This window comes from Glycine max, chromosome 19, assembly GCF_000004515.6.
Source record: "Glycine max cultivar Williams 82 chromosome 19, Glycine_max_v4.0, whole genome shotgun sequence".
In the NCBI taxonomy this organism is placed as follows: Eukaryota; Viridiplantae; Streptophyta; class Magnoliopsida; order Fabales; family Fabaceae; genus Glycine; species Glycine max.
In genome coordinates, this window is record NC_038255.2 from 41,704,504 (window position 1) to 41,774,874 (window position 70,371).

Here is a 70,371-nt window from a genome sequence, read left to right on the forward strand (position 1 = left end):
ATGTGATTGTCATAGTCTAAATTTGGTACTTTATGATATGACTAACTCTTGTCCTAAAACTAGATCTTTTTTGGAGGATTACAACGCATGTATACTTTATTTTCTTTTTCAACAAAAAGATGGAAAATTCTAAAAGTCATATTCCTAGTCTAACTTTCAAACCATGGTCACAAACACGATGAGAAATTCGTATTGAAAGTATAAAAGCTTTAAGATTTCAAACTCCACAAATAAGAGATGCTTTATTAAAATTAGATGAAATTAATGATGATCTTAAAATAAAAAGCGAAGCTAATTATTTAGCAACGTATGAGCTTGGAAATTTTGAATTTTTGTTAAGTATGACTATTTGGTATGATATATTATTTGTTATAAACTCCATTAGTAAAAAGTTACAATCAAAAGATATGGATATGGATGTTGCTATAAAACAATTGAAAGGTCTTATTTCTTTTTTTAAAGAAATATAAAGAAGATGGATTTAAAAATACTATAATTTTTGCCAAAGAAATTATTACTGAAATGGATATAGAACCTAAGTTTCGTGAAAAAATGTGTTATTTATAGGAAAAAATCATTTTATGAGAATATTGATAATGAAGTTGTAAATTTGCTTAAAGAATCATTTAAAATTGATTATTTCTTGTATATAATAGATCAAACAATTATCGCATTAAGAAATAGATTTGAACAATTAAAATATATGAAGATATTTTTGGTTTTCCATTTAGCATTAAGAAATTAAAGTTTTTGGATAGTAATAACTTAAAAGAATATTGTCTTAATCTTAAACGTCATTAAAACATAATAATTACTCTAATATTGATGGATTAGATTTATTTACAAAACTAAAAATTATAAGAAAAATTATACAAATAGAAAATGATATATCGATTGACATACTTAATTTTATAAAAAGAATTAATTCTTTTCCAAATGCATTTATTGTTTATAGAATAATATTAACAATTTTCATAAGTGTTGGTTTGGTAGTTTTTTTTTTCAAAATTAAAATGAATTAAATGTTATTTAAGATCAATAATATCTCAAGAAAGATTAAATAAATTAGCTTTAATATTACTTGAAAAATAAATATTATAGGAATCAATTATAATAAATTAATAAATAACTTTGCATCCTTAAAAACTCAAAAAAATAAAATTTCAATAAAAATATTAATTTTTGTTAAAAAAAATTATTAGACTAAAAAATATTTAATTTTTATTTTTTTTTAAGTCTCTAAATAGGTTGAGTCGACCTTCTAAAAATGATGTTTTAAATAAATAAAAAACGAGTCAACTTATATTAGAAGAATGGGGTCATTTTTTGCTTATATGCACGAGAATGGGCAAAGTAAGAAAAAAGTTGCTTCTTATGATAAATAGAGTTATTAACCCTAAAAAAAATCATTTTATTGCATTTAAAGGTGATTCTATGCAAAAGAATTCGATACTTTCACTGAGTCCAATCTTTATAAAGAAGAATAGTTACTTGACGAATGAGAAAGTTTCTACATAAACAACACCTTTCCAAATTTTGAAATCACCCTGTAAATTTTTAAGATTTGATTTCGTGTTAATTGAATTAGGAACGTGTGATCACAATTATTATTATTTTTAGCAAACTTCTATTTTAATCTTGGAATTGTACTTTTAAAGTGGGAATTATACGCAGTAAAATATAATACAAGACAAAAACTTAATTTTTTTTATCTTATATTTTATTTGTTCTACAATATACAAGTAAAATAATATCAATTTTATTATAATATATTTTTTAATCTTAATTATTAATTTTAAATACAATTCATATTATTATTATATGTACCAACAAAACTAAATCCAGTGATAAGGATTGGGACGAGAAGAGGAAAATCAACATCTGTGTAGTGAAAACAATATTTTGGATTCATCACTTTGATTGAGCGTAAGGAGACTTGGAGAGTCTGGGGAGAGAGAAAAGAGAGAGTGGGGGAGGGAGACGTGGGAGTGCAAGATAGCGGGGAGGAAGAAGTGATTATTTTTGTCTTTTCAATCTTTACTATTTGAGATAAAAAAAATTATTTCATGATTTTGTAAATAACAAGAAATTGAATGTGTTTTGTCCATCTTTATCTCATTTATGCTATCTCATGATAATTTTTGAAATCAAACATAAAACAATTGTATTTGATCCTGATATGTAGTATGTTTTTTTAACAAATCAAACGAATATATAATATACAATTTTATAAAATTTTAATTTTAAACCCACCTTTGCAAAGTTGTTATTTTTTATTCTTTAATATACAAAAAATATGATAAAAGGAGTAGAGTAAATGACTAAATATAGTTTCACAAAATTAGGAATTAAAATAGTAGTTTTATAAAATCAGAAATCATAACTGACTCTTATATTTTTAAAGACTAAGTTGAGACTGAGAGTTCACGGATTAACCAAAAAAGGATGAGAGTTCACTTTTCTTTTTTCTTTTTCTTTTAATATGATTTTTGTTCATCTTAAATATGTATTTTGGTAATCAAACTGATATCTCTTAAAATAAAATTGTACTTTTCACATAATATTTTTTTAAAAAAATCTCACATGTTTTGAAGAAGATTAATAGGTTGCCCTAATAAACAAAATGTGGATGAGAATTGGGAGAAAATAATGTATTTCTTTCTTTCTTTCAAGTAATTAATAATCTTAAGTATTTGACTTCTTTGCAAGAATCTATCATGAGCATGTTTGAGAGACATTACCATACTTTTGTGTTTCATAAACTACAATATATTCGGTTTGTTAGGGGCAATTTCTATGTGCAGAAACTCCAATTCCTTCAATGACGTATGGGGGGAAAATGTAAAATTGGAAAGGATTAGATACATCACCATCATCATTCTATCACAATTTAGTGTTGCTGTTACTCGTATGATTTATGTTCCTTTCAATTAATCAGAATCGTCAAGAAGCTCTTCTTGAAAGACTTTTCGGAAGAATGGATGTTGAGATTTCTTCGTGAACTTAAAGCAGCTAAGGTTACCATTCAAAAGTTGTACAACCTGCACCAATAGGTCAATTGCCAAATCATGAGCTTTTTATTTTTTTATTTTTTTATAATGCCAAATGATTAACTTTGTTATAATTAAACAGAGACCCCTAAGAAGTATCTAAAAGGGTTCCATTTTCCTGGGGTTTAATTTATTTACATACATAAGTGATTAAACTTTTGGGTAAAAAAAAACTCAAAATTTCTAAATCAAGTCAGTTAGAGTTGCATATTGTCTGCCACTAGTAAATTTGACCACGGTAAAAATAGAAACTTGTATGGAAGATATAAGCATTATACAACATTCAATATACGCCACAAAGATTCATGAAGAAAACACGAAGTGAAACAAATAATCACGTCATAAATAGAATAAGAAAAGGCAAATTCCAAAGTGAAAACTACGTTTAGTTGAAATTTTAGAAGAGCAAGAGAACGTGCCTGTTTCATAAAGGGACGATGAATAGAAGATTGTTGAATGCATAAAGAAGCCGCCCAGAGCATAATTTTAATCTGACGACAGTCAAAATCATCGGCTAATGAAGGATCAATCAGCTCCCTAATAGAATTCTTTTTCAGCAAAGGTTTTGCCTGAAAAAGAAAAGTATTAGAAAAATAAGAAATTACCCTATTACTATCATTCATAATTAGATGTTCAAACACGCAATTTTATTTGTTTATTTATTTTGTTGAATTGCACAACATACCCACAAAACAAGGCTTTGTTGTGAATGATCAAGTGCTCGTCTCCCTGTGACTAATTCTAATAGCACTACACCAAAGGCAAATACATCTGTTTTCTCATCCACTATCCCATGAAGCAAGTATTCAGGAGCAAGATAACTGCGCAGTCATAATTGAAAATTGAGTTAATTCGAAGTTACAAAAATGTACAACACGTAATCATTTAGGAAGGTCACAACAAACCCAAAAGTCCCTTCAATTTTTGAAACAGTGTGATGGGTCCAATTCTCTGGTAGCCATTTTGCTAGCCCGAAATCACAAATCTGCCAAAAATAAAAATTCTCAACTTTTCAAATTATAATTTATTCTTAAAGCTTTATGCAGAAATAATGTCCACTTACGCATTAAAAAACAGTGCAATTCATTTTAGGTTGTTAGAGTATAAACGGGAAAAGAGACAGGTTTAATGATTTCATGTCCTAACAAATCCTGGGATCTTCCAAAAATTGTTTGTCTTTACGAACCATAAAAAAAAATGCCAAAAAGCCTGAGTATGTGGTGATGAATCATAGAATCATATTTGCACAAAAGAATCCTAATGCATATCCATACCTGCGGCTCAAAGTCCTCGGTAAGCAAGATATTTGCTGCTGTTATATCTCTATGGATAATTCTTCTTTGACAACCTTCATGAAGATACATTATACCCTTAGCTGTTCCTAATGCTATTTTCTGCCTTATAGACCATGGTAGTTTCTCCTTGAAACCTAACATCAGTGAAGAAATTAACAACAGTAAAATGAACTGTAATGGTAAAAATTGGATAAATAGTAATGAACAATAGACCTACCATTAAGCACTGAAGCTAAGCACCCTTTTTCAGACAACTCAAGCACTAAATGCATTCCTCCCTCCACCCCATAGCCAACTAACTTAGCAGTATTGGGGTGGTTTACATGAGCCATTATGCCAAGTTCTGATAAGAAGTCCCCTATAGTTTCATTTTCTGTTCCATGTGTCAGCCGTTTAATCGCTACCAGCTGACCATTTGGCAAACAGCCTTTGTAAACCTCAGCATAACCACCCTTTCCAATAAAATTTTCTGCAACCAGCCAATGTAAAATGAATTTAATTTCTATATTATCCCAGTATAAAAAAAGTTATACTTCAATCAATCAAAAATTAGTGTTGGTATTACTTATGGATATGACTTTTAAAATAATTTTTATAAAAATCAATAAATTTATCGTATATTATTTGTTATATTCTTAATTTGTGATTGAATAATACGGTGAAAAACTTAACTTTTTATGATTTGAATAACAATATAACTTTTTACACCATCCATTAATAAAACTATTTAAACTATTTAGTGATGTAAAATTATCTAACTTATGGTAAGAAATGTAAACCTGAAGCACATTGCATACCTTGGGTGAAGCAATTGGTTGCAATTTGTATCTCATGGTGAGTAAAGATCTTCCAGGGTGGTCTATGCAAGGACGAATCTGCATCTATTATAGTCTCCCTCATGCTACTGCTCATTCTTCTCGAAAGCTTGAGGACACTAAGAGGATGCAATGTGGCTATTGGCTTCTTCGATGTGTCCCTCAACAATTGAAGAAACGCAAGCCACCTAGAACCGGGTTTTGACTTATCAGAATCCACAATAGTACTGGGTTCTTTGGAAGAACTAGTTTCTGATTCCGAGCTCTTGAAATAGTCCTCAAGAACACCAACAGGGGAATCCACCTCGTCCTTCATTTTCCGAAGCCCGCAAACCCAGAGGGTCCGAACTAAAGAGAATAAATTACAAATCCAAATCCAACACGAAAGTGTGAAACTTGATGAAGCAGGGAACACATAGTGGATAAGATGAGGAAGAATTTGAAGCGAGTAGACAAATAAAAAATCTGACACGACAGGAAAATCTAGGAAACCAAATTAACGAGGATAAATTTGAAAGGGCATTGTGGGGAACGGTTGTAGAAGTTTAAGTTAATGGAGCTATCAACATAATTTTGCTAGAAAACAATGAGGACTTGGTTGAGTGTAAGAATGAACGAAGCCCGAGGAATAAGTGAAAGCAACGCAACAACGAATGTATCGGAACAGGTGCACTGAAAAATCACATGGCAACACCAACACAACATCTCAGTTACCCACAACGTGAAATCAATTCACAGCAAGGACAACAAAAATTTAATCAAACATTACATGCTGCAAGTAAAAGTGAGGTAGCTGGAATGCCATAAAGACAATATCATAGGTTATTTTCATTAATGTTTTGTTTTTTGTTTCTCACTTTCTTTTCTTGAGACTTGTAACACTTGTAACACAGAAGGGGTGGGAGACCAGGAGACAGAAGCGTGAACAGAGATGAAGACATCAACCGTTAGTTATTACTTAGCCTTCTCCATTCAAGCAAACAACAAGCTTCTCGCAATGTCGCTTTCTAGTTTAATTGTTTAAACGAATTTTTATGACTCATTCACGCAAAAGAGAACGATTGGATGATAAGAATAAATGGTAATGACATCACTTGTGAGACTGTTATCTTGGCTTTATGAAGTTATAATTGCGGATGATTGCCTATAGAATAAGAAATCAAATCAGGCTAAAATATGTTTTTTTTTTTCTTCAATGTTCGAAATTTTTTGTTGTATGTTTTTTGTCTTCAATAAAATTTGATATCAATTATATATCTAAACATTACTCTGATGACATATCTTAATTTTGTGAGAATTAAGAAAATATTAAAAATTTTACAAGGAATTTTGAACATTTTCTTATTTGCCCGGAAAAAATTATTTTAGCCAATAAAACTATTATTATTATATGATGATAATGCTATGGAATTATTTTTTAATTTTATTTTACATTTTCTTTCTATTGCAAAAAAGATGCTGCAATGTCTTTTGTTACTATTTGAATTCTCGAAGACGACGAAGAAATAGATAACAGTGAACTAAAGATGGCCTTAACTGCTTGTCATGGATGGTAATAGCTTCTTTGGTCAGAGAAAGGCTCTGTTTTGTGTCTGTGGTCTCCTCTTGATTTATTGGGGCTATTCGGCTTGTAGCTAACTCAGTTAGGTGACCCTTGGCTTCATTCATCAAAATGTGTCCTGTTTAATGTCCCATGTGTAACATGAAAAGTGAAAGAGATTTTAGATTATGGGCAAATTCTTGGGTGAACCACCACTTTTTTTCCTTTTTTTTATTAATTAAAAGTCAATTTTATCCTTATTTTTCACCATTGATATAAAATAAAATAATTAGATGGTGCAGATTAAAAAGCACCAACTAAATATTTATTTGCTTAAAAAATGTTAAAATGAAATTATATCATGAATAGACTACTTTGACCCTAGAAATACGGATTATATCATGAATAGACTACTTTGACCCTAAAAATTACTAGAAATACCAAATAGGTATGGTACCATAGAATGTTTGTATTACGGATTTAAAGGGGTATAGCTAATTAAGTTGTTTGCATAAATTGTTGTAACTTTTCTGGTATTTAAATTCAATTTTTGTTAATAAAAAATAAGATGTTTGCATTTAGTTTTGGCACAAAAGGCTAGTTAAACCAAATATAAAATAATATCTAATTCAGTTCGGTTTGCCTTTAAATTTAATGTTAAACTTGAATAAAAAAAATCATTTTTTTCGATTCAATTTGGATAGTTTATTTCTTTTTTTAGTTTTAATTTATTTTTATACAAATACTATAATTATTTTTAATTTAACAACTAATAAAATATTTTAATACAATGATTTGTTTGTTTGAACTTAATTTAATGTTTGTTAGAATTAGATATATAAATTAACATTTATATATCTAATTCTTTTCTTAAACTACATTTCATTTATTTTTAAAATTACTTAAATAAATTTATTACAAAACTTAACAGACAGGTTAATAGTTAATAAGAGTATGAGTGATCCGGGAAAAAATTATTATTTCTTTCATTTAAAAAATTTCTCAAACTTAAAAACAATAAGGATGTCTTTTTAATAAAATAATAAGGATATTTTAAAAAATTAATATTCATAAAATATTATATTATTTATATAATAAATAAATAAAAAATAAATCATAAATATATATTCATAATATCATTCATAAAATAATATATTATTTTAAAATAAACAAAAAAGATAAATTATACAAATAATATATTATCTTGAGAATGAAGTGTGTTTATTTTAGAATTTTTATATTAATAATTTAATAATATAAATATTAGATTGAGTTTTGATCGGGATTAAAAATTTCAAATCCGTCACAAAATTTAATTTTAATTGAATTTATTAAACTAAAAATAATCTAATTAAATGTCAGAATCTAATAAATAAATAAAAATTGGATTGGATTGAATTATAGGGTTTCAAGGATTGAGAGTTAGAGAACAAGAAGTTCTAAATTTACTCAGCATCAAATAAAGCGATTAGTACATTACAATTTTTTGTTGTTGAAAAAGATGGGTTAAAAACCCCAAATTAGATTAATAACCAGGAGGAAAGGCAATAGCAGCAGCATGAGCCAATACAAGCAATAATGAAATAAAAAACATTAGTAAAATACTGGAAGGAATCTATTGATTGCTGAGTAAAATATGAAGGGGTTCCATTTTGGAGATTCTAGATGTAAGAGGAGAGAACAAGAGACAAGAGTTGAGTTCAATAGCATGTGCTTTGCTCAACCTTGATTCATTATCACTAACTAACTAACTCATCATTCTTCAATGTCCTTTCCCTTCTATTTCTACATCTTTTCTGTTCTTTTCCTTACCTTGTATCTCCCACCTCCTTCCCTGGCCGCAAACCACACCGTCCCATGCCCCCTCCACGTCGACGTCCTCCGCGAGGTTGGCGGCGGGCGGCGGCCCAAGTTCGACTCCGGCACGCAGTGCCATTACATCCTCCAAGCCCTCCACCTCCTCCAGGCCGACTACCTCCGGCGCAGCAGCCTCTTCGTTCCGCCGTTGAACTCCTCGGAGTCGTGCTGGAAGACCTTCCAATCCTTCATCAACGAGTTCGACCCCAGCATCACCGACATCCGCGCCTCCTGCGGCTTCAGAACCGAGTGGATCTCCCAGGGCTGCATGAACTTCACCACCAAACAAGAATTCGAAGAAATTGTTCCCCCCAACGCAATCCAACCCGTGGTAGCGGACTGCAACCAGCCCCTCGATAACAACGCCCCCTGCGCCCTCTGCATCACCAAACTCTCCAGCATGTTATCCTACTTAACCGGAACAACCGTAGGTAACGTCACCGATTGCAGAGCCTATACTCAAATCTACGCCGCTTCTCTTTCTGATCAATACGGAGCCTCTGATCCTGGAACAGCTAAGTGCCTCTTCGGTCTCGATTTTTCCTCCTCCGGCTCCGGTGGTAAGCGACGAAAAATCCTTATTGCGGTCGTTTCCGTTTTCTGTGTGTTGGCTTTGGCTGTGTTTGCTGGGCTTTGGGCTTACTTGAGATTCAAGAAGAGGAAGGAGGTTGCTGGAACAACTGAGCTGGGTTTGGGTTCTGGGTTGGATTCAATGAACCAGAGCACCACTTTGATTAGGTTCACTTTTGATGACATTAAAAAGGCTACCAGGAACTTCTCCAGGGATAACATAATCGGAAGTGGTGGTTACGGGAATGTTTACAAAGGGATGTTATTGGATGGTAGCCAAGTTGCTTTTAAAAGGTTTAAGAATTGTTCTGTTGCTGGGGATGCTAGCTTCACTCATGAAGTTGAGGTTATTGCGAGTGTGAGGCATGTGAATCTTGTTACCTTGAGAGGTTATTGTACTGCTACCACCAATTTGGAAGGCCACCAGAGGATTATTGTCACTGATTTGATGGAAAACGGGAGTCTTTATGATCATTTATTCGGTTCTGCTAAGAAGAATCTCAGTTGGCCAATTCGTCAAAAGATTGCTCTGGGGACCGCTAGGGGGTTGGCTTATTTGCACTACGGAGCTCAACCTTCCATAATCCATAGGGATATTAAGGCTAGTAACATTCTTCTGGACCACCATTTTGAAGCCAAGGTTGCGGATTTCGGGTTGGCCAAGTTTAACCCCGAGGGAATGACTCATATGAGTACTAGAGTGGCTGGGACTATGGGGTATGTTGCTCCTGAGTATGCCTTGTATGGACAATTGACAGATAGAAGTGATGTGTTCAGCTTTGGGGTTGTGCTTCTTGAGCTCTTGAGTGGGAGAAAGGCCCTTCAGACGGACAATGATGGCCAACCCGCTGCACTCACTGACTTTGCTTGGTCGTTAGTTAGGAATGGTAGTGCTTTGGATGTTGTTGAAGATGGTGTTCCAGAACCTGGTCCACCAGAAGTTCTTGAGAAGTATGTGTTGGTTGCTGTGCTGTGTTCTCATCCACAGCTATATGCTAGGCCTACAATGGATCAGGTTGTTAAAATGCTTGAGACAGATGAATCTGTGCCCTCATTGATGGAAAGGCCAATTCCTTTTATTGCTGGGAGGCTTGATATTGAGAAATCTGCGCTGAGTAACTCGGGTCACCTATGCAGTCCAACTGGTTATCAAGCTTATACATTACAAGCTCGACGAAAATCTAATTCTAAGGAGGAAGAAGAAGAAGAAGAAGGAAGTTCGGTGGCTGAGACTGTTACAACAGATTGAAATTGGGGAAATTGGATTGTTTTCCACTGGCTGGTGTAGGCATGATTTTTTTATACATTCAAATTTTAGATTGTATCTTTTTTCTTTTTGAAGGTTTTCTGTTGTAAAGGGAAAAAAGGTATCCAAAATTTGATTCTTTTTAGAGTTTATAAAGGGACATGGACAATGGCTTCCTCTTGCTCTTGAACAGCCCTCACAGATTGAACCTCTTGTTCTTCTAACTAAGCCAAGCCACATCTGGTACCGAAAACCGTTTGATTTTCATCTTGTGGGGTTTATACTTTTTCTTTAGAGTGATTCCATGTCATTCCCTCAGGATGCATCATTTTTCTGATTCTAAGTTAGCATTTTTTTTTTTTCTGATTCCCGCAGACAGAGAAAGGAAGGTCAATCTATATCGTTAAATTTATTTTTCGATTTCTTACAAAATTAATGAAATATAAAATAGCCCTTGGATCATGAATGTAGTGTGAACTTTTTGAAAAGGTGAAGCGTGTGAAAATTAACTGAAGCGATCAAAGTTCTGGTTTGTTTTTGGTTTTAGTGGTTCTAATATGGGGGTGCCATTATTGTTGTTAACAACGTTGTTCCAGTGTAAAAATAAATAGAAGGGATATTCTTTCTCCACAGGTGGGAAAGGTAATCTCAGAACCATGGTAAGCGCCGTCTTTCCCTACTTCACAGCTATAGACGAATTTTTTTATATGTTTTATAAATAATGATGAATAAAGGATAAAAGATTAGGATTTGGGAAGTAGAAGTAGCTTAATAAAAAAAAAGTGTGAAATGATATATATTCATAATTCAATGGCAGTAGAGTATGTCGATGTCTTGTTTATCTTTTTATGCATCAGTTTTCATATAAAATAATAGCAATAAGTTGAAATTGGATCTATTTTTTCTTTTGCAATAAACATTACATGCGTGTTTGTTTCAAAGTGGCATTTGACTTGAAAAAAATAAAGTATTGATTGAAGTTAGTAACTGTTACTTCCACGTTTTTTTTGCAATTGGACGTAGAAAACTAGTTCTTGAATACCAATTTCTAAACACACTGGTACGTTGTGCTTTTTAAGAAACAAGGTAAGCAATTAGTTAAGATGATAAACTTACTCTTAACACTTACGCTAGTACGCTAGATTCGCTCTTCGTGACATAACCTACCATTTGGTGAAGCGATAGCTGTTGGTATAATAGTTTACTTCCAATGTCAACTGTGGATGTCGATTTGCTTAAGTTAGAGAGACAAGCAAAACATAATCTTTGCTATTTTATTTTCGAAACTTTATAAAATTAATGAAATACTACTACTAGTATAAGCTAATGGAATTGGATATTTACTCGAAAAGCAATAAATTTATAGTGTAAATAAGGAAATTTATTGGTTAATTAATCCATGCGGCCTCTGTTTATATTGATTCTATTTCTTGATAACTGGCCCAACTGGCTTTTTGTTTTATTTATTGGACAACATCATAAGGCAATCAGAGACAACATTATACTATACCTGGCAATCAGAGACAAATATACAGATTCCGCTGTTTAAATTAGGTGGTGTTTATATAAATTAATGCATTCTTTGTTGGACAGTATAAGGCAATAGGTTGAATGTAATAAATTACTCAAAAGCTTCTTAATAAGTGGAGCTTTAATTGGTGTGATATGGCGTAATTGATGATAACAACAAAGTAGTCGGGTGAGGCTATACAGATTAATAAAAAGAAAATATGCAATTATTAATCTGATACAGCTACTATTAATGGTATCATTGTGATGTAGCAGAAAAAATAAAAATAATGGTATGTTGTGTCTCTGTGATCTGTTTAGCCATACAATTATACTAGTAATATAAATAAAATTGTGACGTAATACAAATAAAATTAAGAAAAAAATTACTTTTTAATTGTTTTCTTTAAAAATATACTCAATTAACAGCTAAATTAAAAGTGTGGGGGAAGAAGTACCATATTATATTGCTAACAAATTGACAAGAGTAATGTGTGCAATCCTATCCTTCTGCTAATTGACACAGAATATCCTTTCATTAAAAGCACAGAGAATTTCATGAAGCTACTTTCACTACAAGATCAAGTTCCTACCTCACAAAACAAATCAATGTAGGGTCTCCAACCTCACTTTGGAGGCTATGCAGTCCTTTTACAGGGGATTTGGAACCTTCGCCATTTTTTTTAAAAAAGAAACTTTAATTGGTTCAATGATTTTATATATTCAAGGAGTTATTATAATTATTTTTTTAAAAAAAATCTCTTTCAAGGAACTGGAAAAAAATAAGGTTTTTTTTTTTAAAATATTTTCTCAAGCAAACTTAATCAAACGTGTACTTCATTCTCTTATTAAAATAGTTTAATATGAATGGAGGTTCTCAAGTTCTTAGGTAGAGTACAAAGCAAATCCTGATCTATTTCTAGAAAATGTAACTTCCCCAAGTTTTCTTTCTTTCTTTCGTTTTTTTTTTGTGAATACTTCCCTAAGTTTATCACCCTAGATCTATTTAAATGAGTTTCTATCCCCATTAATCTATGGAAAGAGTTAATGAATTTTTATTATTACATTTGTTTTTTTCCTTCTTCTTTTAAGGTTTCGGTGTAGAAATAAAAAAATACACTAAATTTTATTTATCCTAATAAAATAGTTGTAGAGTTTATTTTATTTATTATTTTTTATTTCTACTTAAAAATAAATACATATGTGAATATTAACTAAAATTTTGGTAAAAAATAAGGGTATAATTAGCAAAAGAATAATTAATGTTATCTTTGAAAACAAAAAAAAAACATTTAAAAAAACCCGACAATTAAAAAGGGATGAAGGGAGTAAAATCTTAAGTTAGTGAATAAATCATGGGCATTAGCTTCATAATTGGATGGGTAGATTAACGCTAACATCTAATGTGGACAACCAAAATTGTTAAAAGCAGTCACTCTAATTTTTTACTTTATAAAAAATTATTCATTTTTGTTTTTTACTATTATTTTAATTATAGACAACATTTATAAGGATTAAAATGAAAACTTTATAAAATCATATACTAGAATGACCAATGCCTACCGTCTCAAGTACTATAATGAGCGTTTATAAAAAAATAATAGTAATGTAATTAAACCAAGCAATAATATGAAGAAAAAAAGGAATTTAACCATGAAAATTAACACGTGTGTATTTGTTTAGGATTTTCTTTACCCTGACACACATTCTTTCAAATTCTAACCCAGTAAATGGAATACAAATCTCAAACCCAGTAAATGAAAGTCAAAATTCTACCTTCAGATACAAATCTTTACCGTTTGGAGTGGCCACCCATTAATTATCTTCAGGTTCACCGGCTACATATGTAGATAGACCGTTTATTTTTCGCAAACAATTTATAATTAAAAAAAAACAAATAAAAATCCAAACCAAATGGGCTAACCTAACCTATTTGGGCTCGGGCATATGTAGTCCGTTTTGGGTCAATCTTAATTTGCAAAATGAAGTTGGGACAATTACTTAATGCACCCAACCTTCTTGGTACAACTCCTATGAAATAATTGACACCTAAATATATGTTTTTGCCTTCCTTTATCAGTCAAACCCTAACACCCTTCCCTTGTTTTCTCTTGTGTCATGAAACCCAACCCTTGCACTTTGTCCCATCCCTTTGTTGCAGGTCCAACCACGTCACTGTAGCATCCTTCGTTCATTGGTGAAGGTGAAGGCACTGTTGCATCCCGTCATCGTAGTACGTTTTGGGTTACAAAAAAAAATTTACCCTAAGAAGGTAATGGGGTTAGGTAAACCATCAGATTAGGTGAGTGTTGAAATTTTTTGTTGATACTAATAAGGTTAAAATTGTAAGCATATTGACTTAATTTTTTTTATTATTAAATTTTCTCATAATTAATTTCAATAATGAAAACTATCTAAATACATGATCAGCATTCTTGAATAAGATTTTGGAGGCTCATTTTGTCGTGAATTTCTACTTCTCACTGACAACTTATTCCTAAACTATATGATTCATGTGGTCGAATTCAAATCAAAGATGTAAGTTTCTTGACCTTATGATGCGTAGAAAACGGGAATAGGTTCAGATTCATTGGTGTGCAGAAAAATCTAGGAAGAGGGTAGTAGTTCTTTACTTGTTTTTTTCTTATGGCCCCACCGGGAAAAGCATACAATGCTTGACTAATCGCCAATAGTAGTAAGTAGCCCTGCTTAGGTTGAGTTCCCGGAAGGTGTCCTAAATCTCACGTGGGGTCAAATTTTCTTTTAGTGGTGGGACAATAGGAGTTACAAACAAATCATATTTTAACAAAAATAATATAGAAAATTATTATTTATTTTCAACATTCAACTAATAATTTTTATTTTTCTCTTTTCTTTTCATATCATAAATCTAATTATACTTACATTTTTTTAGTTAAATTAGTTTTTTTTTACTTTAATTTATTTTTTAGATTCCATTTATTCATCTAATTATTTTTGGATTCAATTTAATTTTTTAATTTTTAAAATCAATTTAATTTGATGAAATTGAGTCAACAATTACACTCTATGGTAATTTAAACTGTATTTTATAATTTTAAATGTCACAAAATATATAATCAAATTAACAAAATTTAAAAATCAAATTAAACTAAAAAAAGTTAAAAAAATCGAAACTAAATAATGAATCAAAAACTAAAAATTAATTTAACATTTTTTTAGTTTGTCTGAATGTTGAATATCAGATAGATAAGGTATTATTATCTTTTATCTTAATTAATATTTGACCCTTTCTTATAATGTGTTATAGTTTTTATTTTTTATTTTATTTTTAGGAACTTATCCATTCTTTTTTTTTAATGTGTCAGACAATCCGAAAGAATTATGGGGGAGGGGTCATTTGGTTTTTGAAACTTTTTCCTTTCAACAATTTTAATTTGAAGACAACCTCATCATACTAAAAAAGCAACAAACAAAAAAAACATCATTAAAGATAACATGTTCTCATATTACAAATCCAGTGTTGGATCACAGTCACAAACTCAAATTCCAAATGCCACTCTTTGTGTTCCTAGCCACCATCTTCCTCACTCTCCCAACCCTCTCCCTCTCTGTCACATCATGTCTCCTCAACACCACCCTCCTCCGTTCAAGACCCTCCTCCTCCGTCGACTCCGCCACGCGCTGTCGTTACATTCTCCAAACCATTCGTGTTCTCCAATCCGATTACCTCCACCGCACCGGTTTCTTCTTCCCTCCTTCTAGTTCTTCCTTCTCGTGCTGGAACACTCTCCAATCTTCCATCAACCAATACGACATTCGCTCCTCCTGCAACCTCCCTTCCTCTTCCATTTCCCTCTCCTGCAACAACATCACCACCAAATCCCAGTTCGAAAATTCTCTTCCAAACTCGGCTCTTAAACCCGTGTGGAGCACTTGTAACCAATCTCTTAAGAGTTCCTTAGCTTGTTCTCAATGCAATAAAACTTTGTCCAAGTTGGATTCTTTTCTCACGGAACCGTCCACTGGGGAACTCGTTGATTGCAAGGCCATTGCTTCTATCTATGCTGCTTCCTTCTCCGATCCGCAGGACTCCGGCACCGCCAACTGTTTGTTCAACTTCGGTTTTTCCTCTTCGGTTTCCAGTGGTAAGCGTCGAAACATTCCTGTTGTGGTTTTTTCTGTGTTGGCCTTTTTTTTGTTGGTCTTTGGTGCTTTATGGGCTTACTTTAGATTCAAGCAAAAGCAGAAGAAAAAAGATATTGGTAAAATTGAGATGGGTTTGGGTTCTGGGTTGGATTCTGGGTTTGATTCTTTGAACCAAAGTACCACTTTGATTAGGTTCACTTTTGATGAGATTAAAAAGGCTAGTAGGAATTTCGCCGGTGACAACATAATTGGGAAGGGGGGTTATGGGAATGTTTATAAAGGGGTGCTTTTTGATGGGACTCGAGTTGCATTGAAGAGATTCAAGAATTGTTCTGTTGCTGGGGATGCTAGCTTCACTCATGAGGTTGAGGTAATTGCAAGTGTTAGGCATGTGAACCTTGTTGCCCTCAGAGGTTATTGCACTGCCACAACTAATTTAGAGGGTCACCAGAGGATTATTGTCACTGATTTGATGGAAAATGGGAGTCTTTGTGATCATTTATTTGGTTCTGCCAAGAAGAAACTCAGTTGGTCAATTCGTCAAAAGATTGCTTTCGGGACCGCTAGGGGGTTGGCTTATTTGCACTATGGAGCTCAACCTTCCATCATCCATAGGGATATTAAATCTAGTAACATACTTCTGGACCACAATTTTGAAGCCAAGGTTGCGGATTTTGGATTAGCAAAGTTTAATCCTGAGGGAATGACTCATATGAGCACTAGAGTGGCTGGAACTAAGGGCTATGTTGCTCCTGAGTATGCCTTGTATGGACAGTTGACAGAGAGAAGTGATGTTTTCAGTTTTGGTGTTGTGCTTCTTGAGCTCTTAAGTGGGAAAAAGGCTCTTCATGTGGACAATGATGGCCAACCCTCTGCACTCACTGACTTTGCTTGGTCATTGGTTAGGAATGGTAAAGCTTTGGATGTTATTGAAGATGGTATGCCAGAACTTGGTCCAATTGAAGTTCTTGAGAAGTATGTGTTGGTTGCTGTACTATGTTGTCATCCACAATTATATGCTAGGCCAACAATGGATCAGGTTGTTAAAATGCTGGAGACAGAAGAATTGGAACAGCCAATCTCTTCTATTGCTGGGAGGATTGATGTTGATGAGAAATCAGTCAGTAGTAACTAGGGACTGCAGAGCTGATCCAAAAAGTTAGCAGCACAAACATTTGAAAGTCACACCACACTTCCTATTTTAACAAAGGAAGCTTGGGGTCACTGTTAGCACAGATAGAAATTGGAGAAATTAGATTGTCTTCAATTGGCTAGTAGTGTAAGAACAACTAATTTGTACATTTAGATTGTAGATTGAATGTTTCCTGAAGCGTTTTCTATTGCAAAGCCCAAAAGGGGTGTACAAAATATGGTTGTTTTCAGGGTATTTAATGGCAGAAGACTATGGTATGATCAAATTTTGCTGATTGTATTCACAAACAAGAAAAAAAAGGTTTTGCTGATTGCGGGCACATATTTCACTATTAGAACTAATCATTCATAATTAAAAGACTTAAAAATGTAAGACGTTTGTGTTTCGGACTACAAGTAACAATTTTCATGTTTTAAAGAAAAAAAAATATTTAATCCATTAATAAATTGCAATTTACAAATTTATGAATATAGTTTTTGTGAGAATTTGAGATATTTTAAAAGAGATACCGACATGGACCCACAAAAACTATAGAATTTAATTTATAACATGCCGAACCGTAATTCACTGTCACGTCGCATCGACACTTGTCATCATGAATTGAGATTGAGACATTTTTTTACCTCTCATGAATGAAATAATGGAGTTCATCGCGTAAGTCATATCCTCTTTCATGGTCACCAAACCTTGGAGATAAATAGGAAGTTGAAGACTCTGAAACCAAACAATGATTGTCCCAAGACATAGAATGTCAGGACACAATTTTCCAAATTAGTACACTATTGTGTCCATAATTTTGACGGGTAAGTGCTACTCCCACGTCCATCCAATAACATGAGATCTAGATTCTAGTTTAGCACAACTATTGAAGATAATAACGCCATATAAGTGCTAGTTTTGTATGGGACACTTAAAGCTGTAGTAGTAACATTGATCCCTCATGTTTATAAGAGGAAAAAAGTTCACTTGTTTCCATAAGAGCATGCTTACTTGCGTTTTGGTCGTTTTTTTTTACTATGCATACACCATCAACATTACATAAACCAAGGAACTGAACTAGTAATTGATAACGCATAGAAGTGAACATGGCGATCAAAGAAGATGTGGAGGGTGGCACACAGAACGGAATCAGAGAGCCAGCCACTTGTGGAGGAACAGAACCACCATGCAAGCAAAGGGCATCCATGGATGGTTTACTTTAGTACATTTGTTGCAGTTTGTGGTTCTTATGAATTTGGGGCTAGTGTAAGTGTTTAGTTTGTAGTTGAACTTTGTGTAACATAAGTACCTAACATTCCCCATTCCCAGTAAAGAGGATGTTGTACAGTTGAAATCCAAAATAGAAGCACTTATTGGGACCTTTTGTACTAGACTAAGATAAGCACGAGAAGAGACGCAAATTAATTAATTAAACATATACAAAATGAAAATTTACACTTATAAAACCTGATCTGATCTCTGTTATCAGAATCAGCAAGGCTTATTTTTACCAAAGAGGCATAAAACTTACTCAAATATTACCATTGGTTACAGATATTTCCTGTCAATATTAAAGGGCTGGCAGGAAGTGTGGCCACATTAACGAACTGGTTTGTTGCATGGTTATGCTCCCATACTTTCAACTTCCTCATGAGCTGGTAAATAAATACAAGTCATGTTTTTCAGTTTTATCTCAATTAATGGTGTAATGATCATCATCATTATACGATAATTGGTTTACCACTTGGGAATAATCGTAAAGATTGAAGTTGAGGAAACATGTATAACTAGTAAATTTACTTGTGTACGATTTGCAGGTACCTTCATCTTTTATGCAGCAATTAATGCACTGGCTATATTATTTATAATTGTTGCTGTGCCAGAAACCAAGGGTAAAAGCTAGGAACAATTACAAGCAGCCATTAACTCATAGGAAGCAGGAGTTTTGTGATTTGCAGAACAATGTACGGTGGAAAAAGAAAGAAAAAACCAAGGCAGTTTGATGATTAAATCATCACTAGCCACATTATTTGTCGTAGGTTTGCTTGTGTACTGTTGATTGAATTTTTTTTCTCAAGGTTTATAATTTACATTGGTTGTCTTAATGTCAATAATTCATGAAATGTACTCCAGTCATTAATTTAAAATTTGCAGTTGCATTTTAGCTCCGTAAAGAGAAAAAAAATACTAGCATTAAAAAAATAAGAGATTAAGAGGTCAAATTTATTGCAATGATATGGCTTACAAGTAGTTAATTTACAAGGCTAACCACCACAACAATTAATGTAGAATGCTTTTTTTTTTCTTCCTTATAGCAGTTTGATAAAGAATATCAAGCTTCCCTAAATGAAATGCTTATTAACCTCTTGAAAACATGCATAAACTTGTCATCCAAACAACTAATTTTTCAATTACTCGTATCATTATGTAATCGGATTGAAATCGATAATTCTCAGTAGACAGAGGATGGGGATAGAGTTATTGGTAGAAATTCATACCATTCACGTATTACATATTATTAACCATCGAATGTTAGTGTCACAATGGGCATTTTGAGCAAAAAGTGTGGGTGCTTTTAGGCTTGAAGTGTTGAAGTGTGAATGCCCATGAACATTTCGATTCCTATCCTAGCATTAAATTCATGCAAGTTTCTATCCTATTATTTTTTCTTACTTCTTAAGCCTTGTGAAGTGTGTCACTGGGAACAAAGTAAAAAAAAACATGTTTAGGCGTATAGAAAGTAACTTGTTGGGACTATTGATTTTGGGTGTTTTGGCAGAATACCAAATTCTACGGTCTTTACTTCATATTTGCTAATCTGGTTTGGGAAAAAGTCTTACATGGAAAATGGTATGTAACTCTCTTAGTTCTTAGACATCATGTCTAGTTACTATGTGAGCTTTTCTTCTCCACTTTGTTCTCTCTTCCATGCATTCTATCATACACACTCATTTAGTATTATCTTAGATATCATTTGTACTTATTCTATAAGAACTTGAAATGACTAATCTTTTCTTTATTCTCTAAACCCCATCCATAGTACTGGTGAGCTCACAAAACTCATGTCTTCTCCTTTGGTTTAAATAAGGGCATAGTAGATGAGAAGGAACAATGTGAAGAGTAAGGTACCCATTGTTGGTGGTAAGGGGAAATTAGGCCAATGTTTACATGTCCATGAAATTCACTTTTTCTTTAAAGAGAGTTATTTTTCTTCTTTTTTTCAGTTAATTTTAAGTACTAATTAAAGAGACACCATGTTATAGTTTCAGTCTTCAGATACTAAAATTGTGGTTTATTATAATTAATGCCAAGATGTTTTTTTATTGACAAATGTTAATTTGTTAGTTTATTAGTTTTGTTTGAAATATCAATTGGGAAATTCGAACTCGCGACCTCTCTTCCCTTCCTTCTCCCTTCACCCATCCCTAACTACTGCCGAGATGTAATTCACTTTAATTTAATTCATGTTGACTAGACTGTTCACTTGTCATATGGAGTGTACTGCATGGGCATTTCTGATAAGAACTTAGCCGCTGGATTAACGTGAATGACATACTACAGTCTCATGGACTCTTTAATTTCGTTAATTCTGAAAACTAAAGTTATAATGCATCACAATTTCAGAGAGGTAAGTTTACTTAATTTTGAGATATTTCAACGGGGATACTGACGTGGAAACGCAAAACTTTATTAGAGTTTAAACTATCACTTGCCAAACCTTAATTCACAATCATGTCGCATCAACACTTGTCATGAATTGATATTGAGACATTTCATTTTTACCTCTCATGAACGGATTGAGTTCATTAGGTAAGTCATAGCGTCTTTTCACAGTCACCAAGCCTTGGAGATAAATAGGAAGTTGAAGACGCTCACGCAATTATTGTGGCAAGAGAGAAACATCTTCAAGATATAACTTTCCAATTTTTTTATAATGAACTTTGTACATTGTTGTGTCCATAAGTTCGATCTGTAAGTGCAACTTCCACGTCCATCCAAAAACATGAGATCTAGATTGAGTAGTTTAAGATAATACTGCCATATTAGTGCCAGCTTTGTGTGGTGTACTACTTGCTGTAAATATATATATATATATATATATATATATATATATATATATATATATATATATATATCCCGCATTTCCATAACAGCATGCTTACTTGCATTTTCCCCCCTATACATACACCATCAATATTATATATTCCAAGGAACTAGTGATTGATTACGCATTGAAGCGAACATGGCGATCAAAGAAGATGTGGAGGAAGGCATGCAGAAAGGAGTCAGAGAGCCACTGGTGGTCCGTGCAAGCAAAGGGCATCCATGGATGGTTTACTTTACTACATTCGTTGCAGTGTGTGGTTCTTATGAATTTGGAGCTTGTGTAAGTGTTTAGTGTATAGTTGAACTTTGTGTAACACAAACAACATTCCTTATTCCCAGTAAAGAGGGTGTTGTAAAGTTGAAATCCACAAAAACAAGCACTTTTTGTGGCCTGCTGTACAAGACAAATGAAAAAAAAATCTGAGAACACTCAGAAATCAGAACAGAAATATGCTAGTTTAATTGACTTGTATGTTTCTCTGTGGAATGATTATTTGTGCGTTTTCAGGCGGGATATTCATCTCCCACTCAAGATGCTATCAGGAAGGATTTTAGTCTGTCTTTGGCAGAGGTAAGTCAGTTGTTATTCACCCTTTAGGATCAGTGAAATCATGGGAAATAAATTGAAAATGCTCAATAGACAGTTGAACCTTGGCAGCTAGTCTTTCATTAAACTTAAAGATGACCAAGGATCGATAAGAATAAGGAAAGCTTAGCAAGAAATTAATAAAATTTTCTGAAAGTATAAGTCTCAGCTGATTATAACTTAAAAACATGCTAGTGATCTAAAATCTGAAATCTTTCACAGAAAGATTGATTGGCTTCAAAGAAATTGTTTGGGAAATTCTTTAGTTGCAAACTAGAAACTTGTTATTGTTATGTACACATATAACATATACCCTTTACTTAATGGATTTTGATGCCTGTGCTTGCAAACTATCCCGGATTTTATCTAATTTTCTTTTCCTTTTTGTGTATTGATTGTATGCAGTACTCCTTGTTTGGATCCATCTTGACTTTTGGTGCAATGGTTGGCGCAATAACAAGTGGGCCTATAGCCGATTTTATTGGACGGAAAGGGGTAAATTCAGAGAAATTATGATGCTTGTTTGGGATTAACTAGTTAATTATTTTTATTTGGGGTATCCAATGTGTGAAAAGGTTGATTTTGGATTATATACAGGCAATGAGAGTGTCAAGTGCTTTCTGTGTCGCAGGGTGGCTAGTTATTTACTTTGCTGAGGTTCTTACCACAACTTGTACCATGTTTTTGCCATAACTGTTCTCCATGGATTATAAGCCAACAAGACTTTTTTCTTCTTCTTTTATACAGGGCCCAGTGTATTTGGACATTGGGAGGCTATCAACAGGATATGGAATGGGAGTTTTTTCATATGTGGTTGGTTATAGTTCTACTCTCCAAAAAACCACCTGATGCTCAAAATTTTGTTTAAGACACTTACATGTTCAAATTATTAAACCTTTACCATATATGTGATGGATTGTACAAGGTTCCTGTCTTTGTAGCAGAAATTGCACCAAAAGAACTTCGAGGGACCCTGACTACCTTAAATCAGGTAGATTTATTAAACAATGATTGTAACTTTGGAATCATTGGAGTCCGTATATATGTGCGTGTGCATGTCTTCGTAGCAAACTGATTGAATCTGTACTATACAGTAGCAACAAAGTTAACAAAGACCTCTAAGTTTTGTTTTCATTTCCCTTTGCAGTTCATGATCACGGCTGCGGTGTCAGTGTCATTCACAATTGGAAACGTGTTTTCATGGAGGGTTTTAGCTATAATTGGTGAGTCTTATAGGCACTCAGAACAGAAAATTTATGAAATTAGAAATTTAATAATACTTTGCTAGAGTACTTACCAGGTAAGTGTGTATTGCAGGCCTCATTCCCACTGCTGTATTGCTTTTGGGTCTGTTTTTCATTCCGGAGTCTCCTAGATGGCTGGTAAGAAATTAATTTACATGTTCATGTGCTTGTAAGAGGACACTATGCAGCAGTTTTCATAACATCAAGAGTACAAACCAAACAATGGTTGTAGGCAAAGAGAGGACGTGAAAAAGATTTTGTGGCAGCACTGCAAATACTTCGTGGCAACGATGCTGATATATCTGAGGAGGCAGAGGAAATTCAGGTTCCTATACTGTTAAATTTAGATATAATTCTGTGACTTTGTTTTGAAGCGCAATGTTATTAAAGACAAAGCATCTGTGATTAAGTGGGTGTATCTGTCACTGCTACACAGGATTATATAACTACTTTGGAGCGGCTCCCAAAATCCAGGCTGCTGGAATTGTTTCATAGAAGATATTTGCGCTCAGTCACTGTAACTATACTTCCCTCTGTTCCAAAATTTGATTGAAAGCTGCTTTCTTTTTCCTTTCAGATAATGCCACTAAAATATCACCGACTTTCTTTAAGAGCATCTTTAGTGCAGGATCTTGGAGTGGGTTCTTGCCAAGATCCAGTAGTAGAGACAGACCGTGCCCTAAAGATGCTCTAAGGATGTTTTTGGTTGACTAGGTATAGGGGCAAAAAAAAGGAGTAAAAAGTCATTTTCAACCAAGAAAGAAGATGATGGAAGTTTATTTTCTACCTTGTGTGTGTGTGTGTGTTTGTTTTTTTTTTTTATTAAGCAAATTTGAAGCGACTTTCATTCAAAATTTTCATCTTTCCATTTTTCATGAACCTAAGCAAGTGCACCGTAAAGGCCAGCTGATAACTAATTTTTATATATCAATGACCAGATTGGAATAGGCCTTATGGTCTGCCAGCAGTTTGGGGGAATCAATGGAATTTGCTTTTATACCAGCAGTATTTTTGAACTAGCAGGTACTTATGAGAATCTGTTGTTTAACTTCATTCACATTTGTACTCCAACAGAATCATTGTAATCATAACAATGCATTTGGTTCAAAGTCTGCTTTCCAAGTCTATGACAGCATCATAGTGTCTTCCACGTCACCATTTCCATATAACCTATACCTCACAGCCACACTTACCCTTGAAGTATGTTCAAAAGTTGAATAAACTTCATGAAGCATTCAAATTTTTATTTTTTAGCAATGAATATTTGTGGATCTTATGTCAGGATTTTCTCCGACCATCGGGACTATTACATATGCCTGCCTTCAGGTTCTTAATTTCAACTAGATCACTAGTTCTTGTAAAATCCGATATTTGTTTTCTCCATACCAACTGATCATGATTTTTTCTTTTGCAGATTGTGATCACAGGTCTTGGAGCAGCCTTAATAGATAAAGCTGGCAGGAAGCCCCTTCTTCTAGTAAATTCAAAGCACAAAACAGTTTATCTTCAAAGTTTCATTAGTTTATGAAGATCCCTTTCGTAATATTCTTATTGTTCTTTCTTGGTTTCATTGTAGTTATCCGGATCGGGATTGGTCGCAGGATGCACATTTGTAGCAGTTGCATTCTATCTCAAGGCACATCCTAACTGTGAACCCTATAGTTTCCGGTTTTTAATCCTGATAATTATGTGAAAGTGATATCCTTATGTGAAATAGGTTCACGAGGTTGGTGTTGAGGCAGTCCCAGCACTTGCCGTAACTGGCATACTGGTATGACCATACTATTTCATTCTCAATGCTATATTATTGGATGGGTCTCAGAAATATGAACTCATCCTCCATGTGACATTACTCTTTCTTTTGGTGATATTAGGTCTACATAGGATCATTTTCAATAGGAATGGGAGCAATTCCTTGGGTTGTGATGTCTGAGGTACTTGCCTCCCCTCCTTTCTCTTATTTCAAGTTTTAATGCCACTAGGATAAGCACAAGAGATACAACTTAAACAGAGTATGGAATTTCTAGAATAACAATTGCCCTTAAGAACTAACAAATGTTGATCACCCCCCAATAAATGTAATTACTTTTATTTTTCTGGATTTGGGGACAAGATATTTGTGCATGTTAATATGCCAAACTCAGCATGCAAATTCTCCACTTATAAAACCTGATATCTATTATCGGAATCTGGCAATCAGCAAGACTTACTCAAATACTACCTTTGGTTACAGATATTTCCTGTCAATATTAAAGGGCTGGCAGGAAGTGTGGCCACATTAGTGAACTGGTTTGGTGCATGGTTATGTTCCTATACTTTCAACTTCTTCATGAGCTGGAGCTCCTATGGTAAACAAATACAAGTCATGGCTTTCAGTTTTATTTTATTTAAAGGTGTAACAATCACCACTATTATATGTTAATTGGTTTACCACTTGGGAATAATAGTAGAAGATTGAAGTTCAGTAATGTACAGCCAGTAAATTCACTTGTGTATGGTTTGCAGGTACCTTCATCCTTTATGCAGCAATTAATGCACTGGCTATATTGTTTATAATTGTTGCGGTGCCAGAAACCAAGGGGAAAAGCTTGGAACAATTACAAGCAGACATTAACTCATAGGAAGCAGGAGTTTTGTAATTTGCAGAACAATGGACAGTGGAAAAAGAAAAAGAAAAAACTGACAGCAGTTTCGTGATTGAATCATCACTATCCTTATTATTTGTCGTAGTTTTTCTTCTGTATTGATGATTAAATATGTTCTCAAGGTTTATAATTCACATCGGTTTTTCTTAATGTCAATGATTCATAAAATATACACCAGGGAGCAATGTAAAATTTGTGGTTACATTTCAGCTCTGCAAAGAAAAGAAAAATATGTTATAGCATTCGAAAATCTTACATTTATTGAAATTATCTGATTTATAAGTAATTGATTTACAAGGTAAACTAAACCACCAAAACAACAAATGTAATTTTTTCTTCCTTGCAGCAGTTTGATAAAGAATATCAAAGCTTCCATAAATGTAATGTCTAGTTAACCTCTTGAAAACATGCATTAATTTGTCAGTTGTCATCCAAATAACTAATCTTTCTACTATAAGTATCTTTTTGTAATAAGATTGAAATCGACATTCCACAGAAGAGTTGAATTTCAGAGGGTGGAGATAGAGGTATAGGTAGAAATTCATTCCCTTCACTATGTATTATTAGCCATCGAATAATACTGTCACAAAGGCTAATTTTTCCAAGAGTTTGACAACTTCATGATTCCTTATGATCTTGGGTGGTTTATATTGACTAGCTGATGTTCCATTCTTAATGGCTAATTCTGATAACTGATCAAAAGCTCCAGGCCTTATGATGAATATCAGTAAGTTCCTTAGTTGACCTTTATCCCTCTGCACTTTGTATATAGCTCCCAAGCCACTCGAGAGAGAAGAGATACAACTTCTCAAAACTTTAACTGATTCCTCTAGCTTATCGTCCAGGAAATTAGATTCCTCTTGAACTTCCACAAATACCTTCAACTGCTTCGGCATTGATTCCTGGTCCAAGAAACTTGCAAACTAAACAATCTCAATTCTCATAGCACCTCTAAGTGCGAGTTGAAAATTTTCAACTGCTGAAATCAAGTCCTTCTCAGTCACAATCTCGGCAGGATTTTTAGGTGCTCTCATCACATACTCTACTAGTGGAGGTGAGTTGTAGAAACCAACAACTCTCACTATATCGCCCATACGGTATCGGTAATATCCTCGGTAAGTAGTAACAACCACTTCATACATCTTCCCAACCTCTACACTGCTATAGTCCATAGTTCCCTTGCTAACATCTTTGTCCTCTTTCATGTTAAATGGAAGAAACTCAAGTAGGCAAAAGTTGGAAGCATCACAAACCGTGTTGTCTCGGAGGGTTGCATTATGTCTAAATTTAAGACAACACAGTACTCTGAAGCAAAGTAATCTCCTCCTAAAATAGGTACCTCTCCTGCATAGTACTTGAGCTTTTGGTAGTACTGCTTCATGCTTCCAGTGGTAACATTCCTAATATAACGAATGTTTGGTCACAATCTATACACAATTCCACCCCAGTCGTTACCTTCACAAATTAACCTTATTCTATTTGCCTATTCTGGCTGAGGTCCACCAACTGTCTTAGTCACAGCTTTCCTCATTGCCCCCTCAGAAATTTCATTACATGGAAATCAATGGTCAAGATCATCACATATCCGCTCCCACTTGGACTCCAGAAAACCAAATGCTTTAATCAAGCCTATGGCATAAGGGGTTGTAATTCCATCTATAAGGTCAAGATTCCTAAGGCCATATAGAAGGTGGCAGTACATTTGATGCTCAACATGAGTTCCAAGAATCACTTCTAGGGGACTGGAAAAGGTTGCAAGTTGTTGAGGGGTAGCATTACCACTTTGCAAAGGGTATGTAGAGGCAGTCATGACTTTCAAGCCACATTTAGTGGTAGTAATGTTCTCAGCATAGAGAAACCATAGGATCTTGCTCACTTCTGGCCTTGGAGGAAATAGCCTGCAAGAGTTTAAATTTAAAACTCATCTTGTTGAACAAACATAATATATCCTTCAAATTTTGGCTGAAATGAAAGTTTATTTGATTGGTTCACCTTTGACGAACAGCAACACTTCCTCTGTGACCAATGAAGGAGGCAGCCTTGGAAAGGCTTGAATCAAAGTAGGGGATCAATTTCGGTTTCATGGTGCTTGAGCTTGTTCCCGAGCTGAGGAAGCAAATTAAGACATCAATTATGTCAATCAAATTTAAGTGCCCGAAAAGCATTAATAAAACGTACAATAACAAAAGAAACCTTGTTGCAAGAAATGTTCGATGGTGAATCTCTCAAGTTTGTGTGTTCAGCATGAGAAAATTATTGAATCTTTGTGAATAAACATTTTCTGTTTTTAATTACAAAAATGCCATTTTTTAATTTTAAAAGTTTGTATAGAAAATATGAAAAATGAGTTTTTATTCAAATCATGAAATAAAGTGATAAATTGACATTTTTTTGAAAGAGTTACCAACATATTTTGAAATACATTTTTTTCTAATCAATTTCTTATTATTGGTTAAAATTTATTTTTTGGGTGAAAATTAAAATTTATTAGAAACCACAAAATCAAGAGTGAAATTCATTAAATATTAAGTGGGCTCACTTTTCTATTTTTTTATTTATAAATTTCAACTAATAATAAAAATTGTGTCCTAAAAATGTGCTTGAGGGTATATTTCAAACAATTCCCTTTTTTAAAATTAAGAATAAAAACAGATATATTTTATCAAATCAAAAACCAATAACTTATCATCTACATCCCACAATTTTCAGGGATAAAAAACCATGAGATAATGTCTGATTTGGCGTTCAAGCTTGAAAAATCCAAAGCTACATGTTGTTGCTTGACTTTTTCAATCGATTTTTGCTTAGAGTGAATCTAACCGATCATTCTATCAGATGAAGAGAGTTATGAGTACAAGATACGATACTACGGATACGGACGTTTCAACACAACTAATATCTAAAATATTAGATAGAAACATCAAATAAATTGAGAAATTTTAATCAAATAAAATATAAGTAATATATAATAAAATATTTAAATTGATGGTATATTTATTTTTTTAAAACCAACCTTTTTATGTTTTTAAGTGTATTAATTATATAAAGATGATAACTAAGTGTTTAGGTCAATAAAATAGCTATAAGAAATGTTGAAAGTGTCTGAATGTGTGGATATAAAAAATGCGTGTGACATAAATGGAGATGCCCGTGTTTCTTAGAAAGATCTCCAATTGCAAGAATGTCAAGCCTATAACCATAGTTAAGTATTTGTTACAAGATGATGGTTTGAGCAGTGTGAAACAGTGAGGGATAAATGATGATGATGTGTGTGATTTGCAAGGAGAAACAACAACGATCGAAGATAGAGAGGGATTTAGTGAGTAGCAGAGAGGGTCAACGGAGAGAAAAGGGTCATCTGGTTAATGTAGTCAACGTAGTATTGATAGGAAGACAAGGGCACGACACGTGTGAAAGTTGATGGATGAAGATGAAGAAGAGGATCCTTCTTGAAGGATTGTAGAAAGTGCACTGGTGGTGTTGGTTCAAGTTTCTGCATCGAGTTTTGACTTTGAACAGAAGGGAACAAACAGTATTACAAGGAGATTTTGTGTTCTTCTAATACTATGTGTATCACGCCAAGGATCATAAAGATAGATGCAAAATCTGACGCGTTAGTATTACTTGCAAGTTCAAAACTAGAATAAATATTAGATCACCCTTCGGATAAAATTATGGCTAAAATATATTATTTCCTTCCGCCTGAAATATTTTCAAAAAATTAATTCACTTTAACTAAAAAATAGTTAATATTATTTAATGTTAGCAGTCTTAATAAAAAAATCAATTCATTTTCTAACGTACTCTTACATTTAATTATATTTAGGACAAAAAAAATTATTAAAAATAAAATTCTAATAAAATAAAAATTATTTTAAAGATAATATCATTAAACATAAGAGATTTGATTAAAATTTACTTATATTTTACCATTAAACATAATTTTTTTGTATATATTTCGGTCCAAAGATAATAATAAATTTCATCCATTATATTTTTATATATTTTTTATTATGATATTTTATGTTTTAAAAATTTTGTTTTAATTTTTTATTGTGAAGGAATTTAAAATGATTTTATCATCAATGTCACATTAACACCGTTAATGTTTTTTATTCAAGAATAATTAATTCAAATATAACGACGACTAAAAATCATCCTAATGTTTAAATTAATTATGAAAATATTTAACCTATACTACTAGTAAGAAATTTACTGTGTTAAGTGTTGACAATTAGTCAAAGGTGAAAAGGTTGTTCATATATCCAAGTGAACCATGAAATGTGAATCCTTACATTACATGACAGGAACCGCAATGGCCCCAACTTCTTGGGATTGGAGTCTCTGTTTTTCTCTAACCCGCATCATCTTCCGGCTTCTTTGGTACGATCTGCATGCATGAATGATGGCTCAAATGAGGAATGATACATCAATATTTTACTCCTATCACTTTAAACATTTCATATTTTCATTAACCCCTTGTTTAGTAGGTGAGAGATTAAGAGGAATGGTGTGATTGGAATTAATTTTTGGAAACAAATATCACACAATTAAAATACTCTTGAAAATTAAAATCGCAAAATTGATGCCTAAGCTTCAATGCACATAATTGAAATTTAAGGTATTAAAATCATTCATATTTGTGATACTTGAAAAATCAAAGTGATATAATGAAAATATGAAAGATTAAAATCATATGATTATAATATCTAAAAGATCAACAGTACGATTAAGTCTTTTTTTTATTATATTATATTATTTATTATCCTCTCGTTTTTTTTTTTAAAAAAATTATACAATGAAAAGATTTTATACAATCATCTAATCATAATTTATATGTATAATAAATTTGTGAATTTTTAAAATAATTATATTAAAATAATTTAAATAGTGATTTGTGACTAAGTAATAATATAAAATTATTTTATACCGATAATACACAAGCTTTAAACTCTTTTTTTAATTCTATTTTTCTCTCTAAATGTATATTACAATGCATATATTTGTAAATAATTAATGAGCTCAAATATTTAGAATGTATTTTTTTTACATAAATCTTATAAAATAAGTGTTAGAAACACATTCTTTAACATTATCCTTAACACATTTAATGGATTGAAATTTTTTAAAAATTACAAAATCATTTCATGGAGTCATTAAATAAGATGAATCACACAATTTTTTATAATTTTTAAGAAATTTCAATCAAGAGGATGTGTATTTAAAAGAATGAGTGAAAATATGTTACTAATATTTCTCATCTTGTAATATTTTGAGTCTGATTCTTTCTAATTGGATAGGGAAATACACAATATTTTTGTGGGAGCCACAATAATATTTTCTTCGTCCCGTAATAAATAATGTTTAAGGTTTTTTTAAACCGATTAAAAAAAACAAGTATTTCGAAGTGTATTGTGTATTTCAAATGCTAAAATGTAATCATTTTGGGTATTGTCTATTTCTCTTTCCAACTGAAAGTTTAAGAGTCTGAGCAAATCCCAAAAATTAAAAAAACAAATGTGTAACTTGTCATATCTCACGCTTATTTCATATAATTCTTTTGAAGAATATACAGAACACAATTAGAAAGCAGGAAAAAAATTAACTGCTCCATCTCCAAAGTATATTCGCATTAATAAAAAAAAATGAGGAAAGAAAATAATTCAATCTATATCTCCGGTGTGTGTTTTCCATATACATTTCGATGGACTTGGTTTTATTCTTGCAACTTTCTGTCTTGGTTGTCCCTGCTTCTTTGTCAGATTTTCCTGAGGATTACTATTTACTTTTACCACATCAACTTTCACTATGTGATGATCTGAAGTCCCTTTGGAAGAAAGGACTAAGTAGGATCCAGTAACGAATTTATATGGAGAATCTGAGGAAGATAATATGTAATCAACCCTAGTTCCATACTTACATGTCCCTTGGACACCTGCATAATAATTATAATTTAATTTTAGAGAACTTAGTATAAGAACAAAGTTGAAATTCCAAAAGCCAAAGGGTTAAATTGAACTTTCGTAAAATTAAAGCTTAAGAGATTGTTGTTGTACTTTGTCCTTTGGCAATCATGACAACAGGCTCACATTCCCCTGAAAAGTCCTTAGCATCCGTGTAGTGTCTGCTCTTGAGATGTTTCATCACTTCAACCTTCGGTGTTGGCTTTCCCATCTCTTCATAGTACTAGACACAAATGAACCAATGGATTGAAATTAATAATTTTATTTTATATAAAAAAGTAAATAAAGAATTGAGATTCTGCTGGATATATATACCTTTACAATATCTGTCCATCTTTCTTCGGAATAATCTGATTCATTGAGCGAATTAAGGCATCCAGCTAAAATGTGTGGCTCATCATTAGATTGAATTATTGCATTTATCTGTTTCATTCTCCAATTCTCATCAAGATGATCAAGGTGGGTGCAGTAAAAGTGGAGTTCACCTTCTTGGGGTACATCGATAGTGGCCTTCAGAACATTCCTGTTGCCATAAAATTACAATTTGTTGCTTGTCACATTCAACCTTGTTGCTCAGTCATTCTCTAACCCTCAAATTCCAAAGACATTTCCTTTTATTGTATTTGTTCTAGCTAAATTGTTTTCAAGTTTAAACTTTTCACAGGCTGCATTTCTATTTCCATAATCATTGTTTAACATGTGGTCACATTAGCAACAAATACCTTCGGAGTAAAGTAAAACAGATTTCTTACTTCTAATCATTATGAAATTGAGATCAGGCAAATTAGGCATCTAGCTATTCGAAAATGATGAAATTTTTTACGAACAATGCATTGTACAAATTTACCTGATACCAACCATAAAATTATTTTATTAAGCCGTCTCTGCTCCTAAAAGAAAAACAGGAGCAACTTGTTGCAAGAGCATGGTTATAATTTCGATTAAATATTTTAGTATTCTCTTACTATCGTCATTTGAGAAAATTTGGTTCTTCCATTTTTTTGTGAACTTATTTTTTTATTATTTTAATTGTGTAATTTTATTTTATCTATTAACTTCTCATCTAATATTTAATGAAAATGTTATGTCAGTACATTTATGTTGAGGTGATATTCTATAATTAAATGTTAGATTGCCGGATGAAAAAAAATTAGATAATTAAAGGGTAAGATCAAATGTGGAAAAAAAAGAATAACCAAATTTACAAGATGGGAATAATAAAAATATTAAAATTGTAATTAAACCTTGTATTTTTCAAGGAAATAGACTACGAGCGTTAAAAACTGCGAGAATATGAAAAGTATTAAGCATTAAATACATTTTTGTTTCTTTAAGTTACTATTTTTTTTACTGTAAGTTTATTTTTTTTTCTAATTTTAATTTCAGTAAATTTATGTCTTTTTAATTTTAATTTCTACAAGATATTTTATTCATGTAATTTTTCATTTTTTATATTTTAATCTTTGTAAGTACGAATTTATGGAGACTATAAATAAAAAATTATAATCTTATAAGAATCAAAAATGAAAAAACTTAAAGTTAGATGGATTAAAAATGAATAAAATATATTAAAATTAGAAAAAGTCCACATATAGGAAGTAAATTAAAAAAATAAACTTAAAAGAGGTAAAAATAAAAAAAAATGCTAACTTATCAGGAAAAAAATATATTTAAGCAAAGTATTAAATAAATTTGTTCTACAAGATCCAGAAAGTGAAGTAAAAAATCTTATGTAGAGGCAAAGCCGTAGACATTGATGTTGATGTTGCTTCATTTAGGGTAGGTTTGATGGTGTGGAAGAGAAAATAAAAAATATATATATTTAAAAAAGTAAAAAAAAATAATGTAAGAGTCACACTAATTTTAAAAAAATTTCCTTTAAATAGAATTTTTTTCCCCACATCAAATTACCCCTTAAATATTTGGTCTCAGTCTATATCATCCATAAATTCGTTCCGAAGAATGTTGATAGAAAATGTCAATCTCTAAGGAACATATACATGCATAGCATAGGTGACAGACAACACAAAAGCTTAGGTGGGGACATTCTGCATCGCCGCATAGTGCATACAGCTATTATCATAGTTGGTACGCGTGTTTCTTTTCAACAATACCAGTGCAAATACAAGAAAGAAACCCACGCTATGCCTAAACGACATGGAAGCAATGTCGTTCCACAGAAAAGTATGAAGAAGTTCAAAACGCAATTAAGATTTTGATGAAATACTGATGTTAATTAAGTGATAAATAATTTTGATGATAAACCAATAAATATTACAATAAAACAGGTGTGGAATTCTTTATGAATAAATACATATATAAATATAAAGAGACAAGTAAGAATAATAATGGAGTAATTAGATAATTACCTGTAATCGTTGTGATCAAAGATTTTCTGTAGCTTCCAGCGTTTAATGGGCCACTTGGACAAAACGGCGTTGCCGTATTGAGGAGCCCAGCTTTCGGCGAAGACGTAATTCATTCCCAGAGAACTCGCCAAATCCGACAAAGGCTTCATCCCGTTCTCTTCCTCCGCCTTCACGTCTTGCAAGCCCAAAACGTCGGCGTTTAGCTCTCTCAGAACTTCAACCACCGTTCTTCTCTGCCTCTCTTTTCCTCCCTCGGCGAAACTCCACGACCACGACAACGACCCTAATTTCGATCTCTCGTGTTCGGAGAAGCTCGTTTGGCGCAGCGAAATCTCGTTGTCGGGTAAGTTGATGGACACTCTCAGCTTTGACTTCCCCAGCAAAGGAGGCTGCGACTGTTTCAGAATGCTCCGCGGTCGATCGTAGGGTGACTTCGCTCGTCCTATGTTGTCGTCCGAGGAGGTGGTGGTTTTGTCGTCTGCTTCGGGAAGCACCGGTGCCATGGAGAAGAATGCGGCGTTGAACGTTGCGATTCGTATTGGTTTCGTTGGAGGAGGAGAAGGTTCGGTGTGAGGTTCGAGAGTGGGCTTGGTGAAGCGTAGCTTGGGCTTAAAACGACGCCGTGAGGACCAGCGGAGGTGGGAGCTGAGGCGACGGAGGTTATTGTTGAGGAGTTTAAGCATGGTGGAGAAATGAGATAGAGTTTTCAAGTCTCGCTTGTGCTTCAAAGCATGGGTGAGTGTGATATTAGAGACTAGTTCTATGTTTTCTTTATTTTTATGGTGAGCAAGTGTGGCATAGATGGGGATAATATAGACCAAAATGTGATATTTTTAGAAACCAATTATTAAAGAGTGTGTTTTGAAACGATTGGTTTAATTATTTGTTTGATTTTGTATGACAACTTTTAATTCGTATCTTAGTCTTTATTATTTATAAACATCATATCAAAAGTTGGTTTAACAAATGTGTTAATTGCTGTAATTTTTTTTATTCATCTTCCATTCTTATACATAAAAAACATCTAAAAATTCCATATTAATCTATAATCATATCATTTTAAATTCCCAACACTTTATCAAATTGGGTTTTTAAACGGTTGACTATTTAAATATTTTTTAAAATTTATACATTTCACGTATTATTACTTAGAGAATAAATAAACAAATTTAAATTTCAATAGGCCTAACATTTTATAACACAACATATGCTCGATTAAAAATATAATTAATTATCTTTTTAATTTTAATATAATTATATTTAATATGTTGATAAAATTTTCAAAATTAATATTATTAGCATACATATATTTTTATATAAGTATTACTTATATATATAATAATATATAATTTAATCAAACCCCAGCAATGAATTTAAAATCTAGTGGATAATTGAAAATGCACTTTTTTCTAATTCTAATTTTGCAACTTGTAATGGTGTGAATTGAAGAAGCTAGGGTTCTGATATTTGCAAGCATGCAAAGGACCTGCCATTGCCACAAGATGGCTCATACGATCGTCGCCATTTGTTAAAGGTAAGTGATTTTTTTCTTTTTTTTTTTTGGGTTTCAATTAAGTGATTTTTTTCTATTTATTTTTCAGTGATAGTGTCATCTTTCTATGTGTCCGTGGCATGCATGTAATGAGCTCACCACTACAAAGTGGATTCGTGGAAATGAACGGGTGACATTTGGCACTCGCTTAATTTTATTTCATTTTACATTTTTCTCCATGTTTAATCAATAATGCAAAGTAGTTTTATTATTCGGTTGAAAAAAAAAAACAGATGGGTGGGACTGGAAGTCTGGAACATGCCATATTGACAATGTCAGGCCTCAACTGCTCCGGAAAAGATAATTGGCTTCCTTCAGTTGTTTTTATTTAGCAAATGACACTAGTGTCCTTAGCCATCTAGGGAAACAAGTTTACTTAATATAGTTTATATGCATATAAAATGCACAATCATGAATACAATCATAAGGTATATGACTTGTACAAAAGTTCAGTGTTGTTGCCTTTTAGCTAAAAGTACTCTTATTCTTTTAGTTTTCCTAATTTGATTGAAACAATACAAGAAACCAATTAAGGAAAAACAAAGAAATAACAATTAACATGACTGTGAGCCAACAACTCTGCTTAATTATGGCCATGGAAAAGAGATTCTTATTTGGAACGCCACGTCACGTGACAGTTGAAACCCCCGGTACGTACCCCTCTCCCATGAGCATTCCAAATAATCTAAAGAATTAGGAATGGTGACAACATTGACAAGTGAGATTTTATGTGATAAAACCCCATCATGTTAGTTGAAGCGGGGACCTCAGCCTCAACTCATCATCACCTTCACTTTGCATTCTTCGGTATTTTACATTTAATATTGGCTTTGTCTTTTCTCGTTTAGTTTCATAAGAAGATAAGCAATTATAAATACATATGATCGATGTTAATTAGAATATCTTTTAAGAAAAAGACAATTAAAATTTTCTTAAAGAAGATATACTATGAGAAAAACAAGAAGCCATTAAATATCAAGTGGATCAACTGGCGTAGGTTGTTTCAAATTTATCTCAAGTTCAAGTGTTAGTATATAATTATATTAAATATTTGTAAAGAAAATTTTACTTGATTCAAGTATAATTATCTTCAATAAAAAAATGTTCAATTTTTATTGTATGTAAAATTCTTTTAGACCAATGACAATCACACATCGTGAGTGAGAATCTAATGAATTAAAGGACACTCTAATCTTTCACCTAAAACCAAAACTAACTGTCTTAATTAATTAATGATATTTTTACATATTCACCTCTTTGACTTTTGTATAGTTAATTGAAGCCTAATATTTGCTTTGGGCTCATATAAACAAAAATAATTGATTTTACACTAAAGAAAATTAGTTGATATCATTTAATTTTTTTAATCTCAAGTAAAAAATAAGATTATTTTTAAAATATTATTTATTAAAATTTTTTATCATGAATAAAAGAGAAACATTGAAAATAACATTAGAATTAAATAAATGATGGTTTAGGAGTGATAATATTAAATAAAAAAAATTAGTTAAATTTATTTATATTTAAGTACAAGATAATTTTTTTCTTATACATATAGGTTCTAAGACTGAGTATTAAACTTTTTTTTAGATGAAGAAAAAATTATTAAAAGATGGGAGTACAAGAGGTACCGTCCCCGGCCTGCCCATTACATCAAGATGCAGCGCTAATTTTACAATAAGAAAATAGACACATTATAAGATTTGACCTCCATTCACTATAAGACATCAATGAAACTAACAGAAGAGGTCTGTTTGTAAACGTTATATCAGCAACATGTAACATGTAAAATGTAATTTAGTTATGTAGATCACGTGCTGTCACTAGAAAATATTGAAGCATGAGATTAAGATTGAAAAAGAAAGATATGAACAGGGGTCTCAATGTACATATCGTTGATTGGAATCAGTGGCTCAACAGGCTCATAGGTACTTATCTGCCTGAATAACGTAGTATAAATGATTTTAAAGAGGGGAAACCAACGTCAAAATGTCGGCAAATAGTACCCACTTAAATCATTAATTGTTTTAAAAAATGAAGATTATGCAAAGTAATGTATATTTATTGCTATGAACTAATATGTGGGTCTAGCTGGATTTGACGTATCAAATAAGATGCCAAATGCATAAATTTGGTCTTCAAAGCTCAGAAAGATCTCGGCATATTGACGAACTTTTTATTCTTAAAACCAAGTTACGGTCTGGCCGTTGGAAGTTGCTTTCACTACAAGTCTATAACTATTTATATGAGGCCACTTTATATTCATATACTACATTACAATACTAGAATATTTAAGAATGTGACACAAGTGTAAAGTAATTTGAATTCTTCAAGCATATGTCAAGGGTTTCAATTTTTGACTATGTGAATAGAGTAATACATATATAGAATATTTAAGATATGTTTATAATCTTGTAACCTAACTAACTGTTTATGAATGTCCAATTCAATGTTAATGATTTTTAACACTTCAGATATGTGAATAGAGTAATACATATATAGTATCTTTTTTTCATCCTCTAATTAGGTGTTCTTCCAGCTCTGTAAAGGGTATATAGAGTAAACTGTGAATGAGCTGGGGTAAACATGCATTATTATTAGAGAACGTGCATGTATGGTACATATAATTATACTATATTAAAATGAGGCCAGCGTTTTGCCGTTACAAATGCAATGTAACATGACGCTGGCCAGCGTGTGTAAGGAACACATATCCCGCATCGTGACTAAGTAATTTTTTCACCGTCAGCTTATAGGGGTCGCATTCTAACAGTCATATACTTGATGCTCTTTTGTGACATTACACCACTTTATAGCTAGTTAGCCTATTACTTTTTAGGTTAAATTATTCATTTGATTTTTATAGTTTTATGATTTTTATATTTTTAATCTTTATAGTTTGAAAATGACTTTTTTAGTTCTTATAATTTATATTTTAATTCTCGTTTAGTCTCTATAGTTTAGAAATATTTTTTTTCTTATAATTTATATTTTAATTCTTTTTTAGTCCATATAGTTTGAAAGTAATATTTTTAGTTTTTATAATTTGTATTTTAATTACCTTTTAGTCCTTACTAAAAAAAATATAAAAATAATTAGCTACAAATTAATTATAAATTATCAATTGTTTTTTTATTACAAATTATCTTACGATAAATTAGTTATGAATTATTTGTTAATATTTTTGTAATTAATTGTAATTAATAATATTACTCATATTTTGATAATAAAAACTAAAATGAAATTAAAATATAAAACATAAAGACTAAAAAGATCTCAAATTATAAGAACTAAAAAATAATTAAAATATAAATTATAAGAACTAAAAAAATCATTTTTAAAATTATAGAAACCAAAAGAGAGTTAAAATGTAACTTATAAGAACTAAAAGAATTACTTTCAAACTATAAGAAAAAAAACTAAAAAAAACAATAATTTAACCTATTTTTTATAACGGACACTCCTTTATGATCATCAGCTCCACAATGAAAGTTACCATCATTATAATTCCATTTTAACATGACATGAATCAGAGATAAAATATTCTTTGAGATTCCGTGGATTGGACAGATAGAACTCATTCATTGCCTCAATGATTGTTCTGAAATGAACACTATTATTTGCTTAAATTTTCACCTTTTTCCTCTCGAGCTGAAACTACAAGACTGGTAGTTGAGCTTGAGCACCCCTAAGTTGACATCATTCATGAGGTTAGCTAAGCGTGTCCGAATCTATAACATAGCATTTCTAACGGGACTTTAGGGTGCTAATAATTTACTGTTCAGAGAACAGTGATTTTCTGGTAATGTTCTTTCTGAAATTTTCTATGCATGATAATACTTTTTGTTCTATTATCCTTTTATCCTATTATTACTACTATTACAATTTATATTTCCATATTTTAGTATCTATGTTTTATATAAAATATTTAATTCATTAGTGGATCTAATGCATCGAATATTCAATATTTTGTAAGTATAATTATTAAAAGCATAAAATAAGGAAGATAGTCAAAAACTTATATACAATTTTTTAATTAACATTGTAGTTTTCTTTAATAAATATGTATGTGTTGATTTAAGATGATTCTTTGGGAAAAAAATTATATTTTATAGTTTAAAATATATATTTTAAGTTAAATTAAAAAAATCATAAAAATAATAAGTATAATTTTTATTTACAACCATTATAAAGAAATTGAAGATTTATCTATCTACCCATTATTTTTAATATAAAATAAAATTTGTATTTTCTATTTTCAGTTCATGATTACTATTTCACTTTTAAATTAATTGATAAGTAAATTTAAAAATAAGTATAATTCTTACTTACATAGATATAAAATATATAGTTAAAAATCAATGAATCATTGGTTCAAATGTTAAAGTCGGTATTCTTAAATACAATTATTAAGGACATAAATGAAAAAATACAGTAAAAAAGATTATGTATTTTTTATTTTTATTAAAATTGTAGTTCTATTTAACAATTAAAATTGTGGTTATCAATTGAAATTTATATTTTCTATTTTCAGATCATGATTATTATGCTTACTTTTAATTTAATTGATAAGTAAATTTAAAAAATAAGTATAATTATTACAGACATAAATGAAAAAATATAGTTATAAAGTTTAAGTATTTTCTGTTTTAAATACAATTTTAATTTTATTTAATAAATATGTATAATGTGTTGGTTTGAGATTATTCTTTGGCAAAAAAAAGTATTCTCTATTTATAGTTTACAAAATTCATTTTAAGTTAAATTAAATTATTTTCTAATAAAATTAATAAGTATAATTTTAATTTTCAACCATTTATTTAGAAATTGAAAATTTATCTGTTTAACTACACATTATTTTTAGTTTAACAGAAAATCTATATTTTCTATTTCCAGTTCTTGATTATTATGTTTATTTTTTATTTACTTGATACGTAAATTAAAAAAAAAACAGTACAATTATAAAAGCATAAATGAAAAAATAAAGTTAAAAAACTTATATATTTTTTTTTATTAAAATTATGGTTGCATTTAATAAATATTTTTAACTTTTATTTAATTTATATGTAAGTTTAAAAAATAAGTACCAAAAACTATACTATTAATGCATAAGCTTAATTCAAGTACACAGCACAAGGGCCAGAATCCCAAAACTATACTATTACATGTGCTCAAGAGTCCTGAGTTTAATTTATACACATGCAGCCTTAAATTTAATATAAGTTTCCCATATTGTTGTCATAAATTAGGTTTATTTTATAATGCCCGAACTGAATGTGGTGATATGTATATGTAACCCTTCTTAGAAGACAACATGCACTGGATGGGTCCGAAGGCAAGTCCATCTGGAAAGCTATTCAGCGTTGGATGTTATTATAAAAAGAGTAATAATGTTTAGAATTTCCTATCATATTATAAACTTATATTTATAATTTTCTCTCTCACTAGGTATTAAATAACATATGAGGTTTAGGTTTATCTTTTTTTTATTATTAGATGCTTTCTTTTATTTCTTTAAAGGTGTTGATTGATGTAACTTTGACTTTTTATCCTTTTGGGTTTTTTTGTCTTTTTTGAAGATGTTTAGGTTTAATCCGAGTTTTTTAGTTTGGGACTTAATTAGGTTCCTTTCCCTCATAAAAAAATAGCATTTGAAGTTTTCAAGTATATTTTTCCAATAAATAATGCGAAGAGAAATGAAGAAAGATAGAAGAAAAGTGAAGTATATGAAAATAATAACCTATATTACGAATCCACCTTCAATTATTCAGCTCACACAAATTGATTAAAAATCAAAACAATATAAAAATGAAAAATCGTCGACAGCAGGGTTCGAACCTGCGCGGGCGAAGCCCAACAGATTTCAAGTCTGTCTCCTTAACCACTCGGACATATCGACTGTTGTTATTAGGTGCTAATCCAAAATTTAATTGATAATTAATTTTGAATTACGTTCTAATTTTGGATTACGTTTAGTATTATAGAACAACAAATTTGTAGTTTGATTTAGCCAAATATCTTTTGTTGCAGATGATATCAATGTCATATACTTTAGTAATAATATTCTTTTACATATCATCCTACCGTAGATGAAGAATCTTAAGCAATGAGATTAAGCTTTGGATTTTGGATATTGGTATCTTCATTTCAAAATATCTATCTTTTTTTTTTGCTGAATCAAAACAATTATCTATCAAAAATTTCTTATGTGACCCTTCATGAAACAGAAAGAGAAAAGTAAAACTAGAATGCTCAGGCTGTTTACCTTTCATATATTATTATTGTAAAATTATTACATAATACAAAGTTATTATTAAAATTTTGATCTTTTCAATTTAAATTATGAATGGTTTTGATTAATTAATTTTTTAAACTAATTAAATCTCTTTAAATTTTTTTTCAAAAAAATATCTTTACATTTAAAATTCAGCAAATTTATTCTCTTAGTCACTTTTCTTCTAACTCTACTTTCAAATTCTCACCTTTTATATAATTTTTTTTTACAAATGAGTTGATTAATTTAAACCATACTCTCTTATACTCAAAATTTACTAATAAATACATCAAGTTTTATTCAATTTTTTTTCTCACTTTAAATCACGATTTTAAATTCTACAAAAAAATACTTTTCAAATTAATTTTTATCCTAAATTCATTGCTAACCCTCAAATATTTTTACAGAAGAGGAAAATTTTAAAAATTTAATAAAAAATTGACGACTAGATTAATTAAATTATTTTTAAAATATAAAAACTTAATTAGCTATATAAAAAAAGGAAATTAGAAGTATGCAACGAAAATAGATGAAACAAGTAAATTCAGACCGTTAGACTTTAAGCGGGTTCCTGGACGTTGTCGTTTAGACGTCTCACTGCTTTGCTTCGTTCCAATTCCACCTCACATTCCTTATCTTCCTTCTTCTTTTCAATCGTCGTCGATTTTCAGTTTCCGATTATGAGAATCTGATTTCAGAATTCAAAAAAAGAAAAAGAAAAAGAAAAAATGAACACGTTAATCTCACCGCCTTCTACAAACCGTTACCTTGGTGGGGTCCCTTACTCTTTCCTCTCTCCGCTTCGAAACATCACCACCAACCTTAACCTTCCGAGGTTCCATTCCACGGTTGCTACCAACTTCTTGTCACACTCTCCGGTTCTTGCCACACTCTCCGCACGTGCCACTTCTGATGAAGTAGACACGCAAACAGTGGTTGAGGAACTTGCAGAGGAGAAGAAAGTGGAAGAGAACACCAACGAGGACAACACATCCACTTTTTCTTCTCCTATTGACAAAGAACTTAAAAAGGTTGGTTTCTAACTTCCCATTTCTGAATCATCCTTGAATTTTAATTTAAGTCAAATTTTAAGGATGCCCAGTTCGTAAAAGTCCACGCTTTCTTGGAAATTTTCGAGCTTGCATGTTGGTGAGAGTAGATTGATGGTGATTTTGATGTTTTTGTTTTGTTATGTGGCAGGTTGCTCAGAAGACTGCTGCTACCTTTGCACCAAGGGCTTCCACGGCTACAAAAAACCCTGCAGTGCCCGGAACGGTTCTGTACAGTGTTTTTGAGGTTCAAGGGTATGTTTCAATGTTGTTGGGGGGAGCTTTGTCTTTTAATCTCATCTTCCCTTCTGATGAACCTGACATTTGGAGATTAATGGGAATGTGGTCCATTTGGATGTTCAGTAAGTTCTTTACCTGCCAATTTCGTTCTGGATTCATTGTTGTATGAAACAACAAGTGCTTGCTTGCTTTCTGCTTCATGCTTTGCCACTTACCATTTTTTAGGAAGTTTGAGTGATCACTGATCGGTTTTATGAGATTTTTTCAGAACCTTCTAAAGATGATGTATTTTTTTATAATTAATGCTTTGTATTTGAAATTGAAGCCAAATGTAATTATTCTCAGTAGTTCGTTCATACTAATTGTAGTTGGATTTGGTCATAAAGTAAGTAATCTTTTTCATACTATTGTTGTTGGATTTGATCATTTCAGAGGAGAAAGTAATCGTAGTTGTTAAAAAAGAATCAACAGTTAATATTAGTTACATATACATAACATATCATGAAAATACAGATATATATCATGAAATGTTGAAATATCACCAGTTGAGTTTCTCATCTACTAACTTAACACTTCCACTCTTTAGAGGAGTCAAATACATTGTTGTTGGTGTCATAATTGCTATGATTCTTTAGTTAATGTAAAAGAATTTATGATGAATACAATTCATTGTATTTGTGCAGCAATTCCTTCATTACGAGCTCGAGATTGCTCAAAGAATGAGAAAGAAGCTCTCAACTATCTTTTTCTCCTCATCCCATTGATCAATGTTATAATCCCATTCTTTTGGAAGTCCTTTGCTGTTGTTTGGTCAGCAGATGTAGTAGCCTTCTTGGGAATGTACGCATGGAAGGTACATATACTTTCAAGTAGTCTAGATTTGCTGTTAGCTTTACTTTCTTGTAACTTGTTACCTGAAGCATGTCTCTTGCAGTTTGGATGGCTTCAGAGAACGGATTAAGGAACCCAAACTTGGTTGTTAACAGTTATCAAGGCTTGTTGGCTCGTCTTTCGCATGGATCTCAATTTTATGACACACACCAATGAGATGTGACATTCCTTGTAGCACTTCATGGTCCCCAACTCCTGGATGAGTGATTTCTCATGGAGTAGCCTTTGCATCTACAAGGGCAGTAAGATACCGACGTTGCATCCTTCCTATTATCAAATGAAGAGAATGCTATAGGTCGTTTTCAAAAGTTTTGCATATTGTATTATCGCCGTGTCTCACATTGCAGAAAATTTGAAATTTCAGAATGTAATCAAGAATCTCCCAAAGATGAAATATAACGTAGTCATGATATGTAGATTTTGCATCAGAGGTGGTTGAGATTTTAGTTTTCAAATGCAATTTTCGAAATAAAACATTTGATAAAAATAGAGTTGAAATTCAAAATACTTTTACCTCCATTTTCGTATCCAAGAGAAAAAAAATGTGAACTTGATTTAGTTTTTTTTATTAAAAAAAATCTCCCTATAAAACCAAATTCCTTTCGCTCAACTTATCAAAATACAATGTTGCTCTGATCCAAGGGGCCACACTTTGCATATTTTAACAAGTGAGTTTTGTGCAGCAAAATTGCAATGCCAATATTCTCTCATTTTAAGTACATTACTATCAAGCCAATACCAGCTCTTGAAATCTACTCATCCTCGGATCTTACTAATTTCAACTCAATCCTGGATGCAGCCACAGATAAAGACACAATTTCACATAGATCCCCGATCTGGGCATAGGCTGATGATATCAAGTAAATCCAGGAAACAAGGTCCCTTTGATCAATGTAATCAAACAATTTGCCCATGTATTAATTATAGAATTTGAGAAACTCATCAGACATAAACCAATACAATACAAACCCTACAAATGAGCAAGCACCAAACTGCCAAACGGCAAGTTCAACATTATAATGGTACTGGGTTGACTTCCCAGGCAATTCATTTCATGAAAAGATGGTTGGATTTCACAAGCTCATATATAGAGATAAACCCATATAAATTGCACAGCCATGCAAACACTGCTCACGAGCAACCTCTTGAAACTTCTAACAGCAAGCCCAACATGGCAAAGCTATTGGTAAAATCAACGAGGGTTGAATTTTATATATAAAAAAATAGCAAGTCCCGTTTTCCAAATCATACTTGTTCGATTTATATACTAGACAACAACTACCATTTTTCCTTTTTCTATTTAAAAATAGCTATCTATCTCAAACAAATATGTAGAAATATTTAGAAAAGAAAAGAAAGGTCATAACAAAAAAATCCAACGTCTTTAAACATTCATTCCGTACTTCATCCATATCAAGTCCCTTTTATACTTTGCTAGTCTGAAATATGACTTACACTATCTTGGGAATTTTATCTTTACGAGTCACACTAATTTAGTAAAATTGAAAACCAAATTATAGTTGTTGAGTCAAAAAGCCCCCTCCATTTCTACCGCCTTTTTTTCATTGAGCTTCTCCTTTCAGCCTCTTTTTCGGCAACCAGAACACAAAACTCAGAACCAAGCATATCGTGTATATCAAGATTCATAGATAGGCTTAGATCAATAATTCCCTTGATGATTTCCAATGTAATATTGAAGCCTAAGGTTGACAATACTCTAACAGCATTAGCAGCTCTGGATATGTATTTTCTTGTCTCCAATATTGTATAATTTTTCTCTTGTTCTTCAAGACTGACACAATTTTTATTAGGGAATAAAACTTGTGAATCAGATTGGCTCACTTGATCTTCTATCATGTCATCTTTGGCTTCAACATGTTCCCCAACCCATATGAATCCATTACAGCCAAGTATCAAATCAATACCAAACTCCTCAAGATGATGGAAATGTTGTTTTTGTCTCTTCACTAAATAAGGTGGGACAGTAAGCAGTTGACCTCTATTAAGCTGCCATACAACTGAGACATTAGTAACAGTAAAACACTGACGAAAAAACCAGAATATATTGCATGTCATCTATAAAATCCCTGTAAACACCCTGGCAACTAAAACTATATTTACCCTCATTTCAAAAGGAAATCCTCGTATCTCAATCAGGAAAACATAATTGGGACTTGGAAGCAGTGTACTATTATATCTGTAAGCAACAATGCCCATTTCATAAGAGAATTTGCATTTACTACTGTCTACTTTATGCAATCTGCAACTACATTTTGAGGGGAAAACAGAAGCAAGTAAAAAACAAAGTAATACGATTTATGAGAATTTTCAAGACCACATACCTTTCCATATTTCCGACTCCTTGCTTGAAGGTGTAAGCCATCATGCTGGAAACCACGAACTTCAGCCTGTGTCACATACATAGGTCCGGAAAATAATCAGCTGTCATTTCCTTCATACAATAATGTAAGTAATTTTCAGTATACACAACACAACTGGACTTACACAAACAACATCATTCTCCTCGAAAATGCAGCGCATGTTTAGCTCATCCACAGCTGTCCTCCGCCTCTAGCATGGATATGAATAATTCTGAATGAGAGGATTTCCATTTTTCATCTTAATTGGGGCAGAAAACACCATTTTTATTTAATCAATTAAACACATTTTTGCTTAAATCAAAACACCTTTTTATTTTAAATAAAGAACAACCAAATGACCCCAATTTTTCTAAAAAACAGAGATTTATAAGCCATACAGATTCCAGATACTATTCTAATAAATCATTGTAAGATACATCCCCAAAAAAGTGTGTTATGAAATACCTGAACACCATCAGGCATGTTCATAGAAGAGAGCAGCAAAACTGCATCCTGATTGTAATTTATCTCCAATCTCCAACGCTTCTGAGCAACCTACACAACAATCAATAAAATCATATTAAGTGAGAGAACAGCAACAAGCACAAAAAACAAATGCAAGTAAAACTGCTGATTCAATAAAAGGTGTACCTCAACAACACGCCCTATAACAATGTCACCAACCTCAGGTTTATACCTACGAGTTATTACATTATTTCGTAGCGAAAATAATAACAGAAAAAAAAAGTTAAGAAGTTAAGAAGGAAGATTACCTGGAGCGTAACGCGCGAACGTAGACAAGTTTGTTGACGCGCTCGACGACGCCGCAGAGGGTGGCGACGACTTCGCCGTTGAGGTCGGCGGTTCCGTGTCCCTTGAGGACGCCATCTTCGTGGTTGACGTGGATGGAATCGGCGATGATTACCGAAGCATCGGAATTCACCTTCGTTGACAGAGACTCTAACTGTTCCAGAGCCTTCTGAAGACGAACCTTCTGTGTTTGGCTTAAGGGTAACTGTATCTCTCTCATTGCTCTCTCTTTCTCTCCGCAAACACTGAAGAATTGAGGAAGAAACCCTAAACCACACTGTACTGCTACCACCGTTTGTAATTCCCTCTTTCAAAGTTTGGTGCTTGGGCTTATATAATAAATGGGCCTTCCGGTAACAGGCTTTCAATTGGGTGCTACTGTTAGCACATTAATTATCTCTATTGGCACTACATAAGTGGGTTTTAAATATTTCTTTTCAGAAACACCTTTTTCACGAAAACATGACTCCATTGACAAACTAAATCATGTTTCCATTGTGTAAAAGGGGGTAAAAAAATACACAAGGGAAAGGTAGTTCATTGTGCATTTTATAAACAAAATCATGTTTTCATTTTTTTAATTTTTCTACCTCCTCTTATATACAATGAAATTATGATTTGTTAATGTATTTTTATGAATATTTTTAATTTATTATAAATATAAATTACCTTTTTTGAAATTAATAAAATTAATTATGATTTATCATGTTTAATAGTCATTAGTATATTTTTTAATTAAAATTAAATTAATTTGATAGAAGTTATCATTTATAAATGTAATCAAATTTATTATTATATAATAAATTTATGATATTAAGTTGTATCATAATTAATTTGATTACAATTAAAAATAGTAACTTATGTTATCATTAATTTAAATTTAAAAACAGTAACTTACATTTAATTAAAAATGAATTCTTTGAACATAAGTCAATTTCAATTGTTTCATTATATGATCTCGAATCATCGTTGGGGTAAAAAAAAAAAGGAAAAATATATATATATGTTCTGTACTTCGACTTCAAATTGATGAATTTGATCCTAATATCTAAAAAAGATAATGTGAATTTTGTCCCCCTCTCTGTAATGATATTAGTTACAACATTGTCGTAACAAATAACTTGCTACGTTTTAATTTGTGATAGCTTTTTATACAATTTCTTAAAGTTTGAAACACCTAAATTTTACATTAATAAGTTGTTTAAACTTTTACATTTTTTTACAGTTTTTTGGGAAATATATTGGGATTTCCTATGATGTTAGGTAGGGTGAGGAATTAAGACTTTGCCTTTTGTTTTGGACTGTATCAACTCAAAGTTGGCGGGTTGGAAGGTGCATTGCTCAAATAGAACTGGAAGGGTTACCTTGACAAAAGCAGTGTTGTCATCTATTCCAAATTACACTATGCAAAAATTGTGGTTTTCTCAAGGGATTTGTGATGAGATTGATTTCACGCTGAGAAACTTCATTTAGGGAAGCAAACATGTCATTGGGTTGGTTGGGACAAAATAACAGCTTCAAAGAATAAAGGTGGTTTAGGCATCAGGGAAGCAAGAGATGCTAATTTTGCTTTGTAGGGAAAGAAAGAGTGGTCAACAATGCATGAGCCTCACAGACATTAGTTTCAAATGGCTTCTGATAAATACCTATAACATACTCATTTCATGAGAGCTGATTGTACGGATGGTACTTGGTACACATGTGCATCCATCATTAAAGCTCTCAAATTTCTCAAAGATGGGTTTCGAGTTCGTATTGGCAAAGGGGAGGTATCTTTATTCTTTGACAAGATTTTAGATGAAAGACCTATTTGTCAATCCCTTGATTATGTGCATCTTTCGAATATTGCTCTCCGAGTGAAGGATGTTTTAATTCATGGCACTAGAACATGTTGGCTACACTTCTTTCTGAGGATACAAAACTGAAGTTTATGAGTATTGTGCTAAATGATCAACAGGATGATATTATTATTTAGGACCATTCTCAATCAGGGTCTTACAATACCACTTATGGTTATCAGGTTTGAGCATACCTCACATGCCTCACCTATGAGGGATTGGAATAATTTAATTTAGAAGGGCCATTTACCTAAAACAGTTAAACATACACTTCTTTTGGTGCTTCTTTTCATCCTTATGCTTCAATCATCAACCACATCAGATCTTTCAGAAGCTAGCCTTGGAGTCTATCTTTTGGTCATGTTTATCGTGAGTCCAATTAATTTGCAAGTTGGCTAGCTAAGAAGGGTTCTTCTTCATTTGAAGCCTTGGTCACTTAGTCATCTTGTCTAGCTATGCTTAGACCCTTATTATTTAGCTTATGCCATTTCGATCGGTGTCAACTTTGAGGGTGTAGTTTGCTTTTCTGGTTCCACTCATTAAAAATAAAAAAATGCCCGATGACAGAATCTTTGTGTCACTCCCTTATAACCATATGTCAAACCGCCACCAATGGAAATGACCGTAAATCAAAACAACAATCAAACCAAAATCGTATGTAAAATAACATAACAAACATACAAATCTTAAGTTCCATTATCATTTGAATATAAACTTTCAAGCAAATGAAAAACAAATGTGTATCTTCATTTTAGCCCCTTATACTCCAACCACTAGAAGGCATCGTCGTCGGTAAGCCCCACTTGGAACGAAGCCCTCCTATTATGCACCACCACCTTCCATCCGCCACCCATCACCAAAGCCAAACCAAATCTCATCCATCAAAATCCTTATTCAAGCTTCACTCTTAATCCATTTATTATTCTTCTATTTCTGTTTTTCTCCTCTCCTTTTTCTCGATGCGCTTCAAACCTTTATAAAACCAAAGGTTTAATTAGTAAACTAAATTAAGATATAATCACACAACATTTAGGATTTTAATTTAATTTCACATTTGATGATTTTGTTTTGATTTAGGTAAATAGTTATCTTTTAATTTGAATGAAGTTAGAATGAATCTATTATTAGATAAGTTTGTTTGTTATTTATTTTATCATTTAAATTTAAATTCATAAGAACTATATCTTTCAAGCTTCTTGGGTTAAGGGGTGTTAGCTGATGATTACCCCACGAGCACTCTAGCTGATTCCCATCTCTTATATATTATTAAACTTATTCACAAAACATTCTAATCTTTCTGTCTCATGAATTTCTTCACCTCCGTTTTCTCCGACTCCTACAATGCGCGCCAAAACGAATCGCAAGTCAAAGAACCGAGTCGCGATTCCTCCACCGGCGAAATCGGAATCCATCATCGAGACCTACCGTCGCGACCTGCAGGAGTTCGGCACCGGTTTGAAGAAGGAGATTGAGGTCGCTCACCGCTCCCTCGAGACGGTGGGCCACGTCATCGACCAATTCGGAAACACCGTCGCCAAAGGCACCGCTCACATCACATCATATCTCGATTCCGATAATAATAATAACAGAAACAACCCCGGCACCAAAGAAAAAAAGAGCTTCATTTCGAAGCGCTATAGTAGGTTTGACTCACAGGTTCGTGCAATTCAGAGTGACGTTAGCACTTACACCGAAGTGCCGGAGGATTCGGATGAGTATAATGAGTGGAAATCGAGGTTTTCGTTGGAAGAAAAGAGGGACGAAATGGAAGGATTTTTAAACGATAATGCGGCTATGGAGAGTGTTTACAAGAGGGTTGTTCCCAGTGTTGTTGACCATGACACGTTTTGGTGTAGGTATTATTATAGAGTTTACAGGCTCAAGAAAGCTGAGGATGTGAGGGCGAGGCTCGTGAGGAGAATGTCGAGGGACGAGGAGGAGTTGAGTTGGGATGTTGAAGAAGAAGATGAGAATAAGGGAAAAGAAGGAGATTCTGTGTTGCATGGGGATGGAACAAATAGATTGAATGTGGAAGAGATGCATAAGTCTGCTGAGGAGGGGTCTAAGGAAGAAAAGAGAGGTGATTTATTGCAAAGCAAGGGAGATGAGTCTGTTGAAGAATCAAAGGCTGGCAAGAACAAAGAGGTTGTTGAGAAGATGAGTGATGGAACTAAGAAAAGTATCAATGAAGAGGATAAGAGGAATGGTTCTGTGGTAGATTGTGATAATGGAAAGTAAATTAAATGATGGAAAAGATTCATTGGTTGCAAATAAGCACTCGAAGAATGAGAAGGAGGAGGAGGAGGACCTTGAGTGGGATGAGATAGAGGATCTTAGTAGAATTGATGAAGAGAAGGCAACTCGGATGGGTAGCCATACCAAAGTTGATTTGCGGAAGCGCCGCCTCAGTGCTGCTCAAGAGCAAGAAGAAGAAGACTTGAGTAGGGAAATTGAAGAAGATGATGAGCCTGCTAATGCTAAGGCATGAGATATGTGCTGCACTTTCATGAGATTTATACATATAAGTGTGGTTTTGATAACAGAAACTAGCATTGTCTTTTTGTTTTTATATATGTGTAGATTTCTTAGAAGTCTCATTCTTCCACATTTTAAATGTATGAAAAACAACTGTTTTAACTGATATATCATGTATCCCTTCTCTTTAATTTTTAACAAATGTTTTGGATACACTTCAGAATATGGTGACTGCAAACAGGTATGTTTGCTGTCCCTTGGGTGATTTTGTCTTCCTCTCTATTTCTTTTATTTGATAACTTACGAATCAGTGACAATTATGGGTAGCCTCTGGCCAGAAAATCCTTCTATTTTGAATTTAATTGGAAATAGCTCCTTCAGGTGGGAAATTGTTTCAACTCTCTGTTCCATTTAGTACCTAATTTGTTTCAAGGTTTGGCTAACCATTTCACGTACTGGATAATAAATCAAAAGTGGAAGAACGTGTTAGACTTGCTTTTTATTTTAAAAAATCAAATATTGAGTAGTCCTAATTTTTTTTCAGCCACTATCTTCTGTTTTTCTCACTCACGTATCTAGTAGCTTTATAATTTTCAAATAACAGTCACGGTTGTTAAAAAGCATTCTGTGTATTTAAGTCTTTGAGCACCGTTTGGAGAGCAATGGCCGAAGGTTAGTGATTGTGCTTAATTATGCATGAATACAAAATTAAACAGAACTACTAACATCGTATTTTTTTTTTTTAAGGATGTCTTTAGACTGAGAACTGTCTTATTTATAGGGGCCAAATACATGCGTGAGAAAAACAGAAAATAGTGGATTAGAAAAATTAGTTGAAATTGAAAAGTAACATTTAATGTTATCAATGTATCCCTACTTGATTTTTAATATAAAAAATCTAATATAAAATTATATTTATTGGTTTCTTAACCACGTTAGTCTTTTAGCATAATAGTTAGCAAAACTATTTGTTCTGTTGAAGTGTTTTTCTTTAACAAGGACATGAGACTATGGTATACTTCTTTATTGTATTGATCAAATAACAGAAAAATTAACCAAACTAGCTTATGTATCTGATGCATATAGATGTGCAGATTTAGTATTGTGAGTTCATTTAGTGTGTGTGTGTATATATATATATATATATATATATATATATATATATATATATATATATATATATATATATATATATATATATATTCTTGCAAATTTTAGAAAATAATATATTAATTCTGAGTAAGAACTTTCAGAGAGATGCTAAATAATTTGAAATGTCGGAGATAAGAGTACTACAGAATAAAATTTTCACCGGAAGCATTTAGAGCAATCCTTTTTATTTCAGTAGAAACTGTTATCAGCAGTTAATTATCAAGGGACACTTAACAAAGACATTATTCCTTAGTCTGGCTTTTATGGAAGCTTTAACAATTTATGTACTGGGTGTAGCATTAGCGCTTTTATTTGCTAATACTTTTGTTTAATCCTAAAAAAATAGAAATACATATCCTTTTTTCCGTAGACTTGCTTTACAAGTATGATTACGGTTGAAGTTTGTTAAAATTATGAGTTACTGTAATTCAAGTTAACGATAAATACATTAGAGATGGGTACTTATCTATACAAGTCTATAAAGTCAAAATATTTCACTATAAAGATTAACCCTCCTACATCATAATGGCAAATTAAGTAGACGATCATAACCCTGCATCCTCATGATGATTTGATTTTGAGGTGTTGAGGAAAAGGAAAAACAGAGAATTACAAGGACAAGAGAAAAACAGAATCCATCAAGAGGAGATCATGCACACAAAAGCGGGAGGGAGGAATTTGTACTACCTTCCCCTCCCATTCTCTGTTAATAATGCTTTCGATGTCCTGAACCACTTTCTAATACTCATCTGTCTTGTAGCAGCCTCAACAGCCAGTAGACAGTCAGACTCAAATTAAAACTCTAATTGAAAACATAAATGACCATTCTTATAAAATTCTGTCGGTAATATAATTCACATTCTCCAAATCCTTGAAGCTGATTGGAACCCACAATAAACCATTGTGAAAACTAGATTCTAAGTTATCTATCTAAAAGGCAAGTAAAAGGGAAAATGTGAGGAAAAAAAATTGAATTTAACAAACTCTTCTAGCAACCCCTGTGTTTGTACAACAAAATAAATACTCCACAGTCCAGATCAAATAACCGAGGCATGGAAGCCACGTTTTCTTGATTCACATCTCTTTAAACCCATGACAGCTTTGAGACAGAAATCATACCTATCCTTCAACAGCAATGCTGGGTTCAGAAATGGACTCTCCCGTGTGTGATTCAACTGGGGAGGGTAATTCCATAAGGCGTCCTTTTTGAGCACGCGGTGGAAGATGCCTTGCATGTTTTCTGGCTGACCCCTTCCAAGGCAAGAAAACCCCAGTTCCACCTCGAGGAAGTTTGTGAGTGTTTGCTGCCATAGGGCGCATAGGAGCTAACATGACCATTGGAGCACTAAGTATTCCCAACTGGGGCATCATATTCATAGCCTCATAGCCACTTAGAGGTCCGTTTGGCAAAGTAAATGGGCTAGCAATGCTAGGTTGCCAAAGAGTCATCGCAGTTGTCATGGTGGGAGTTGGTGATTGGCATTGATTGGAGTCTGGCCTCACTCTAAAGAAGGTAATGCTCACCCTTCTGTTAGGGGATGGACACATTACGTGCCTTGCCATGTCAGCACTGTTTCCTCTCATCACTAAAAGAGACCTGCGTTTCGTTTCATCATCTAATCAAGTATTATACAATACTACAACGTTATGGACCAAAAGAAAACAATTGAGGAAATGTGAAGTAAATATAACAAGGGATTGAGTTAAATGCTAGAAATGGGAAACTAGCATCTATTTTTCTAAGACATAACATCTACAGCCCCTGAAATAGCAGGAAGCCACTTGTCGAGTCACTATATCCATATCTAGCATTCATTAAGGACATCTCAGAAGCTTTCAGACCTTTATAGTAGAAAAACTCAATACTATTCAACAAGGAAAACTTAACCACTTTAAAGTTTACACACTTAATATAATATATGAATGGAAAAAAAGATGTGTAAAAATGAGCTTTTACGGGATCAGAGTGGAGAATTATAAAGGACCTTGTGCAAATGCTGAAAATTTGAAACTAGGTGTCACTTCTGCAATCTAGCAATTGATATTTCCAGGACAGGAAAAAAAAATTGTCCCCCAAAGTACCTATATTATTCAATAAAATAGGAAAAGGGAAGCAATCTAACCAAATAATAAGGGCGTTATATGAACATTTAGTTTCATCCTCTAAAAAGGTTGTGTAGTTGCGTAGCATTCATTTACATAAAAAACTTCGTACCCCATTGCCCGGAGGCTCTTCGCTATGCGAAGGTATGGGGGAGGGATGTTGTACGCAGCCTTACCCTTGCATATGCAAAGAGGCTGTTTCCGGATTCGAACCCATGACCAACAAGTCACCAAGGCACAACTTTACCGCTGCACCAGGGCTCGCCCTGTAGCATTCATTTACATGCTATCCAATAAATTTTGAAGGTATTCTGCCTTTGTATCCAGAAATATGACTAGAGTATTAAAAAATAAATGGAAGATTAGAACCACTAAGAGCGTAAGTTGTTTAATATATACCCCTCCTTCAATGAGAGCATGAGTGGACCCTTGTAGTTCCCATCATTTTCACTCATAAGGATACGCCCAAAAGCCATAGTTGATTCAGACAGAAGAAGTGTGGATAGAGGTTGGTCCAAATGCGGTGGTTTCAGGAATGGCTGAGAAAATTCCCCCTACAAATTATAAAATTGTACAGGCATTGCTGAATGGTTACACCCTTGTAGAAATGGATGCTTATAGTACCCTTTCAGATATCAGACTAATACAGGATAATGGAAGTGATTGGGAAAACATGAAATGTTTACCTCTTCAAAAAAGTTGATGATACAACCATTTGGCCTTTTGTACTCTGGAATTAATTTCCATTGAATAAGGTGATCAATGACATCATGAAGAAGTGCTGGAATCGGTTCTATATTGCCTGTAAACATAAAAGGAAAACAAGCTCAATTTCATAATTCATACTATATAATTTAGATTGTTTTTAATATATCGGATTAGAAGAACCAAATTACAGTTTTGTTGTTAAGGTGGACAAAGATTGTCAAATTATAAAATCTTCCTTTTAATACTCTGTTCTTACTTTTGTTATCGTCCTTTATCTGTCTAAATATCGGAACACCCAACTGAATCAGCTCTCTCTTGTTTCCCTTCATCTGTTTGTTGAACAGTATAAAAGTTTCACCTACATTTATTCAAGAAGATTAGTTTAGAACGTAAAATAGTATAGACAACAGAAAAACTAGCTTTAAATCATTATCTGTGTGTAAACCTGTCTTGTGATTGTTACAAAGAAAAAAAAATACAATGAAGACATACAAGTACAACTGTGTCAAGAAAGATAATAATTAGTCCAAAAACACCTGATCTATTATTATGGATAACAGAGAACCTGATCTTGATTTATTTAATAAATTGAAAGAAATTTGCCGTCCATTGTATAAGTCCCTAGTCCCAAAAATTAGACCTATAAATAGCCTCCATCTGTCTTGATAAGTGGTTACGGATGACCAAGATGAGTAAAAACCTAAAAATTAGCATGATATAAAGTAATTAAACGTACAGGAAATGACCAATTAAAGGTGACTTACCTGAGAGCTCCCCGTTCTGGGCAGCAGCATGAATCTCCTTCACAAAATCAGTCAGCTTGCAGATTTCTGATTCAGAGAAAACATCCTCATACAACTTTAATCCTTTCACAACATTCACCTGCTAATTGCAATCATCCTTCATTCAGCAATATCCAGCTACTTCTTATTACAAAAACTAGTGATTCCACTTCTATGAATGCATGCTTCTTTATTAAAAAGAACGTATTGACTATTGAAGTTGTAAACAAAAGAACTTGCCATATGCCCCTTCACGGACTCCTTTGCTGTGAAACCTTTTGTCAGCTTTATCTGTGAAGAACGTCCTTCGCATTCTTCATGATTAGAACATATGTTGTTGTTCATCACACTGGGTTGCATTTCCTGAGATCCTGCCCATCAGACCAAAGAAAATCCATGCAACTTTTAGCACTCAACAAAAAGGGGGAATGGAGTTACTTATCACATTAAAATGCAACACATTTTCATCCAAATTAAACATTATATTCACCGGTTCAGTTGATAGAAATGATTTATTATACGCATTATGGGTTGCATGGTTAGTTTAACCTCAACCCTTTGGGTGTTATGAGTCAAATACTACCTGCACTTTAGTGATGGTTAGCCGAGAGAAGCAGAGAGATTTCAACAAGGGTTAGCAATAAAGCAAGCAGAGCCCCAAACATTGCCATAGTCACCATTAGCTAAGTAAGATTGTTAAATTGAAATTTCATCATTTAGCAATTGTTTTTGTCGTGTGATTGTTTAGAAACATTTGCCGCCTTCCAACAAAGTAACCATGCGTTAGTCCTCCCCCAGCATAACCAATACCAGTATCCCCCCAAGCACAGAGTACAGTTAATAGTGACAAAATGGGCTGGCTATTGGAACAAACAAAAGTACGATGGTAGCACATGCCCCCAATAAGGGTATGAACGCAACCGGCTGCTCAAGCATGGTTTGTTCTTTTCAGGAAAAAAAAGAAAAAAAGAGTAACAATACACACACAACAAATTCTTTCATTACTTTTTATAATTTATTTATTTTTCCTTTTATTTCTCTCCTGTACTTTATTTGAATGAAGAATCAAATATGCAGAAAAAAAAACGACAGAAATAGAATAAAAAGAAGTATTATTTAAATAGATAGAAATAAAAAGATAATAAGTGAATAACACTTAGGGTATAAATAAATAAATAAATTATATGAAGAACTATTATACTAACTAAAAAATTAAATTTAACCCAAAATTTTATTTTTTATCGTTTATTTCTAGACATAAAAATATTTATTATTATTTTTAGTTTTTTAAGTTATAAATAATTTATGTAATTTCTCTAAAAATCCAAACAAAGAAGATAGATAATAGACTTTTTTCCTCCCATTTCTCAGCACTTGAGAAGAAGAAAAAATTCATCCAAAAAAACCTTTTTTTTATTTCTCTTCTTATATATTTTATATATTTTAGTGTGAAAATGTCTTTTAATGCACATTCAAAACATGTAACCACTAGTTTGGAGTTTGGATCCTCACTAGCCTCTTCAATCAAATTTTCTCAACAACAAAAATAGGACCATTAAATTATTGTATTATGATTTAAAAAAAGATGATAACCAGAGGAAACTTTGACTGCAAGGATCCAGGTCCATAAGCAATCATGCACTAGGAATTATTGTAGAAGTATTATTAGTACTCCTAAGAAGAACATGTTTCGTTTTCCTTTTTTTTCTTCTTTTTATGCTAGTAGTACTAGCATTTACTCTCTACCTCCCAGTAAATCCTAATACCCTAACCCATAATTAAAGTCCATTCATCGGATCCTTCACCCAAGCATGAGTCAACAGAGTTGACCCGCCAATTTGGACCCATCAACAACACACTGAACACCAGTCACCAGGGTATTTCATAGGGAATAGCACCTAATATGTCAAAGCTCAACTACCCACCCATTCAAGCCCGATCCCTCGCACGTGGTACGATACCATCAAAACAACAGCATTATGCAGCCGACTGTAGTAACAAGAATAAAAAATAAATAAAAATGAACACATCTCTAGATGTCTTCCCCATCCAACGTTGTGGTATTCGCCCCCTGCCACCATGCTCCCCAACTAACCGTAACACCAAAGGTACCCAGACCGTATTCACAAAATATGGTCCCACCACAAAAAACAAACTCACAAAATATGGAAAATGTTTCCATTCAAGAAAAATTATAACAAAAAACCAAAAAATGTACATTGAAAGTAAGAAATCTCTCTATTTTAAAATTCTGTGATGCTTTAACATTATTGGCGATGGTTTTGGTTCCCCTAAGAAAATTATTTGGAAAATAAAAGCATCAAAACGTTGAACGACGTCTGCGGTCTACCATTGCTCAACCGAAAATTCACTTCAATATGTAAACTAATTTTCATGCCAAATATCCTTCGGTTCGTTTTCTTCGCCGCACTGCAGGGAACGAAAATAACTTTTTTCTGATATAAATATAATTGTTTTATGAAAAAGTGGTGAAAAAGAAATATAAAAGCAGAAAACCATAAAGTTTGCTCCTATGAAAAGACACAAAAAAAGTTTTCACCCTTCGTGATTAAAAAAAAACACAAATAATATCGAATAATCTGAAAATTAAACTGTGTTATCTCCTATCTCGCTTTAAGAAACGATTAAATTCTCCGGCAACAGGTGGAAGATGAATCGTAAAAGAGTATCATAAAATATCAAAAGACAAGATTGAAGGTGAATTGTATTGAAAACAAAAACAAAAGGTTAAAGGAGATCACTGTGGAATTGATTATTATTACCTGAATCGGTAATTTCACTGTCCGGCGAATCATACTCCGGCGCGGCATCGTCATCACCGTCGTTTCCGCCGTTTTCCGCCGTTTCCTTCTCCAATTTCCCTTCCTCTTCGAAGCTGCTCTCGCTTTTTTTCGCTGCTTCGTGCTCGCTTTTCTTCTCGGCGACTCTGCGGAGCTCGAGAGTGACGTCGGCGATGGAATGATACTTCTGCATCTGGATGACGGGGATCCAGTTGAGGCGGCGGCGGTGGATGGCGGCGAAAGCGGCGTCGTAGTCTGAGGATGCGGCGGCGAGATGCGCGAGGTGGCCGCAGAGGGCGTCGATGATGGCGTTGGCGGCGGCGAACTCGCCGTGGAACCAGGCGAGAATGGCGTCCTTGGCGAAGGGGTCAGAGACGAGCAGCGGCGGCTGCACCATTGCCGGTGGTGGATCGGTCCGCGATGCTGGGACAGCCGCCATGGGCAGAGGAAAATGGTTTAAAACGAGAGAGAGAGAGAGAGGGGTTTGATGATTTGTTATTGTTGCAATGAAAAGGGTTTTGATTTTTAGTTATAGAGAAAGAAGAATTGAGTGAGTCACATGAGATGCAGTTCCAGGGGGTTTAAAGAAGAGTGGGATTTATTGTCCCTCTCTTGTTCTGTTTTTGTGTTTGCCTTGTATGCCAAATTCGTACACTCGAGGCCTCCCTTCCATGTAACGTGCACAATCACACCACACTTTCATGTGCTTAGCTTAAAATGCTACGTAAAGGTTGAAGCTAGTGAAATGATAATTTTTTTATACTATATATGGATATCCATTAACAGTATTTTAATTAAGTTTAATTCCGAATATTTATTCTAATTGTATGATCGAAACTTACTTGTTTTTAAGATTCTCGTTTCTTATTTAATACACATCATTCTTTCATTAGTCGGACATTATTTAATAGGTAATCATCTAGTGGGTAGTACGAAATTAATTATTTTAGTTTAATTAGTGATTTTAAGTAGCGGAAAATATAATTTGTCTATGTGGTTATTCTTTCAATCGGTTGGCTTGTGGCGAAAGTAATAAGGTTTTGTAAGCCTAATAAGCGAGACATATCTTCAAAGACAGTGATGCTTAAGTTAGTGTTTAGTAGAATAACCACATTAAAGAAAAACAAAGTATTCATATACATATGCTGAAGGTTACAATAAGAATATATTTTTTTTAATTTCAGGGTGAGTTGTTGAGTTACAAGTGTCAGGTGAAGTCCCAAATCGGATAGAAGTGAAAAGATTGAGCACCATAGCGAGGAAAAGACCCATAAACCTGAGTCTTAAGGTTTTGGGTTAGAGTGTGGTGTCAGATCTCCTTATGTGGTGACTCGTGGTCCACATATACATCCCTCGAATCTCTCCAATAATTGGTATCGGAGCCGATGGTTCAAGTTGATGACCGGCTCACCAGTATGCAAGTAACGCAGAGGTGATCAGAATGACTAGCGATATAGCGTGAGGGGGAGTCTACACATGTTTGCATTAAAGAAGAAACAAAATGTTTATATATGGTGAATTTTGTTGTACCCCTTCAGTCGGTGACCGATCAAGACTAACCACTTAATCCCTGGGTGCTTACACACTCACTCGGGAATATGAGATTGTATACCTCTTTGGTGTTAGGATGATTGAGTCAACCCTTTAGCAGTATACTCATTTGGTATCCAATTGGCTTTAAGCGGTCGGTTATAATACTCACTCTACCAAGCACAACACAAGGTCCCAGAACATGTCCTAGATGTAACCACCCACAATGTGCACCCAAGGATCTCCAGGCAATGACTACGATGGATACAGGAAATTGCCCCAGGGATATCATAGTTGTTCAGATACAGTATAAACTCATATAACTCCCAACATTTGATCTAGAAAGGGAATTACACTTCATATTGAATGCTTTTAGGTTAGGTCTAATACTTCCTTAGATACAATTTAGCTACAAGAACAATTGCAATGAGGTATTTATGGGAGGGGTTGGAGTAATGTGTTTGGTGGTCTTACAACATTAAATCTTGTTATGTTTGCTCAATAATTCCATTGCAAATCACGTAAAACATCACTCGTGCACAACATGCATGCTTACGACAGTAGTAGTGTGTGATCTCAAGTATTGAATGCCAAGTGACTACTAACTTAAAGATTGGTGCTTGAGGGTATAAGTCGAGCATGAAATTGACATCATGGGAGCAAATATAAAAAATCTTAACATCTCCTCTAATCACTTTAACTTAGCCCATTAAAACCGTAAGTAGTGAAATTGCAAGCCTTGGTGTATCTTCTAATCTTGTTGTTGTTGTTGCATAAGATGCTAATAATGATTAGTGAAGTTCGTTATCTTGGTCGCATAGGATGCCAACAAAGTTGGCTTTAAGGACTTTGTCGTTGATGGGTTAAAAGATAGGGATATGTATAAGGAATTGATGAGTATTTACTGTTTTTATTTTATTTTTTATTTTACAGTGTCATTTGTGATTGGGTGTGCATGGTGATGTCGTGTTAAGCGTGTATCTATCTAATATCTAGTTGAATTAAAGAAATAATTTTAACTCATGACTTTTTTTTATCCTTAAGAAAATGAGAAAATTTAAGAAATTAATTATTTTACAATATTTATTATTTATTGACTAAAAAACTGTCAAGATCATTTTTTGTATAAAAAAATATGGCAAATAATTTGAAACAGTCTTATTAAAAAGTCAAGATAAAATTTCTAAAAAAAATATCTTATAAAAGGACCGAAAATACTAATATTAAACATTAATGTACATTAAAATAACAAAATTGTTAAGAAGCTTGAAAGTAACTTAAAAAAAACAAGGATATACTCAATACTACGTAGCATATGTTAATGTGACAGAGTTAAACTACTTGACAAAACTCAAATGATGATATTACAATGTATATTTTAAAAATTACATATTATAAATGATAGTTCACACTTATCATAGATTATTATTTTAATCTTTTTAAAAATATGTCAATCTTTAAAGAAGGTCTTTATCCGTGTAAATTAATATAATACCTTAATATGTGACTCGTCCTTTGCTCCAAGCCTTCAACTCCGACTTTTATGACGCGTTCTGTTTTTGGTAAAAATCAAGAAACCAGAAAGCAATAAATTTTATACTGATTCACAAGTTTTTTTTCTCCTATTTTGTTGAATAGTAAATGTTCATTACTTGTGAACTCTCATTATAAATATTTATTAGTTTTTATGTTAACCTGCAATTATTAAATACTTAAAAACTATTTTAAAAATATTTTTTTTTACCATAAAGACTTTTAACCAAGACATTATTTAAAGGAATCGAATTTAGTATCTTTTCATACCAACAATTTATTGATTTGATTTTTTAAAATGAATTTAACGATGATGTATTGTTAATGTAAAATTTTTTATATATTAACTAATAAAAATTATGATCGATATAACTTTAAAGGCAATATAATAAAAAGTGAATGACTTTATTAATCATCCTGATTTATGATTAGATGAAAATATAAAAATTAATTATTAACAAATTGACAAGTATATCAATTTTGTCACACATGTAAAGATCAAACGGAAGATCGAGTGTCGAGTCCATAAGGACTTTGCTTGTACTTACGTTAGTAAATACTTAATTTGTAAGCAATAGAAGAGAGAGTATGATAGAAATAAAGAGAAGGAAAGAAATTAAATTTATAAAGGTAAAATAAACAAGAAGAGAACAAAGATGATATCACAATACAATTATATTGGGGTCTAGTATGTCTAACTATCCTTGATAGAATATTCATATTTTTCTCTATTAAATGTTTTTCCAATTTCCACCAACATTTACTAATATGCTCCTTCAGATATGTTTCTTGGCTGCTAGGCTCCAACAGATAGGGGTTTAGCCTCTCATAACCATGAGAGGCTTTACACTTCAAAGACTAATAAAAAAAGGGATGGATGACTAGTAATAAGAAAAAGGAGAATGACAAAGGAAATAGGGTTTTCCTAAGGGAGAGGCTCATGCTTTATTTGCGTTTAGCACGAGATTTCACGCTAAGCGCACATTTGGACTTCATTGTGGGCTTTCTACGCACTAAGCACTAAGCCTACAACATGCGTTAAGCCTACAACGCGCGCTAAGTGAGTTATCAGATTTTTTTTAACTTTTCTTCTAGTTTTTGCATCAAATTTTCCTGTAAAACACTTGAAATCTTCTTATGTTAAACTCTGCTAATCAAAAATTTTAAAGATGTTAATTTCTTCATTATTTCCTTAAAAACAATAATAAAATAAAGAAATTACATTCATTTATTAGTCAAAATTAACTATCAAATTAGCTCATATTTCGCAATTATCACTAATTCACATTTTATTAATGCACAAATTGTTTATTTTTAAATGATAGGATCTCCTTTGAAATTTTAAAGAAGATCATTTTTAATAGTTATATCTTTTGTAACAACAATTAATAAAAGTCAAGGAGAATCTCTTAAACATGTTGATATTTATTTTCCAAATCAAAATTCTTTCATGAATGTCTAGGGTGACAAATGTAATAGGTTGAAGATTCTTTTTTCTAGTGAAAAACAAAAAAAAAAATCCATTTTTTCTATGCAATAATGAAAAATAAAATACTTCAACCATGTGATGTATAAAAAAGTTTTACGAAACTTAAATTAAGTTTAATTATTGTAATCATTATTTTGGATTTTATATTTCATAATTATTTAATAATATGTAATAAACATAAAATAACTAATTTGATCAAAAGGTTTTGAGATATGATATAGTGGATGCAATTGAAGTTACTCTTTAAATCAGCCTTTTTTTGAAAGTCAAATCAACTAACAATGAAAAAATATTTGTTGCCGAGGAAGCAAGGACACAAGCTTTCATCACTAAGCCCATTAGAAAAGTAACAGTGAAGGAAATGTCCGATAATTGATCCGTCTCAACATTATTCATTATCAAGCTTTCATGTATTCTCATTTTATTTAAGACTTAATTATTTTATGAAGTCTGAAAGTTATTAATGTTTATTTTTAAACAACTTAAGTCGTGATTTAATTTTATAAGTATTTTTTTATTGTTAAATGTGTGTATAAAAATGTTTTGAAACTTAAATTAGGTTAACTATCTGAAATTATTACTCTAGAATTTATGTTTTATAATTCTTAACTAATATGAAATAAATTAAAATTAAAATAATAACTTCAAAATTATAAACACAATAGCATGTTCGTGTATTGCGCAAGTCACCGTACTAGTAAACGTATAAGAGAAAATAACATGCGTTGACATACTAAAACAAATTTATATCATTATTCAATTATAAATTATTGTGTATAAATATAATTTTTATTTTATCATAAATGATAAATTTATTAATTTTTATAACAGTTATCATAAAAAATTATATTGATATAGATTTTTAATTAGTTAATAATGTACATCACATTATCATTAAACTCATAAAATGTTAATGATCAAATTGTATATATGTTTCAGCAAATCATTTTTCTTCATCAGATGAGTCTAGCTAATTGGTGGAGCATGTGTTGGTTGTTGTAAAGATCTCCTGATAATTTAGACTGTTTTTCTTTGATTCTTATGAATAATACGATAATTATTTTTCTTCTTTATTTAATGTGCATTAATGCTTTTGTAGAATAACAGTCTTTTGATTCCATAACTACTTTATTCTCCGTGATCTACTGATCACCATTCAGGTCCAAACATTACTCAATATCCACAAGCAATTGGGACCGTTAAATTTTAGATTTTTCAACATCAAACAAGCGGTGATTTGTTACAAGTTTGGTCCTCAAAACGTAGGCAAAGATATAGGAGCTTTAATTTGATTAGGATGTATTCGGGAGAGTCTATTTATTATTTATCTAGAATTATTTTGTGGTATAGTAGTAAATATGAAAAAAATAGTTTATGCAAAACAATCTGAAGTGATTTTACATGTAATTAGAAATAAGAGTGTATAACAATTATTTAAAAAGTTATCTCAACAGTATTTTTTTATTATTTTTTCTAATTCTTTTTTATTCAAAATTATAAGAATTTATGAATTTTGTTCAACTACTTGAATTAAACCTCCTTAGTACAATGATTTCTAATAGTTTGATCCTACCCATTAAATTCTATAAATATTTATGTAAATTTTTTTTAAAAAAATATAGAAATAGTTTATGATATGTCCACAAATTATTTTGAATTCATTTTATTGAATTATTTAAAATATAATATGAAAGTAATTAAAAATTTATAAAAGTAATTTATATGACAAATAACTATGTAATAAAATTTAGTTAAGCTATATATATAAACACAATACTGTTAAGTAAAAATGATTATAGATAGATACTAGATACTAAAATATTGTTGATTTGAGTGAATTTTAACTTAAATAATTTAAATAAGATTTCAAGACTTTAAATTTTATGAGTGGATAAAACATAATCAAAAAATAATTTTCTTAAAAATGATAAACTAAATTATCTAATAAAAATTAATTATCAAAAAAATTAATAAATGTTTTATATGAATAATAGAATGAAAAAAAGGAGAAATATGTAATGGCAATAATGACGTTTATGATTAGCAAGTAGTGGATGCCCAAAAGAAATGAAATGGCAAGAATAAGTAAAAGGCGGTAAGGTGTGGGACCCGTTTCCCTTGGCAACTAGAAGCCATTGGGTCCATTCAATTCCACCAGGCACCTAATGGGGCCCACTTGGAGCCTCTATTGTTGGTTCATACTTCGCGGACCCCACACGCGTGAGGGTCGTAACTTACAAGAAAAAACCCTTATTATTGTTACAAGGACTTTTTTTTATATATATGATGAAAAATTTAAATAAATTGAATCTTAGACACTCGTGAGATCCCAAAGATCTTAAGACTTAAAAATAATTTATAAATTCTTATATCAATAAAAAAAAAAATTAAACCTACATCTTATTAAAACATGAGTCCATTACCGACTTAACAAACTTTTATTAACGTAATGAGGCACCCCACTCTTAACGTTTATGTATGTGCTACTGTGCAGTGGACCGTGCTAGCGTAGTGCTGTAGTGGTTGAATTTTGTTTCTGTTCGTGATAGCAAACGATGTCGTTTGAATCAACTACATTAACAGACCCAGTTCTTTGCGGCTCGGCTTGGCTCAGATTCTAAGACTCCAAAAGTGATTTTTCTAAACGTATTTTCGTTGTTGAAAGCTATGTATTCTTTTGTGGGAAAAGGTCTGCACTTTGCTGCCAGTTATTCTCTTGGTATTGCACTATTGCGATGAGACATAAAGTTGTTTACATCGTTTTATGATTTTACCGAATTTTCCCTCATCGTAAACTTGCTAACTTTTTTAAAATACTCCTTGCAATTTTGAAGCATTTAGTATTTTCTTTAAAATTATGGTAGATTATAATAAAGTGAGTCAACCTTGATTTTAACTAAATTTTATATATTTAAATTATTTTTAAAATTATAATAAAATCAATTATGATATATAAAAATCATGATAAAATAGAAGCAAATAAGAATAATTTTTATTTCTACCATTCAAAATTAGTTTTATCATCGTTAATCCAAACATACACCTACCATGTTATGATGCCTTGCATTTTATATTAATGGCTTTAATTAGTTAACCTTTTTAAATACCACTTCCAATTTAATGATGATTTTTTTTTACTAATTTTAAAAGTCTCGCTACGTGTTTAAAATAACCTATATGAAATTTATTTAGACTTTTTTTTATTTTATTCTCCGATTTTTTAAATCTAAATATTTTTAAAAAATTTCTTATGCTCCATTTATTAATAATAATAATAATTTGTGTAAATAGTTTTTATGTTTCTTTTCTATAGAAAATATATTTAGACATATCAATTTATAAATTATAATTATAATAATTATCGTTAGCATCAATTTATAAAAATTATTTTCAATATGTTTCTCAATAAAGTTGGAAATATCATGGCACGGGAAAATGCTAGTATTTCAATATGACAATAAAAAGAAAAACTATTTATGTCCATTATAGTTTAAATATATCAAACTATTTAATGTATTTGAATGAAAAGAATAGCCAAAATATACATTGCTTTCTGCAAACAAATTTTTAAAATGGATAAAAAGACTACTGGTATTAATTAATAGTTCATGATAAGCTTTCATTAGATTGTTTTCTATCGACAATTAAAAAGAAGATCTTTATTGGATTCCTTTTTTTAGAAGCTTTATTAGATTCCTAGGTACCAATCAGGAAGGAAATGAATATTAAAAAAAGATAAAATTACGAAACTACAGTGCATATCTGAAGAATTTTTTATTAATAGAAATCGATTATATATAATAATTCACACACATTCTTACCTCTTACTAAATCAATTGGATTAGATTTTGAATTCAAATTCCAAAAAATTCTTATAATTAAATAATGAAATTATTGGAATAAAATCGTTACATAACAACTAAAATAAAAATATATATTCTGTTTTTTTTAAAAAAAAAAATCGCTTTGGCTAATCACTAGAAAGTTGAGACTTGAGACCGTAGCTAAGCTAAGCTGATCACGTAAGACATAAAATTAAGAAGTGGGGCCATTAGTGTAGAGGTTCAATCCTATTCTCCATTAGCCAAAAGGCAAAGGGTAGACAGTACACAGTACACACACAAAGATCATGTTAAAAGTTAAAACAATTTTCTTCTCAGAAAATAATATTTGGTGAAAAAAATAAGCAAAAAAGACCATTCTAGAACCAATAGTAAAAAATAACTATAAAATTATATGCAAATAATTATGTGCAAGTAACATAATTTCCTGCTAAAATTGTATAATTGTATTAACGAAAAACAAAGTATCTTTTAATTTTAAAAAAATGCCAATTTAGTTTAGAATATCAATTTTCAAGGTTAATTTCTCTTCAAGTTATGCACGTTCACATCATAAGTAAACATTCGTGACATAAGTCTACATCAAAGTCTAGCATATCCTTTTGAGGGATCCGTGATCCTATTGACGTAGGTATTGAAATTGAGTAATATTTTATATGATTAAATATATTTTACATTTTTTTACTACTTATAAGAATTAAATTTTAACTAATTTACTAAAAAATATAAATTTAGTTAGAAATATTAAATTTATTAATAATTTCTGTTTTTCAAAATTTATATTTAAAATTATTGAAATTCGTCATTTTTTTAATTTCATCTAAATAATAAATATATAAAGAAAAATGATAATTATGCAATTTATCTTTTCAAATCAACAGAAAAGAGATAAAAAAAACTATCTTATTAATTTATTACATGTATTGATTATTGACTAAAGTATCGTGAAATACTTAAGGATATTTAGTTAAAAAAAATTAATGCAAGAGAAAAATTGGATAAAGTCTTATAAAAAAAAATAAACATATTTTTGAAAAAATTTCTATACAAGGGGAAGAATGTAGTCAAATTTGTGTGACGAAAATTATTTCCATCACAAAATTTCACCCAACTTATTTTCTTGTAGTGGTATAGGACACGCATATATAGCTTTATTTTTCTTAAAATTTTTATAAATACATAAAATGAAAATATCAACCAATCTTCGATGTTCAGATTAATTAAAAATTACTCCATTTTTTCGGACATTAGGTAATTTAGAGAAAATTTATCTATTTCTTTCTTTAACGTAATAGTATGCAAAATATTTAAATCTATCTTTATAGACTATTCAACTTAATTCTACTAGTTAATGAGTCAGTTTGTAAGATTAAAATTAATTACTTGTACTTACTTTTTAACTTTTGATTGAAAAAATATATTTTCTTAAAATCAATTTTCTCTCAAATATTAGTTTAATTAAAGAAGAAGAACAGGAAAAATAACAACATTAATAATTAATTGTTCGATTCAAAGACCAAGTCATACACATATAGATGAAGATGACCACCTTAATTACTTATGTATTCTAGGTTTAATGCTTGGATGGTCAACCATCACAAACATGGGCGGCTAATCCTTTACTCATTGGAACTACTAACCTATAAACTTACTCTCTTAGGACAACATCGACTGCATGCCTTGAAGATTGGTCAAGTAACAAGGTTAGGACCAATGCAATTTGAGAAGTGCTACATTGAACTAACTTTTAAAATTCACTATAATGGTTCTTAGACCTTGTAAATACCTTAAATAAGTCCTGACATGCGTTTGACAATAGACAAAACAAGCAAACACCAAATCACAAGGACGTGACAACTTGTCAAGAGGAGCATCTCATCGCCTAGCATGTTAGAAGGGGACAAAACGACGCTATTATATGCTCCCATATTCATGCATGAAGTTGATGTGTATCATGTTCGTACACATGGCTAGTAGGACAAATCATAGATTGACACATGGCAAAGAAAGGTAGAAATCATCAACGAACACTTTTTTTTTATGACAAACATTAATGGTTAATTTTATTAGAATATTAGTTGAAAAATTCTAACTCACAATTTCTCAATTTTCCATTATCTCTTTAACTATTAAATCAGTTTTATAATTCTTTAGAAAACACTTAATATGAAAGGAAGAGGGGATGCAAGTGTGCAACCCTTTCCTCAAGTTCACAACTAGGCCTTACTAGGAGGAGAGTACATGGAGCATTTGAGCTTGAGGCACCCTTCATGCTTTCTCGTTGATGGTGTTCTTCACCTTGTACGGTTGGAATTTTAAGAGATTTTTATAAAATACCAATAACTATTAGGAGTTCATTTTGTTAAATTATCAAGAGAGGTTATGAATAATACCTGAATTCATAGTGATTGATCAAACAAACGTAACGAAATTTGAACAATATCAGAACCGCATAGGATTTTAATGACCTTGCTTAATCAAATCATCTTATTTCTCATGGAATTGTCGTTTTCTCTTCAGACGGAGAGATAAAAAATTATTTCTTGATTTGATATATTGGAGACCATAACATGCCTCAGGTTTTAAACATATTAAGGTTTCCATTATCCCCTAATGAATTAAACTAATTTTCGTTCATTAAACACATATAATTTTTTGTTGATAGTCTAATAGACTCATCAAATTATGTCACTTATATTGAATCCATAAAAAAATATAAATAACTAAATGATATAATATGTGGCTCATGAAAATGTAATTTTGCCATACATTTTTTCTGTGTATCCGTCATTAATTTGCTTTTATCTTATTTCGGCCAATACCCAAAAGCCTGACACGTTGTCACTTTAATTTCTAAAAGAATACAATTTAATAAAGATCCCTAAA

At 32.1% G+C, this 70,371-nt stretch overlaps 8 protein-coding genes, 1 non-coding gene and 1 pseudogene across 9 annotated transcripts; 5 read left to right on the forward strand and 5 right to left on the reverse strand.

The window, feature by feature from the left end:
* Nucleotides 1-2,636: 2,636 nt before the first annotated feature.
* LOC100818913 (receptor-like cytosolic serine/threonine-protein kinase RBK2) lies at nt 2,637-6,178 on the reverse strand. The gene is made up of 7 exons (XM_003553397.5): nt 5,143-6,178; nt 4,563-4,814; nt 4,325-4,479; nt 3,956-4,035; nt 3,736-3,871; nt 3,470-3,619; nt 2,637-3,041 (listed from the first exon to the last, which is right to left on the reverse strand). Exons 1-7 carry the CDS (start codon nt 5,474-5,476, stop codon nt 2,931-2,933), a joined length of 1,218 nt encoding a protein of 405 aa, XP_003553445.1. The 5' UTR covers nt 5,477-6,178; the 3' UTR covers nt 2,637-2,930.
* Nucleotides 6,179-8,234: 2,056 nt separating this feature from the next.
* On the forward strand, nt 8,235-10,835 carry LOC100819453 (probable LRR receptor-like serine/threonine-protein kinase RKF3). Its single transcript, XM_003553398.5, has one exon. The coding sequence runs from the start codon at nt 8,466-8,468 to the stop codon at nt 10,374-10,376; it is 1,911 nt and encodes a 636-aa protein (XP_003553446.1). The 5' UTR covers nt 8,235-8,465; the 3' UTR covers nt 10,377-10,835.
* Nucleotides 10,836-15,243: 4,408 nt separating this feature from the next.
* Nucleotides 15,244-17,397, forward strand: LOC100819980 (probable LRR receptor-like serine/threonine-protein kinase RKF3). The gene has a single exon (XM_003553399.5). It carries the CDS (start codon nt 15,415-15,417, stop codon nt 17,143-17,145), a length of 1,731 nt encoding a protein of 576 aa, XP_003553447.1. The 5' UTR covers nt 15,244-15,414; the 3' UTR covers nt 17,146-17,397.
* A 3,891-nt stretch (nt 17,398-21,288) lies between these two features.
* LOC100819822 (sugar transporter ERD6-like 7) lies at nt 21,289-25,966 on the forward strand. The gene is made up of 18 exons (XM_003554185.5): nt 21,289-21,529; nt 21,758-21,820; nt 22,241-22,330; nt 22,433-22,492; nt 22,583-22,648; nt 22,761-22,826; nt 22,983-23,058; nt 23,153-23,217; nt 23,312-23,404; nt 23,516-23,596; nt 24,018-24,102; nt 24,362-24,405; nt 24,494-24,556; nt 24,656-24,715; nt 24,797-24,850; nt 24,954-25,013; nt 25,313-25,427; nt 25,585-25,966. The coding sequence occupies exons 1-18, from the start codon at nt 21,386-21,388 to the stop codon at nt 25,698-25,700; spliced, it is 1,401 nt and encodes a 466-aa protein (XP_003554233.1). The 5' UTR covers nt 21,289-21,385; the 3' UTR covers nt 25,701-25,966.
* A 5,280-nt stretch (nt 25,967-31,246) lies between these two features.
* LOC100820515 (uncharacterized) lies at nt 31,247-34,950 on the reverse strand. Its single transcript, XM_006604351.2, has 4 exons — nt 34,057-34,950; nt 32,003-32,210; nt 31,781-31,910; nt 31,247-31,659 (listed from the first exon to the last, which is right to left on the reverse strand). Exons 1-4 carry the CDS (start codon nt 34,737-34,739, stop codon nt 31,388-31,390), a joined length of 1,293 nt encoding a protein of 430 aa, XP_006604414.2. The 5' UTR covers nt 34,740-34,950; the 3' UTR covers nt 31,247-31,387.
* A 6,475-nt stretch (nt 34,951-41,425) lies between these two features.
* TRNAS-UGA (transfer RNA serine (anticodon UGA)) lies at nt 41,426-41,507 on the reverse strand. Its single transcript has one exon. It is a non-coding gene; the product is annotated as a tRNA-Ser (tRNA).
* Nucleotides 41,508-42,405: 898 nt separating this feature from the next.
* Nucleotides 42,406-44,490, forward strand: LOC100775266 (protein RESISTANCE TO PHYTOPHTHORA 1, chloroplastic). Its single transcript, XM_003554187.2, has 4 exons — nt 42,406-42,913; nt 43,083-43,293; nt 43,855-44,024; nt 44,106-44,490. Exons 1-4 carry the CDS (start codon nt 42,611-42,613, stop codon nt 44,130-44,132), a joined length of 711 nt encoding a protein of 236 aa, XP_003554235.1. The 5' UTR covers nt 42,406-42,610; the 3' UTR covers nt 44,133-44,490.
* A 935-nt stretch (nt 44,491-45,425) lies between these two features.
* LOC100776358 (exosome complex component RRP4 homolog) lies at nt 45,426-47,534 on the reverse strand. The gene is made up of 6 exons (XM_003554189.4): nt 47,196-47,534; nt 47,074-47,119; nt 46,888-46,977; nt 46,568-46,633; nt 46,405-46,470; nt 45,426-46,069 (listed from the first exon to the last, which is right to left on the reverse strand). Exons 1-6 carry the CDS (start codon nt 47,450-47,452, stop codon nt 45,611-45,613), a joined length of 984 nt encoding a protein of 327 aa, XP_003554237.1. The 5' UTR covers nt 47,453-47,534; the 3' UTR covers nt 45,426-45,610.
* Nucleotides 47,535-50,302: 2,768 nt separating this feature from the next.
* LOC100775611 (BSD domain-containing protein 1-like) lies at nt 50,303-51,788 on the forward strand (annotated as a pseudogene).
* Nucleotides 51,789-53,349: 1,561 nt separating this feature from the next.
* LOC100776159 (RNA demethylase ALKBH10B) lies at nt 53,350-59,808 on the reverse strand. The gene is made up of 7 exons (XM_006604352.4): nt 59,074-59,808; nt 56,531-56,661; nt 56,273-56,390; nt 55,765-55,866; nt 55,487-55,602; nt 55,200-55,354; nt 53,350-54,294 (listed from the first exon to the last, which is right to left on the reverse strand). Exons 1-7 carry the CDS (start codon nt 59,528-59,530, stop codon nt 53,817-53,819), a joined length of 1,557 nt encoding a protein of 518 aa, XP_006604415.1. The 5' UTR covers nt 59,531-59,808; the 3' UTR covers nt 53,350-53,816.
* Between the last annotated feature and the right edge of the window lie 10,563 nt (nt 59,809-70,371).

What these genes read in the sequence shown, in the direction of transcription:
- LOC100775266 (XM_003554187.2), top strand. Translation starts at nt 42,611, where the DNA reads ATGAACACGTTAATCTCACCGCCTTCTACAAACCGTTACCTTGGTGGG. An exon ending in TTGACAAAGAACTTAAAAAG is followed by an intron (nt 42,914 to 43,082) that starts GTTGGTTTCTAA and finishes GTTATGTGGCAG; the next exon opens with GTTGCTCAGAAGACTGCTGC. An exon ending in GTGGTCCATTTGGATGTTCA is followed by an intron (nt 43,294 to 43,854) that starts GTAAGTTCTTTA and finishes GTATTTGTGCAG; the next exon opens with CAATTCCTTCATTACGAGCT.
- LOC100819822 (XM_003554185.5), top strand. Translation starts at nt 21,386, where the DNA reads ATGGCGATCAAAGAAGATGTGGAGGAAGGCATGCAGAAAGGAGTCAGA. An exon ending in TTAGTCTGTCTTTGGCAGAG is followed by an intron (nt 21,821 to 22,240) that starts GTAAGTCAGTTG and finishes GATTGTATGCAG; the next exon opens with TACTCCTTGTTTGGATCCAT. An exon ending in TGGGAGTTTTTTCATATGTG is followed by an intron (nt 22,649 to 22,760) that starts GTTGGTTATAGT and finishes GGATTGTACAAG; the next exon opens with GTTCCTGTCTTTGTAGCAGA.
- LOC100819453 (XM_003553398.5), top strand. Translation starts at nt 8,466, where the DNA reads ATGTCCTTTCCCTTCTATTTCTACATCTTTTCTGTTCTTTTCCTTACC.
- LOC100776358 (XM_003554189.4), bottom strand. Translation starts at nt 47,452, where the DNA reads ATGAGAGAGATACAGTTACCCTTAAGCCAAACACAGAAGGTTCGTCTT. An exon ending in TTATAGGGCGTGTTGTTGAG is followed by an intron (nt 46,978 to 47,073) that starts GTACACCTTTTA and finishes ATTGTTGTGTAG; the next exon opens with GTTGCTCAGAAGCGTTGGAG. An exon ending in ACATGCCTGATGGTGTTCAG is followed by an intron (nt 46,634 to 46,887) that starts GTATTTCATAAC and finishes TATCCATGCTAG; the next exon opens with AGGCGGAGGACAGCTGTGGA.
- LOC100818913 (XM_003553397.5), bottom strand. Translation starts at nt 5,476, where the DNA reads ATGAAGGACGAGGTGGATTCCCCTGTTGGTGTTCTTGAGGACTATTTC. An exon ending in AACCAATTGCTTCACCCAAG is followed by an intron (nt 4,815 to 5,142) that starts GTATGCAATGTG and finishes GGCTGGTTGCAG; the next exon opens with AAAATTTTATTGGAAAGGGT. An exon ending in AACAAAGCCTTGTTTTGTGG is followed by an intron (nt 3,620 to 3,735) that starts GTATGTTGTGCA and finishes TTTCTTTTTCAG; the next exon opens with GCAAAACCTTTGCTGAAAAA.
- LOC100776159 (XM_006604352.4), bottom strand. Translation starts at nt 59,530, where the DNA reads ATGGCGGCTGTCCCAGCATCGCGGACCGATCCACCACCGGCAATGGTG. An exon ending in CCAGAACGGGGAGCTCTCAG is followed by an intron (nt 55,867 to 56,272) that starts GTAAGTCACCTT and finishes GAATAAATGTAG; the next exon opens with GTGAAACTTTTATACTGTTC. An exon ending in TCATCAACTTTTTTGAAGAG is followed by an intron (nt 55,355 to 55,486) that starts GTAAACATTTCA and finishes TATAATTTGTAG; the next exon opens with GGGGAATTTTCTCAGCCATT.
- LOC100819980 (XM_003553399.5), top strand. Translation starts at nt 15,415, where the DNA reads ATGCCACTCTTTGTGTTCCTAGCCACCATCTTCCTCACTCTCCCAACC.
- LOC100820515 (XM_006604351.2), bottom strand. Translation starts at nt 34,739, where the DNA reads ATGCTTAAACTCCTCAACAATAACCTCCGTCGCCTCAGCTCCCACCTC. An exon ending in TTTGATCACAACGATTACAG is followed by an intron (nt 32,211 to 34,056) that starts GTAATTATCTAA and finishes TTATGGCAACAG; the next exon opens with GAATGTTCTGAAGGCCACTA. An exon ending in GATGGACAGATATTGTAAAG is followed by an intron (nt 31,911 to 32,002) that starts GTATATATATCC and finishes ATTTGTGTCTAG; the next exon opens with TACTATGAAGAGATGGGAAA.